Source organism: Bos mutus, chromosome 3, assembly GCF_027580195.1.
Source record: "Bos mutus isolate GX-2022 chromosome 3, NWIPB_WYAK_1.1, whole genome shotgun sequence".
NCBI classification, from domain to species: domain Eukaryota; kingdom Metazoa; phylum Chordata; class Mammalia; order Artiodactyla; family Bovidae; genus Bos; species Bos mutus.
Window position 1 is genome coordinate 4,743,192 of NC_091619.1, and position 69,470 is coordinate 4,812,661.

At 51.6% G+C, this 69,470-nt stretch overlaps 14 non-coding genes across 14 annotated transcripts; 9 read left to right on the top strand and 5 right to left on the bottom strand.

Annotated features, from left to right (window-relative positions):
* Nucleotides 1–15,039: 15,039 nt before the first annotated feature.
* TRNAD-GUC (transfer RNA aspartic acid (anticodon GUC)) lies at nt 15,040–15,111 on the bottom strand. The gene has a single exon. It is a non-coding gene; the product is annotated as a tRNA-Asp (tRNA).
* A 553-nt stretch (nt 15,112–15,664) lies between these two features.
* On the top strand, nt 15,665–15,747 carry TRNAL-CAG (transfer RNA leucine (anticodon CAG)). Its single transcript has one exon. It is a non-coding gene; the product is annotated as a tRNA-Leu (tRNA).
* A 1,418-nt stretch (nt 15,748–17,165) lies between these two features.
* On the top strand, nt 17,166–17,237 carry TRNAD-GUC (transfer RNA aspartic acid (anticodon GUC)). Its single transcript has one exon. It is a non-coding gene; the product is annotated as a tRNA-Asp (tRNA).
* Nucleotides 17,238–18,044: 807 nt separating this feature from the next.
* On the top strand, nt 18,045–18,116 carry TRNAG-UCC (transfer RNA glycine (anticodon UCC)). The gene has a single exon. It is a non-coding gene; the product is annotated as a tRNA-Gly (tRNA).
* A 300-nt stretch (nt 18,117–18,416) lies between these two features.
* TRNAE-CUC (transfer RNA glutamic acid (anticodon CUC)) lies at nt 18,417–18,488 on the top strand. The gene has a single exon. It is a non-coding gene; the product is annotated as a tRNA-Glu (tRNA).
* A 6,190-nt stretch (nt 18,489–24,678) lies between these two features.
* TRNAG-GCC (transfer RNA glycine (anticodon GCC)) lies at nt 24,679–24,749 on the bottom strand. The gene has a single exon. It is a non-coding gene; the product is annotated as a tRNA-Gly (tRNA).
* Nucleotides 24,750–26,033: 1,284 nt separating this feature from the next.
* TRNAL-CAG (transfer RNA leucine (anticodon CAG)) lies at nt 26,034–26,116 on the bottom strand. Its single transcript has one exon. It is a non-coding gene; the product is annotated as a tRNA-Leu (tRNA).
* A 577-nt stretch (nt 26,117–26,693) lies between these two features.
* On the top strand, nt 26,694–26,765 carry TRNAD-GUC (transfer RNA aspartic acid (anticodon GUC)). Its single transcript has one exon. It is a non-coding gene; the product is annotated as a tRNA-Asp (tRNA).
* Nucleotides 26,766–27,511: 746 nt separating this feature from the next.
* TRNAG-UCC (transfer RNA glycine (anticodon UCC)) lies at nt 27,512–27,583 on the top strand. Its single transcript has one exon. It is a non-coding gene; the product is annotated as a tRNA-Gly (tRNA).
* Nucleotides 27,584–27,882: 299 nt separating this feature from the next.
* Nucleotides 27,883–27,954, top strand: TRNAE-CUC (transfer RNA glutamic acid (anticodon CUC)). The gene has a single exon. It is a non-coding gene; the product is annotated as a tRNA-Glu (tRNA).
* A 6,170-nt stretch (nt 27,955–34,124) lies between these two features.
* On the bottom strand, nt 34,125–34,195 carry TRNAG-GCC (transfer RNA glycine (anticodon GCC)). The gene has a single exon. It is a non-coding gene; the product is annotated as a tRNA-Gly (tRNA).
* Nucleotides 34,196–35,470: 1,275 nt separating this feature from the next.
* Nucleotides 35,471–35,553, bottom strand: TRNAL-CAG (transfer RNA leucine (anticodon CAG)). The gene has a single exon. It is a non-coding gene; the product is annotated as a tRNA-Leu (tRNA).
* Nucleotides 35,554–36,110: 557 nt separating this feature from the next.
* Nucleotides 36,111–36,182, top strand: TRNAD-GUC (transfer RNA aspartic acid (anticodon GUC)). Its single transcript has one exon. It is a non-coding gene; the product is annotated as a tRNA-Asp (tRNA).
* A 735-nt stretch (nt 36,183–36,917) lies between these two features.
* Nucleotides 36,918–36,989, top strand: TRNAG-UCC (transfer RNA glycine (anticodon UCC)). Its single transcript has one exon. It is a non-coding gene; the product is annotated as a tRNA-Gly (tRNA).
* The last annotated feature ends 32,481 nt before the right edge of the window (nt 36,990–69,470 follow it).

The window sequence follows — 69,470 nt, forward strand, 5'->3', positions numbered from 1 at the left end:
CTCCTTTCTCAAGTTTGAGAACTTGCTAGAATTACTCACTGAATTCAGGGAAACAGGTTGCTTACTGGATTATGGATTTATTATTAAAGGATGCAACTCAGAAGCAGCCAGGTGGAAGAAGTACATAGGGCAAGATATGCAGGAATGGGCTTGCAGTTTGACACTCTCTCCAGGTATATCACCTTCCTAGCACCCTCCATGTGTTCACTGACTCGAAAGGCTTTCTGAACTTCTCTAGTTAAGCTCATCTAATAAGCTTGACTGTAGCTTGATTTTTTTGATTTAAAGTATAGTTGATTTACAATGTTGAATTGGTTTCTGGTATACAGCAAAGTAATTGAGTTATACATTTATGTATGTACATATTCTTTCTCATACTCTTTTCCATTATGATTTATTACAGGATATTGAGAATAGCTCCCTGTGATATACAATAGGAACTTGTTATTTATTTCATACATTGTAGTTTGTATCTGTTAATCCCAAACTCCTGATTTACCCCTTCTCCACTCCCTTTCCCTGTGGTAGCCATTAAGTTTGTTTTCTGTGTCTGTGAGTCTATTTCTGTTTCATAAATAGGTTCATTTGTGTCCTATTTTAGGTTCCATATATAAAAGATGTGCTGCATGCTAAGTCGCTTCAGCTGTGTCCAACTCTTTGCGACCCTCTGGGCTGTAGCCTGCCAGGGTCCTCTGTGCATGTGGTTCTCCAGGCAAGAACACTGGAGTGGATTGCCATATCTTTCTCCAGGGAATCTCCCTGACCAGGGGATCGACTCCACATCTCTTAAGTCTCCTGCATTGGCAGGCGGGTTCTTTACCACTAGCACCACCCCAAAAGTGTTAGTTGCTCAGTCTGGTAAGATATATCATATGGTATTTATCTTTCTCTTTCTAACTTACTTAACTTAGCGTGATAATCTCTAGGTTCATCCGTGTTGCTCTCAATGGTATTATTTCATTCTTTTTAATGGCTGAGTAGTATTCCATTATGAATATATACCACATCTTCCAAACTCATTCAGCTGTTGATGGAGGTTTAGGTTGCTTCCATGTATTGGCTATTGTAAACAGCTGGGCATGCTTGATTATTTACTCAGTTTCCAATCCTCTCCAAAAGATGGCAGTGGGGAAATGGTAGGGGGCTGAAATGTCCAGGCTTCTAATTACAATATTCTTTCTAATGGCTGGAGAAGGCAATGGCAACCCACTCCAGTACTCTTGCCTGGAAAATCCCATGGATGGAGGAGCCTGGTAGGCTGCAATCCATGGGGTCGCTAAGAGTCGGGCACGACTGAGCAACTTCACTTTCACTTTTCACTTTCATGCATTGGAGAAGGAAATGGCAACCCACTCCAGTGTTCTTGTCTGGAGAATCTCAGGGACAGGGAAGCCTGGTGGGCTGCTGTCTATGGGGTCGCACAGAGTCGGACACGACTGAAGTGACTTAGTAGCAGCAGTAGCAGTTCTAATGACCAGGCCCCACCCTGAAGCTATCCAGGAGCCCACCAAAAGTTGCCTCAACAGAACGTAAGATGCTCCTATTATCCAGGAAATTCCAAGGGATTTAGGAGTTCTGTGACAGGAACCAGGTCTAAGGCCAAATATTAGAATAAAAGATGCTCCCAGGAAATTAGAAAGGTTTTTAGGTGCTTTGGCCAGTAGCCTGGAATGAAGACCAAAATATGTATTTCTTCTTATAATACAATATTTCAGAAACTATATGGAGTCTGTAAGATACTTGGCATAAGGAGACTGCGAATCTTTATTTTACAAGTCTTAGCACTAGCTATTAAGCCAGACAGACACCAGCCCTTTCTCCCACTTTTGGAAAAAGGGAGAAGGGGTCCATGCAGCCACAGTTCTCAAGAGAAACAGAGGGCAAAGTCTAACATCCAGCTGCTAGGTTGATCAGCACCTGAGGGAGGGCTGTGAAGGTTAAAGATGACCTTCAAGTAATTCCAAAATGCCACCCCCATTGAAAATCACTGAGTCGTGCTTTTGCGGGGAGTGGGTCACACCTCACAGCCTGCAGGAGCTTCATTTGCTGAGCAGGGAACAAACCCAGGCCTGGCAGTGAAAGTCCTGAGTACCAGCCCCTGGGCCTCCAGGGAGTTCCTTGATTTATACTTTAAAAAATTAATTTTTGCACTGAAACACACACAATATTTTAGACATCTTCTAAATCTTGAAAGATTATATTAGCACAGGCACAGCATTAATAATTATGAAACTTTCCCCCATTTTGAAATAGTTAAAATTAGAGTTTTAGGAATTCCAGTAATTTTACCATTTTTGGTCTTTCCACTGGTGGCTGTCACCAGCTGCTTCATAGGGAAGTCCAGAAGCACTCAATATTCTTACCCGGCTTGCAAAATCAGGGATGTTATTCATTTGTATTTCTTGTAAAATAAGAATGTATTTCTGTATAATAACTGATTAATTTTACTTGTAAGCCAATAAAATAAAATGAACAAACAAATGTGATGTGGTAACAATTAAATGTTTGGGAAATCAAATCCTAGTCTCTGTGACAGATGATAATAATCTCTACTATGCTAATAAGGAAGGAGACAGAGTATTTCATCAAGGTTGGTTATCTCCTTCAACTGCCTGGTTCTACCCTGTGTACAACTGGCTGAAGACTTTGATGCTCTGGTCTTTCCCTCTATACTCTGGTCCCATTAGTTCCCAGGTACCACCAGCAGCCAGTCCCCTACCTGTGGCAGAGTAAGAGACCAGCATAGGAGGGGGACTTGGTGGAAATGCCAGAAACACTGTTGGTTCTCCACCTCTTCCCCACCCAGACCCATTTGCACGCTGCAGCATTGACACAGATGGCCATAGGCTGAAGAGGTTGCCCTGCAGTAGCCTAAGAGGAGCAGAGATTAGGTTTGGCCAAGTGGCAGGAAAATCCAACAGGATGCTCTGGAGAGATGCATGCCCTGTTCAGCTCCTGCCTGCAAAGAACAGATTGGGAAGAAACAGTCGACTTCTACCCGACTGGCAAAGAAAAAGCAATCAATCGGGCGTAGGGGCTAGCTGGCCACCTGAATGGGAGGTACAGCGTAGGTGTCCAGAGTTCTTAGGCTGCTTGGTCAAGGCCCAGAACACTGGAAATGTTGATGGCACAGTATCAGGAGCTTAGTAATAAAGAAGAAAAATGGGTAACAAAACCAAGACAAACTCTAGCTGGGAAGTTTGAGAAAGAAGTCTTAATAACTAACGCACAAGTACACACCAGGAAACCCAACTTACCTCTTTGTAAGTTTACCCTGGTAATTTTGTACCAGGATCAGGTAAAAAATTATGGGGCTCAGAGCAAAATGAAAATGTGAAAAATGCTGTTAGAGGTAGTGAAACGTAACACTTTTTCCTTTTTCTCTGTGGTCTCTCTCGTGACTTGTTATGGTGTTTTTTACTTGCTATTTAATGTCTATGTAAAGAAAAATTAAGACTTTAAATAGCATGAATTTTATTTATTAACTTTATATCATGCAATGCCAGTTTTATATACTGACCAAGTTCTCACTGTTGTCCATTCCTTATCCTCTGCTTTTTCTTGACCTAACTTTAGTCAGGTTTCTCTAACAGGCCCTTAAACTTTGGACTGCCCCTGATGAGCATACAGAATATGTTCCTTCACCAACTTATCCTGAGAATCAGGGTAGACAGGGAGACACATTTCCTGGGAAACTGCTCTGATCCTGCCATCTATTTATACTCCCTTGATTCCTCAACTTCCCCTTAAAAGTTTCTGCTAAGCTCTACTTACTCCTCCCTCTGAAAGAAACACCCTTTTTTCTATTTAATTTTGAGATGCTTGCAGATTTCTGAGATTGGAACATTCTCCCTTTTCTCTTTGAAAAGTCTTTGCTTATCTAAGTCTGGATTTGTTTTTATTTGACAATACAAATATAAAATTCATATGTATATGAATTCAGCATAATTCATAGGCTGATCACTGAGACCCCCACTCCATATTTGATAGCTTCTATGGGCATATAACTTTTGTCTCTACTGGAATAGTGGAAATGCTGCACAAAACTAACTCAGCTGTATTTGTTTTATTTCTTGATACACACACGTTTGTGTGCTCAGTCACTTCAGTCATGTCTGACTCTTTGCGACCTTATGACTATAGCCCCCCAGGCTCTTCTGTCCATGGGATTCACCAGTCAGGAAGAGTAGAGTGGGTTGCCATTTCCTTTTCCGTAGGATCTTCCTGACCCAGGGATTGAATCCATGTCTCTTAAGTCTACTGTACTGGCAGGTGGGTTCTTTACCACTAGTGCCACCTGAGAAGTCCTGATACACACGTACTACCAACATTTTCTTTGGCTTGCTGATAAGTAAGGACTGAAAGGAAAAGGAACTATGAGTTGTTCTATCTTTTTTTTTTTTCTGTCATTGTCTTCAGCATAGTTCAGTTCAGTTCAGTCTCTCAGTCGTGTCCGATTCTTTGCAACCCTATGGACCGCAGCATGCCAGGCCTCCATGTCCATCACCAACGTCCGGAATAAGTGAAGTGAAGTTGCTCAATCATGTCCGACTCTTTGCAACCCCGTGGACTGTAGCCCACCAGGCTCCTCCATCCATGGGATTCACCAGGCAAGAATACTGGAGTGGGTTGCCATTTCCTTCTCCAGGGGATCTTCCCAACCCAGGGATCGAACCCAGGTCTCCCACATTGCAGGCAGATGCTTTAACCTCTGAGCCACCAACGCCTGGAGTCCATCCAAACCCATGTCCATTGAGTCGGTGATGCCATCCAACCATCTCATCCTCTGTCGTCCCCTTCTCCTCCTGCCCTCAATCTTTCCCAGCATCACGGTCTTTTCCAATGAGCCAGCTCTTCACATCAGGTGGCCAAAGTATTGGAGTTTCAGCTTCAACATCAGTCCTTCCAATGAACACCCAGGACTGATCTCCTTTAGGATGGACTGGTTGGATCTCCTTCCAGTCCAAGGGACTCTCAAGAGTCTTCTCCAACACCACAGTTCAAAAGCATCAATTCTTTGGCGCTCAGATTTCTTTATAGTCCAACTCTCACATCCATACATGACTACCGTCAAATTTGTTGACAAAGTAATGTCTTTGCTTTTTAATATGCTGTCTAGGTTGGTCATAACTTTCCTTCCAAGGAGTAAGCGTCTCTTAATTTCATGGCTGCAATCACCACCTGCAGTGATTTTGGAGCCCCCAAAAATAGTCAGCCACTGTTTCCCCATCTATTTGCCATGAAGTGATGGGACCGGATGCCATGATCTTAGTTTTCTGAATGTTGAGCTTTAAGCGAAGTGATATCAGAAAAGATATGATAGGATTCCCTGGTCACTTGTTTTTTTTTTAGTATGTCACTGCCTTTTTGCATTTAAAGCAAGTTCTGCTTTGAAGGGCAAGTGTGGCCTCTGGGCCAAGCAGGTCAGCTTATTCAGTCATAGAAGCAATGTGCCTACCTTATATTACTCATCTTAGGTCTTCGAACTCCCACTGCATAGTGGGTCCATCCAGAATTCTGTGTTCATCAAGCAAAGTAAATGCTATTAACATATACAGATGGGTGGCAAGGCAGGTGATAAGAATGTTGCTGATATCTGCTCATTGAGCAGGCTCCACTGTTCCATTGGACTCCAGTTATAGAATGCCTATTCAAAGATAGAATTATTTAAAATTTCAGGAACATTTTTCAGGATCCCTAAAAGTTCCTATTATTTGTTCGAGTGATTCCCAAGATTGTTTTCTAGAAGGTGCTGTCTGTCCTGGTACCCTTCACTGGTTGTGTGTGGTTAGGATTCAGCATTTTCACTGACTTGGCCTGTCAGGGAAGTGAGCTTTCTTTCTGACTACCTGCATTCTGCTGTTGCCATGGCTGCTGCAGCTTCTGCAGCTGAGTCTTCATGAGGCTTGCTTGCCCAAACCCCAAGTCATCCTGTCCTGAGGTATATACTTCTGAAGGGAACAAGGCGACAGTGAAGAGTGAAAAAGCCCTCTCTGCAGATACAGACTCCCTTACTTGTGCCTCACCCCACTGGGAATTACTGATTTCTGTGGCTTCTTGTCCCCCACCCTCAATGCACAATATAAGTAATTTCTACATAAAACAAGTGAGTTATTTCAAATGACTTACAACTGTGTTAAGGTTTGATTGACACAAGCACCGTTTTAGTAACAATGTAATTTTCCCTCTAGTTCATTGAAATCGTAAGAGCAGTTCCATTCAGAGATGTAGAGATCCCAGGTCATTTTACCAGATCCACTGTGGTTTCCACTGGTGCAGCAGCTGGGTGTTCCAAACTGCCCCACTAGGAAGTTGAAGCCATCCATTATGCTTCTGTATGTATTTTAGGAATAGAAAACCACACTTCATCCATTGGGTCTTTTGTAAAAAGAACACATTTCTGTATGGTAATTGGCTAGTTAACTTAACCTGTAAGACAGGAATTATAATAAAAAGATCAGAGATGATCTTATTAAAATGGCAACTTACGTGACAGCAGTCCTTAGCTCACAAGAGACGTCGTCCACAATTGTCAAAGTTGACTTCAGAATCTCCTGAAAGAAGTTTGAGAGGCTTGAAGATTTTACATGCCACTTGATAATCTGAAAATCCTGGAGTTCAGCATTGGCAGGCAAAAATCAAGAGCCATCTGGTCCCTTGCAGATCCAAAGATTGTGTGCAAGGCAAGCCTTGGCTATTAAAGAGGTGGTGGAAGCCTCAACAGCAATAAAATATTGGTGACCAGAAAGGAAATCCAGCTTCCACTAAAGGGGAATTGAACCCAGCCTGTGATAGTCAAAGCCCCAGGTCCTAGCCACTAGACTATCAGAGATTTTGGTCAAGGCTGAAGGCAGCACTTTGTGGGAAAAGATCTTACAAATGATTCAGATACATATTAGAAAACTTTCAAGGACATCTGAAGAATGCTTTGAAGTGGTGTGTGTGGTGGTACTGCAGTGACCACCATCTGGGTCAAAGGATGGAAGGGAACTTTAGTGGCAGAAAAGTTGGAAGAAAGATTGTGATCAGTCAAGCCAAGCAAGAAAAGGATAATTTTTCCTACAACACTTTTATCACTGACATTGACCATAGAGGTTTCTCTTTCTCTCTCTTTATTTCTTCTTTCCTCCCCTCCCTTTCTTCCTCCCTTACATTCCTAAAATCTGTATGTCTCTCTTGCTTCTGTAGTTTCCCCATGTTTGACTGAGGAAAACACGTCCTTTTTTCCCTACTCTCCCCCTATAAGGATGATATTTCTGGTCTTCTCCACATTTCAGTCAATTAGGTTCAGTTGCTCAGTCATGTTCAACTCTTTGTGACCCCATGGACTGCAGCATGCCAGACTTCCCTGTCCATCACCAACTCCCAGAGCTTACTCAAATTCATGTCCATCAAGTCTGTGATGCCATCCAACCGTCTCATCCTCTGTCGTCCCCTTCTCCTCCTGCCTTCAATTTTTCCCAGCACCTGGGTTTTTTCCAATGAGTCAGTTCTTCACGTCAGGGGGCCAAAGTACTGGAGTTTCAACTTCAGCATCAGTCCTTCTAATGAATATTCAAGACTGATTTTCTTTAGGATTGACTGGTTGGATCTCTTTGCAGTCCAAGGGACTCTCAAGAGTCTATACCACAGTTCAAAAGCATCAATTCTTTGGCACTCAGCTTTCTTTATAGTCCAACTCTCACATCCATACATGACTACTGGAAAAACCATAGTTTTGACTAGACGGACCTTTGTTAGTAATGTCTCTGCTTTTTAATATGCTGTCTAGATTGGTCACAGCTTTTCTTCCAAGGAGCAAGCGTCTTTTAATTTTATGGCTGCAGTCACCATCTGCAGTGATTTTGGAGCCCCCCCAAAAAGTCTCACTGTTTCCATTGTTTCCCCATTTATTTGCCATGAAGTGATGGGACCAGATGCCATGATCTTAGTTTTCTGAATATTGAGTTTTAAGCCAACTTTTTCACTCACCTCTTTCACTTTCCTAAAGAAGCTCCTTAGTTCCTTTTCACTTTCTGCCATAAGGGTGGTGTCATCTGCATATCTGAGGTTGTTGATATTTCTCCCAGCAATCTTGGTTCCAACTTGTGCTTCATCCAGCCCAGCACTTCACATGGTGTGTTCTGCATATAAGTTAAATAAGCAGGGTGACAATATACAGCCTTGACATACTCCTTTCCCAATTTGGAACCAGTCTGTTGTTCCATGTCCAGTTCTAACTGTTGCTTCCTGACCTGTGTATAGATTTCTCAGGAGGCAGGTCAGGGGGCCTGGTATTCCCATCTCTTGAAAAACTTTCCACAGTTTGTTGTGATCCTCACAGTCAAAAGCTTTGGCATAGTCAATAAAGCAAAAGTAGATGTTTTTCTGGAACTCTCTTGCTTTCTCAATGATGCAGCAGATATTGGCATTTGATCTCTGGTTCCTCTGCCTTTTCTAAATCCAGCTTGAACATGTGGAAGTTCACGGTTCAAGCCTGTTGAAGCCTGGCTTAGAGAATGTTGAGCATTACTTTGGTAGCGTGTGAGATGAGTGTAATTGTGCGGTAGTTTGAACATTCTTTGGCATTGCCTTTCTTGGGGATTGGAATGAAAATTGGCCTTTTCCAGTCCTGTGGTCACTGCTGAGTTTTACAAATTTGCTGGTATATTGAGTGCAGCACTTTCAAAACATCATCCTTTAGGATTTGAAATAGCTCAAGTGGAATTCCATCCCCTCCACTAGTTTTGTTCGTAGTGATGCTTCCTAAGGCCCACTTGACTTTGCACTCCAGGATGTCTGGCTCTAGGTGAGTGATCACACCATTGTGGTTATCTGGGTCCTGAAGATCTTTTTTGTATAGTTCTGTGTATACTTGCCACCTCTTCTTTATATCTTCTGCTTCTGTTAGGTCCATACCATTTCTGTCCTTTACTGTGCTCATCTTTGCATGAAAGATTCCCTTGGTATGTCTAATTTTCTTGAAGAGATCTCTAGTCTTCCCAATTCTATTGTTTTCCTATGTTTTTCTTTGCATTGATCACTGAGGAAGGCTTTCTTATTTCTCCTTGCTCTTCTATGGAACTCTGCATTCAAATGGGTATATCTTTCCTTTTCTTCTTTGCCTTTAGCTTCTCTTCTTTTCTCAGCTATTTGTAAGGCCTCCTCAGGCAACCATTTTGCCTTTTTGCATTTCTTTTTCTTGGGGATGGTCTTGATCACTGCCCTCTGTACCATGTCAGGAACCTCTGTCCATAGTTCTTCAGGCACTCTGTCTATCAGATCTAATCCCTTGAATCCATTTGTCACTTCCACTGTATAAGCGGTCATAACGGATTTGACTTAGGTCATTCATACCTGAATGGTCTAGTGGTTTTTCCTACTTTCTTCAATTTAAGTCTGAGTTTGCCAAATTTACCCTTCCCCAATGCAGAGGGTCAATGGGACATGCCCTCCTCCAGTTGCACCCTCCCCTAGGCCTGGGAACAACCTGCACAAATGCCTGTATTCTGATTAGGCCTCTTCTCCCATCAGGACTGCTGAGGTGGACTGGGCCTCTAGTGTGTGCAGGCAGAGATGCACAGATGGCCAAAGGAAGTCTGTTTGCAGGGGTTTGAGAAGAGCTTGGACATGGAGGTGAGGTTTGCCCTTTCAGTGCAGAAAGGAGCTAGAGTGGATAGAGAGTCCTCCCTGTATCACCATGCTCAGGCACAGAACTATGAGGAGTTCCATAATTCTAAACGCAAAACTGGTCTCATAGATCCTTAGGAGAGTATTTTTGTCAAAGTAGGAAGAAAGATCTTATTTTATTTCACAGTTTACTAGCTTAATTTACAAGTTTAAAACATTTAGGTGTAACTATGTGGGCCTCCATCTGTACTCATTCACATAGCTGCAGATATTAGGGCATGCTGAAGTCTGTGACTTTCCAGGCTCACCCATGTATCAGGTTTTCAGTTCCTTGCCCAAACCCTTGGATCTAAGGTCCTTCTTTCCCAAACTTAGTCACCTTTCTCCACTCTTCCAACCAGGAACATTTTCCCAGGTTCTACTCCAAGCAAATTACAGAACCCTTGGAAATAAGTTCAGAATCTTTCCTACTCACCATATCCATTAGGGATCAAGTCCTTTCTCTTTTATCTCTTTGGCTTTCCCTCCAGTGAGAACACTGCCAAGTTCTTTGGTGAGTATTTTTACCTCAGTCGCTCAAGTAGTTGCCATGTAGTTTGAAGGTACAGGGCTAACAAATATAAATTTTCCTCTTAAAACTGTATTCAGGATCATGTTTCCAATTTTCAGAAAGATCCCTTTAACTTGAGGAACACTCAGTATTTCTACTAGAAGTTAATCAGAGGAGAGAGAAAAGGGGGCCTGTAAAGTTTCTTGGATGTTGGACTGGATGGATGGTGCATTCGTCAGGTTCTCCTAGAAACAGAACCATTAGGAGATCTGTTGTTGTTGTTGTTGAGTCGCTAAAGTTGTATCTGACTCTTTGCAACCCCATGGACTGCAGCATGCCAGGTCTCCCTGTCCCTCATCATCTGCCAGAGTTTGTCCAAGTTCATGTCCATTGAATTGGTGATACCATTCAAACATCTCATCCTCTGCTGCCCTCTTCTCCTTTTGCCTTCAGTCTTTCCCAGCATCAGGATCTTTTCCAGTGAGTCAGTTGTTCACATCAGGTGGCCAAAGTATTGGAGATTTGTACCTATCTATACGTCTGTATTTAGAGAGAGAGAAGGAGATTATAAAGAATTGACTCATATGATTATGGATCCACAGCATGAGTTGGCAAGCAAGACACTGAGAGCTGATGGTTTGGTTCCAGTTGGAGTTTGAAGGCTTGAGAACCAGGAGAGCTAGTTCAAGGCCAATAGGCTCTAGCTGGGGAAAAGCTGATGTTCCATTCCAAATCTGAAGGCAGGAAAATCACAATTCCCAGTCTGACATCAGTTAGGCAGGATGAGTTCTTTCTTACTAGAGGGATGGCGATCTTTTTGTTCTATCTGGTCATCCAACAGATTGGATAAGGCCCATCCACAACAGGGAGAGCAGTCTGCTTTACTCAGTCTTCTGATTTAAATGTTAATCCCATGCAAAAACATTCTCACAGAAAGACTTAAAATAAAGTTTGACCAAATATCTGGGTACCTCATGGCCCAGTCAAATTGACACATAAAATTAACCATCACAGATGGTGACACCATTATACTAAGCACACAGAAGAAAAAGAATTCCCTTGGTTGGGCTATAGTTTAGGATAACTGCTTTTTCAGAGCATTTTTGTTTCTGCCCTATCTGGATGTAGTGCAAAGATGCTTTCATCTGGTTACATAAGAGGAATGAATTAAAAAAGAAGTCCCTTCTGGCAGAGAAACATCAGGGCTGGGTAATATTAATGGTAGGCTAAATACACCAACATACTGATTTACAGTTAAACCTACTGACAATTGGACTTCAGAGACCACACTGAATCTTGTTTGTTTTTAAGTGAAATTCACATAACATAAAATCAACCATTTTTCAGTGAACAATTCATTGGCATTTAATGCATTCTGAAAGTTATGTAACCACCACCTTGATCTAGTCTGAAACATTTTCATCATCCCAAAATAAAACCCCATATCCATATCCATTATTATTCCCCAATACTCTCTCCTTCCAGTCCTTGGAAACCATCGATTTACTTTCTATTCCTTTGCAGTTATCTATTTTAGATATTTCATATAAGTGGAACCACACATTTTGTGACATTTTGTGTCTGGCTTCTTTCACTTCTTTTTGGAGTTCATTCATATTGTAGTATATATCAGCACTTCATTCTATTTTATGACTGAATAAAATCCCATCACGTGTATTTACCACATTTTGTTTATATATTCATCCACTGATGGATATTTGGGTTGTTGCCACCTTTTGGCTGCTGTGAATAGTTCTGCTATGAACATTCCTGTACAAATATTTGAACATCTTTTTTTTACTCAATTAGTTCCGTCCCTTCTTTACCTTCCACGGTCTCCTGTCATGTCATTTCTCTACAAATGTATTTTTCTTTTGTTAAGATGCTATGTTGGCCCAAGTTGTAACCACTCCTTTGAATGACCCATCATGAGGTTTTTTCCTGTGTGATGTGTGCTACATGCATTCACAAACTGTCCTCCTCTTGTCAATCTTCTATTAGTGTAATTTTATAGTGCCCCAGCTGGAAAACCTAAGAGGGTACAGGAGAAAAGAAATCTTTTCCTCCTCTTCCCTGCCTGTCACAAAATATTAGAAAACAGAGGTGAACCAAACAACTAACTGCTCCATTTTCGCCTGGAATTTGGAGGAAATGTAAAAGCTTGAGACAGTTTCCACTCAGCAATATTTTTCAGAGAAAGAAGAGACTCACGCAAAGATCGAACCCAGGCACTGTCAGAAAAACATGGTCCCAAGGGAAAGAGAAAACTAAGGCTGCGCCTACAGGACTCTTTATTAAGACAAAAGGAAAACTGAAACAGGGCCTCATAGACCCTTTCAGACAGAAAGAGGACACTCTGTCCTAAGGGCATGCCTCAAAGACTTTGCCTTAATGAGGCTTTTTAAAGAATATTAAGGGCCTTGGCCTCCACTAGCCTCACCAAGAGCCCAAAGTAAAAAAGGGCTTATCTCAAAGAGATTTGTGAGTGTGGTTTTTGTCCAATAAGTGAAATATATAATGACATATAAAAAACTCTTCAAGTCTTTAAAGGGAGTACATCAGCTTGAACTGAAAGGGATAGAGACAAAATTAAAAGAAGCCTTGGATCTCCAAATTTTGATGGACAGAAAGCAGGCTGGGGGCGGGGGGTGGGGGGGGGGGAGGATCAGCTGCAAATGCTATTCTTATGGAAGAGTAAGGATAACTCAGGGGATGATACTGAGAGGCAGATAATCATTCCCGGTGAGCAGCAGTGGGCCTTACAGAACTGGCAGCGTGTATCAGGCTGGATGTTAAAAGTACCGTGAACCAGTGATTGCTCTTGTGCCTCCAATTTCCCCCTTTTGAATGGCAATGGACACTAACCCAAGACCTTCCCAACACTGCATATGAAGTTACCATGGTGGCAAAAGAAGGGTGTTTTGTGGCTAAATGGTAGTAGAGACCTGTAGCTATTTTGTGTGGTAGCAGCCCCGACTTGTAACAGCCCACTGGCTGTGAGATTCTGTAGGAAAGCCACTCTCAAAGGATTTCCTTCCAGGGAAAAAAGGACAGGAATGTTTGTTTCACTGCAGATAACTCCTGCTGATTAGGATGTGGAAAACTAAGAAATATCTCTTACTAGACAATTGATTCATAGCATTCTGGATTAGAACGATGTCTAAAAGTAAGGTGGAGAAAAAGGAAGACTGGGACATCAGTAGCAGAATCTTTAATGATCCTGACTCAAAATTGTAAAGGCCTTGTGGGGAGGGGAAAATGGATAAACGGATCACTGTTTGGTGAGGAGTAAAAACTAAACTTCCAGTGCGGAGCACCTACTAGTGTATACAGAAGCAGAAATATATTATCCTACAAATGAAGCTTACCGAATGTTAGAAATTGATGTTACCTCAAAATATTTACTTGATAAACATCCATGAGCGGGAGTGAACCAACAACCTCTCACTAAAGAGCCAAACACACCAACGGGTTGCAAAATAGAAACCGAGGAGGCAAGCTCATTACTGCAGATTTTATGCAGAGATATTTCCACAAACACTACATTGCTCCTCTAAGACACCTGTTGCCTAGATTTCAAATTGCAAGTATGTCTCACCCAGGTGATTGTAATAATTTAAGTAAAAACTTAACCCAGAATACACGAGTCGCCCTATTTTCTGATCTCGGAGCAACCCTGGACTACGGGGCGCTAGGGTCCTGCCGGGGAGATGAGTGGGTTAAGGAGAGGAAAAAGAAACCATTCCTGCCTGGGAATCGACCCCAGACAGAGGCGATGATACCATCGAAACCTAACCACTAGAACACCAGGGAGCGTGGGGGTTCGGCCCTCGCCTGCTCCTGCTGAACCCAGCAAATCCATGCCACCCGCCCCGCGCCACCTTGCTGCCCACACCCGGCCCTTGCAAGTCCAGCCGCCCGCCGGCCCTGTCAGTCCGCCTGCCCTGGCGTGCCCTCTTGCATTCAGCCCCCTCAAAACACTGCGCGCGCCGGCAGCTTCTTGTACAAACACCAAAAGCCGCGGGGCCAGGGGGCTGGCTCCCCGCTCCCAGCTGTCTCTCCCGCGAATGCCCATGACGGGAGGGCGGTGGAACTCAGCAAAATTCAGGCCCTTTGCGTTGTCAGGGATCGAACCCGAGTCAACTGCTTAGAAGGGAAATATGTTCACTACTATACCACCATCGCTGCACAGCCAAGGGAGACGCCGGCACCGGGCTCAGCCCAGGCACTCTCGCCGACACTGCGGCATCCCTGCCAGGACGCCCAGTCAGCCGGAGGCTCTGCGAGCCAGCGCTACGCAGCTGCCGGGGTCCACGGGCCCGCCCGCCTCGGGCCGGCGCTCCCACGGCCTTCCGGCCCTCCGGCTCTTCGCTCCCCGCCGCGGCCCGCGACGCTTCCACCCTCATCCCCGGGGGGCAATGCGGGGTACGCAGCTTCCAGCACCCAGCTGGCCTAAGCCCGTCTCCACCCGGCGCTGGGCGAGGCCACTTCCCACGACGACAGGGGGACACGGGACCCACCCGCCTGCACGCGTCCTGGGGCTGTGCCGAGCCGCACGGCGGGAACGTCGCGAGCCTAGGACCCACTGAGGCAGCCACTGTGGGTGGGTGCGTGCGCGGGCGAGCCGCAAGATCCGGCTATGGTCGGGCGAGGGCGTGGGGTCGCCAAGGAGGGCCTCGCTCCACCGTGGCGACCGTGCGCCCGGCGACCACAAAGGGCTCAGGCAGGAGGGCTGCACGGGGAGAGGGGGTCGACGGTGGCTAGGCCGGGCACCACCGTTGGTGGCGCCATGGCGCCTCGCCCAAAGGCAGAGGGAGGAGACGAAGGGACCCTGGGGGCCTGGCGGCAGGACAGAGCGGACACCAAAAACGGTGTGTGGCCTCCCCGTCGGGGAATCGAACCCCGGTCTCCCGCGTGACAGGCGGGGATACTCACCACTATAGTAACGAGGATGCCAGCAACCGTCCTGCCGCCCGGCCGCTCCAGGCTCTCGGGCTGCCTGCCGACGCGTCCCCCTGCCCTGCACGGGCCCCCGGCCACCGCGGGTCCGGACCCAACCGCGCACCCAACCAACCGCCTCGCTCACAGCGGCAGCCCGCCACCCCGACAGGGTCCCGGACCCCCGGGGCACTGGACACTCCCCAGTGCGCGCCGCCTCTTGCCTCCCACGCGGGCATTCCGCCGGGAGAAGGGGGCCCGAGAAGGCAAGCGAGGCTGCGAGGACACGGTGGGCGCGCGCCGGCCGGCGTCGGGCCAGGAGAGGCGTGGCTGGGGAGGGGCCGGCCCGCCCACGGCCCGGCTGGGTCCGGGGAGCGACCGGCGGCCGAGCCAGGCGCCTCGGCCGGCCGCCGCGCGCCGGCTCCGTCGACACCCACCCCGGACGGCCGCCTGCCTGCCTGCCTGCCTGGCTGGCGCGGCGCGGCGCGCGGCCCGCCAAGGGCGCCGGGGCTCGCGCCGCGTCGGGTCCCAGCCAGGCGAGCGGCCACGCGCCCAGCCAGGCCCGCCGTCAGGATGGCCGAGCGGTCTAAGGCGCTGCGTTCAGGTCGCAGTCTCCCCTGGAGGCGTGGGTTCGAATCCCACTCCTGACAAGCCAGTCTTTTGGCCAGCCTGACAAACGCACCCGTCCTCCCGGCGCCACTGCCTTTCTCCACACACGCCCTCCCCCCGCCACCTGCACCCCACCCCAGGAACCTTCAGTCCTCCTCAGCGCATCTTTCCTCCCAAGATGGCTGAGGCTGCAGCTGCTGATTTTCTGACTGCCACTTGCCCACCCCCGCCGAAACACGCCCACCCGCGCTCCCACCCACGCCCACCCACGCCCATCCACGCCCACGGCCGCGCTCCAGCTCGCCCCGGTCCACGCCGACTCAAGCAGCCCCGCGGCGGGTGGCAAGCCTTCTTCGCTTCGCCGGCGCTCCGACCTCTGCCTGGGGAACGGCCAACTCGCTGTCGTAGCCTTGCTTCAACGTCCGCAGCGGCCGCTCTCCCTCTGGACGGCGTCCTGTCCTCCCCGCCCGCCCCGCCGGCCCGCCTGCGCTCTACAGCCACAGGGAGACAGCCGAGCCCCCGCCTTGCCTTGGCCGGGCTACACCTGCCTGGCGCCCGCCCGGCACGCGTGCCACCCAGCCTTCTTGCTGGCCAGCGAACACCGACCTTCCTTGCACGAGTCCGTCCCTGGAAGCGTGCTCCTCTGGGGAGGGAGCGGAAGCCCTGCGTGCCCGTGCAGCCCACCCACAGGCGCCCGGCCGGCGACCCCGACCTCGGCGCCACCGCGCCCGTTACTGGGGGAAGACGCTGCCCGGGCCGGAGCCAAGCCCGACTTGGCGTGGTCCCTGCCTCAGCCGGCAGTCCCCGAGCCGGGAGCCGCTCTGCCAAAGGGCCCCTCCTCACCACCACCACCCTGTCAGAGCCGGACCCCGGGAGCGCTGTCGGCCAGAGCGCAGGAGCCAGGCTCACACGCTTTTGGGTCCCTGGGCATGAGCGCCGCTCGGGGGGAGGGGGGTCGGCAGAGGAGGGGCTCCAGGGCGTCGCGCTCCCGCGCTCGCGGTTCGCGCACAGCCCGAGCCCCGCATCCCGGCCCCCACCCGCTCTCGCACGCCCTACCCCGGCCAGGCCGGAAAGTCAGCACGCCAGAGGCACTTTGGGTCGAGAACCGGCACGTCGCGAGACCGTCTGCGCGCGGCCGCAGCGACCACACAGCGCCTGCACCTGACAGGGATCCCGGCGCGGGGCAGACCGCGTGGACTGCCGGCCCCCTCAGACGACACCGAGAGGCTCGCGGCGGCCGTGGTCGGCGCAGAAGGCGCGGGACGGGCCGAGTGGGCCCGCGTTCCGCCGACCCGGGGTCCCCCCGAGACCGCCGCGCCCTGGGGTCGTGCATGTGCCGGGATCCTGGCTTTCAGGTAGCCCGCCCGTCGTCTCCTGCTACGATGGAGCAGATAGATGCCCATGGGCGAGCAGTAAGCAGTGAGGGGCCGGTGGCGGCCAGGGCCTCTGGTCGCCGCCGTCCTCGTTAGTATAGTGGTGAGTATCCCCGCCTGTCACGCGGGAGACCGGGGTTCGATTCCCCGACGGGGAGGCCACACACCTTTTTTGTGGCCGGCCCGGTCGCTCTCTGTCCTGCCGCCAGGCCCCAGAGGCCCTTCGTCTGGTCCCGCCGCCTTTGGGCGAGGCGCCAGGGCGCGGTGCGCGGCCTAGCCACCGTCGACCGTGGCCGCTCGGCGCCGCCAGGTAGGCGCCTCTTCTGTCCCCCTCTCCCGTGCGGGCCTCCAGCCCGAGCCCTTTGTGGTCGCCGGGCGCACGGTCGCCACGGCGCCGGCGAGCGAGGGCCTCCTGGCCACCCCGACCAGAGCCTTGCCCGACCTCCCCGGCCGCCCACGCACCCCACTGGCTGCCCCAGTGGGCTCCTAGGGCGCGACGCCCCCCGCCCCCGCCGGGCGGCTCGGCACAGCGCCGCGACGCGTGCAGGCAGCTGGGTCCCGTGTCCCCAGGTCGTCTTGGGAAGTGGCCGCGCCCAGCGCCCGGTGGAGAAGGGCTTTGGCCAGCTGGGTGCGGGAAGCTGCGTGCCCCGCGTTGCCCGCCGGAGGTGAGGGCGGAGGCGTTCGCGGGCCGCGGCGGGGAGCGAAGGGCCGCAGGGCCGCAAGGCCGTCGGGCCGGTGGACCACGGCAACGGCGTAGCGCTGACGCGCATGGGGCGCCGCGCGGCTGCTGGTGGCGCCGGCGGCGGCGCAGAGCCTCCGGCTGACGGGGCGTCGGGGCAGGGATGCGGAGGCGGAGGCGGTGGCGGCAGGGGTGGCGGCGGGGGCGGCAGGGGCGGCGGCGGCGACGGCGAGAGTATGCTGGGGCGAGCCCGGGGCCGGCGTCCGGCGGCCGCCCGGGCTGTGTAGCGTTGGTGGTATAGTGGTGAGCATAGCTGCCTTCCAAGCAGTTGACCCGGGTTCGATTCCCGGCCAACGCAGCGGGCCGACCTTTTGCTGAGCTGCACCGCCCTCCCGGCAGGGGCGATGGCGGGGAGAGAGAGCTGGGAGCGGGGAGCCAGCCCGCTGGCCCGCGGCTTTTGGCGTGTGTGCGAGAAGCCGGCGGCGCGCGCAGTGTTTTGAGGGGGCTGAAAGCAAGACGGCACGCCAAGGCAGGAGGACTGACGGGGCCGGCGGGCGGCTGGACTTGCAAAGGCCGGGTGTGGGCGGCAAGGTGGCGCGGGCGGGTGGCACGGAGGCGCTGGGTTCAGCGGGAGCAGGCGAGGGCCTTGCCCCGACGCTCCCTGGTGGTCTAGTGGTTAGGATTCGGCGCTCTCACCGCCGCGGCCCGGGTTCGATTCCCGGTCAGGGAAGCCTTTCTTCTTCCTCTCCGGAGGCCTGCCACCTGCCGGGGTCCTCGCCGGCGACCCTCCCACCTTTACCCTTTTAGCCTACGCAATGGCAACCCACTCCAGTCCTCCTGCCTGGAAAACCCTATGGACCGAGGAGCCTGGGAGGCTGCAGACCATGGGGTCGCTAAACGTCCCATAGGACCGAGCGACTTCACTTTCACTTTTCACTTGCATGCATTGCAGAAGGAAATGGCAAGCCACTCCAGTGTTCTTGCCTGGAGAATCCCGGGGACCGGGGAGCCTGGTGGGCTGCCGTCTATGGGGTCGCACAGAGTCGGACAGGACTGACGCGACTTAGCAGCTCAGCACTGCGCCAGAGGCCCCCGGGACCCTGCACCTCCAGCCCAAGCACGATTCAGGCCACCTCCGCCGTCCCCCGGGGCAAACCTTCGTTGGCCGCAGTGGCAACCTCGCGCCGCTTTCACCACGACCGGCCTGAGGCCTCCCATCCCCCGCCTCCCTCCCTCCTGAGGGGCTGCGGCTGCTGGCCCTGGTGGCGGCCGTGAAGCTCCTGGGCTTGTGCTGGTTCTCCTGGTGTCGGGGGGGGGGGGGGGGCGGGGCCGGTGAGGAGGTGGGGTGGGATAGGGCGGGGTGGGGATAGGGGCGGGGGTAGGGGCGCGAGCTGTGGTGGTCGCCAGCGGGGGCCAGCAGCGGCAGGGGCGGTGGCCGCAGCCGAAGGTGAGCGAGGGGGATGTGCCTCGGAGAGTGGGGGCCAGTGGCCACGGACACGCCTGCCTTCCCATGTCCCTCATGCCAGCCCCGTCTCTGGGCGGCTTGGCGACTGCGTGCCAGGTCCCGGGCTGGCTGTGACTCCCGTATGGTGCTGGTGTCTCCAAGAGGGTTCTGGTCTTGAGTGGGCTCTGGGAGGCGGACCACGGCGCCCGGGAGGCATCGGGATCAGTTCAGTCGCTCAGGGCACTGCAGCAGCCAGGCTTCCCTGTCCATCACCAACTCGCGAGGCTTGCTCAAACTCCTGTCCGTCCAGTCGGGGATGCCATCCAAGCCTCTCGTCTTCTGTCGGGTCGTCCCGGTCTCCTCCTGCCTTCCATCAGGGTCTTTCCCCGTGAGTCAGTTTTGCGGGTCGGGTGGCCAGAGGATTGGCGTTTCGGCTTCAGCCTCAGTCCTTCTAATGAATATTCAGGACTGATTTCCTCTAGGATGGACGGGTTGGGTCTCCTCGCAGTCCAAGGGACTCTCAAGAGTCTTCTCCAACACCGCAGTCCAAAAGCATCAATTCTTCGGCACTCATCCTTCTTTATACTCCACCTCTCACATCTGTACGTGACCGCTGGAGAAACCGTAGCTTTCACGAGACAGCCCCTCGTCACAGACCTCGTCTCTGCTTTGCGACATGCTGTCCAGGTTGGTCGTAGCTTTTCTCCCAAGGAGCGAACGTCTTTTCATTTCGCCGGCGCGGCCGGCGTCTGCAGTGCTTTGGGGCAGCCCCCCCAAATGAAGTCTTTCCCGCTTTCCGTTCTTTCCCCGTCTATTTGCCATGAAGTGATGGGACGGGATGCCATGATCTTAGTTGTCTGAATGTTGAGTTTGAAGCCAACGTTTTCACTCTCCTCTTTCACTTTCCTCAAGGGGCTCTTTAGTTCTTCTTCGCTCTCCCCGAGGCAAAGGGGTGAAGACGGATGTGGACCTGTGCCTCGAATCCCACCACCGCTTAGTGGAAGTGAGAGAGCTCGCAGATCCGGGGGGGCGGGCCGGCCCGGCTGGGCAAAGCTAGCCCACCGGCCTGGAGGCGGCAGATGCGCTCGAGGCAGCGATGCCTGCCAGGGAGGACTACCCAACCATCAGGGTGTTTCCCTTGCCTGACCACAGCTCTCAATCCTACCGGACTGAGGCAAGATTTCCCCAGGCCTCCCTCCCCCACTCGTAACCAAAGGTGGGCACTGGGGCGCCCTCACACCCACACCCACCCCCCCACACACACACCCACCCACCCACCCACACACACACACACACACGCACAGCGCCCTGTTCCCCGCACCCCTCCCCTAGTTATGACATCTACGAGTTTCCCATTCTCATCCAACTGGCTATCCAGGATCCACTCCATCCCTCTCGCCAACCCGTCATTGTCTTCCCCTAGGAACTCTCCCCGAGGGGAATCGCCCAGCACAGTCTCCCCTTGGGCCAATCTCGAGGTCGTCTTTCCCCAAAGGGTTTCATTCCACGTCCGTTCAAGGACTGTGTCCTTCGGAGGGGAAGTGGCCGGCCGACCAAGGGCACCAAAGTGCGGCGAGGGCGGCACACTCGGGTGGGATGGCGCCGAGTCCCCTGTGGGAAAGGAGCCCCCGTGGCCCGATGTGTGCTTGCCGTGGCCAAAGGAGGTTTCCTTGAGGCCCCTGCCGGGGCCGTGGGCATCAGCGTGCGTGGGGGAGAGTATGGGACGAAGGTGCTTGGGGCCATGGCTGGTGGGCGCCCCACGTGGATCAGGGACCTGGGCAGAGCGATCGCAGGGAGAGGGGGCGGCGGCGAGCCGAGAGGCTGGCAGGCAGGCCCAGGGGTGCTTGGGTGGAGTCTTCCTGGAGGGCCAGCAAGAGGGGATGGGTGGGGCTCGAGGGAACCTGGCCGAAAGATCGGCAGGCCGCTCCAGCAGGCGCTCTGCAGGAGCATGGGCGAGGTGGCAAAGCCCTGCCAGGCGCATGTGAGAGGCTGGGATGGATCTGTGGGAGGTAGGGGTGGGCGTAGGGTCGGGGTGGGTCCGCGGAGCCGGAGGGAGGCCCGCACTGGTGAACCTCAGGGCAGGGCAGGCCAGGCCAGGCCAGGGCAGGACGTGGGAGGGGTGGCCCGAGCTCCAGGGCGTTGGTGGCGGGGCCGGGGCGGGGGCGGATGGGTCCGAGCCTGGAGTTGGAGGGAAAGGCAGAGGGCAGGCCGTGACAGTGATGGGGCTGTGGCATGAGGAAGATGGTGGGGGAGCACTCCATTCATTTGGGCGGGGTGGCGGGTGAGCGGGCGAGCCACACTGGTGCGCGGTGCTGCAGGCTGCTCAGGCTCAGCGGTGGGCTGAGGACGCAGGCAAGCCAACGACAGAAACGGGGTCCCAGATGGGGGCCAGACCTGGTCCGAGATGGGTGGGCCCCCCTTACCGCCCCAGAGACCAAAGTCACCACTCATCAGGAGCAAATGTCCAGTCTCGGGTGTGACATGGCTGGGGGCACACGGTGGGATGGGGAGTGGTGGTTGGCCGCTCGGGTGGCTGAGATTTCACGAGGACCAAGGAGAGCTCCCATGTGACCGAGCACAACCGTCCCTCCAGGGTACACACCCGCAGAGGGCAAACCTCGGGGAGGTCTGAGGGTGCCCACACCGCCACGGACACGGCGACACTGTTTGCCATGGCCAAGACACGGAGCAAACCCCAGCGCCCATCCACACGTGGCGGGCCCGAGAAGAGGTGGCACAGATGTAGCATGGAACCATCACTCAGTCATAAAGAAATAAGTCAAGTGTTGCCACTTGTCACAAGCAATGATGGACCTAGAGACTCTTACACTTGGTGAAGCACGTCAGACCGCGTTGGACAAAGGCATGTGGAACGTGTGAAAGAATACAAAACGGAGCTATTTGCCGAGGAGAAACCCACTCACGCAGAAAACCACCTTAGGGGAACGCCAGCGGAAAGGCAGCGCTGGAGGGATGCGTGTGCAGCTGGGACGAACAGATACGCAGGACCCTGGATAAAGGGAGAAGCGCCAAGGTGATCCAGTTCAACACAGGGAATAAGCGTCAGTACCCTGGAATCCCCTCGAGTGGACAAGAATCTGAAAACATACATGAAATCCAAAATCCCGTGTACAACACGGGAAACAGAATCACTTTGCGGTCCATCGGAAACGAGCACAATATTGGAAACCCACTGTGCTTCAGCAACAACCGTGACTCCGACAATGGAATCGGCTTTGCAGAAGAAACGAAATCAACAGGCAAGTAAGTCGGCCGGGAACAGACGAGCTGTCCCAATCCCACCCTGGGTACATACCCGTGAGAGCCGCAACTCTTCATTCGGAAAGACACATGCAAACCCCACGGTCATAGCAGCACTGCTTGCCATAGCCGAGACGTGGAGGAAACCCTAGTGCCCATCCCCAACGGCTCACCCGCGTAGGTGCCATACCAGAGACAGGGAGAGAATGGGATGGCACTGAGCCGTCCACGCGAGTGCATTAGTGTCACTGGCAGCAACAGCGGAAGCTGGAGCTGCGCAATATTACCCTTGGTGAGGGAAGTCAAACAGGCAGGGTCACAGATGGGTGGAATCTTAAGTGTTGTACAAATTCACCCCTGTGGCAACCAGCGACAGACTCTCAGACTCGGGAAAGCAGCCTCGGGCTTCCCAAGGGCAGAGTCACGGACGGAGGGATGGATGAGGAGCCGGGCTCAACGGATGTACCGTACCAGTACTGCGTAGAAAGGAGAGGAGCAACAAGGAGACACGGGATACTACAGGGAATGAGATCCCGTATCCTGTTCACCTGTAACGGAAACCGATCTGAAACCCTCATCCCACCTGCACAGGAGGGAATCACAACGCTGTACAGCGGACACGGGCACCAGGCTGTAGTTGTACACTTCCAGAACAACAACTGCCACTCCGGGGAAGTCAATCAGTCGAGGATCGGTCCACCAGTAGGACAAAGAAGAGCTCACATGATGATCCAGCAGACCCAATCCCGGCTACTCATCGGGAAAAGACAACACGCCCAATGGGAAGAGAGGCGGGCATCCCCCAGGGTCATCGCAGCCCTCGGTGCCGTAGCCGAGACGTGGGAAACCCTCACGTGCCCGTCGGCCCGTGGCCGGCACGAGAAGGTGAGGCAGATACGTACCGTGGAATATGACGCAGCCATCAAGTAGGAGCGGCCATCGCCATGGGCCCCAACGCCGGACGGACCCACAGAAGGGTCCACTGCCTGAAGTGAGTCGGGTGGAGAGGGACAAAGCTCTGTGGACTCGAACAACGAATACCAGTGAATCTGTGTGCAAAGGGGAAACCGACCTTGAGACGGAGAAAACGTGCATAGGGCTAGCCAAGGGGAAAGGCAGGGGAGGGACGAAGTTGGAGTCGGATCAAGAGATAGGAAATACTGTACTTACAGTCGATGAGCAACAGAGCTTTCCTCTGTAGCATGAGAACTGTATTCGTGTCTCGCCTTAACCTACACTGGAAAATCACCTGGAAAAGAACAGGGGACTGAATCACTTTGCCGAGCACCTGAGACTAACCCAGGACTGTAAAGCAGTTCTCCTCGTGTTGGAAGAAGCAGAAAGAGGAGCAGGCCCTGGCCTGGGGTAGGGGGTGGGGGGAGGCAGGCCAGTGCGCCAAATGCAAAGGCAGGTTCCTGGACAGCCTGGGATTTGGAATGGCTCAGGGAGGACCTGGGCGTGGTGGGGGGTGGGGGGGGGTGTGCAAATGGGGGAGGTGGGGAGCCGGGTGGGGGTGGGATGGGGGTTGCGTTTGGGGAAGTAGGGGCACGGTGAGGGTGCAGGCTGAGGTGGTGGTGCTCTTGGGGGCAGGGCTGATGCTGAGGTGAGGCGCGCAACAGGGTTTCAGGGGCATGGGGTGGTGTTTGAGGCGGTGAGGCCGTCCCTGTTGGAGACCCATTTCTGCCGAGGGACGGGAGCTGGTGGACTTCTTTGGAACTCCTCCTGCAAGACGCTGGTCCAGGGACCCTCCAGGCGAAAGGGAGGTATGCTTGCCAGATGTGGCAACTTCCTTGCTCCTGACTGTGCAAACGTAGTGTGATTGATTCTCGGAGTGTGGGGAGAGTGAGGCAGGGAGCTTGGAGACGGACCTTGTGAAAGGTGAAGAGGTGGTGCGGGCGGCTGCCAGGCGGGGGCTATTCCTTCCAAGTGCAATCCCTGAGCCCCCCGGCTGGGTCCGGGTGAGGAAGCCAGCAAACACAAGAAAGGCGCCTGGACGCACCGGCGGCTGAGCCCGCAGGGCTTGGGGCCACGGAGGCTTGGCAGCAGGGCCTCTTCTGGGTGCGGTGGGGCGGGGTGGTGGGCGTCTGCGTGGGAGGGGCAGCGGGCGGAAGGTAGCAGCCAGCGGTTGCAGGAGCGCTGCCTGGAGCGCCTTTCAGCAGGCAGACCTAGCTGGGCTCTGGGGCTGCACTGCGGGACCAAAAGGGGACGCTGTGGCTGCATGGGCCGGGAATCGAACCCGGGCCTCCCGCGTGGCAGGCGAGAATTCTACCACTGAACCACCCATGCACCGATGGCCAACGCCGCCCGACGCTGCCCCAGGGGCGCTGACCGCCATCCGCCCGGCACTGCTCACTGCTCACTGCTCGCCCGTCGCCCGTCGGCATCTATCTGCTCCATCGGAGCAGGAGACGACGGTGGGGATGGAAGTGGGGGGGGGGGTGGCGACCTGAAAGCCAGGATCCGGGCACGTGCAGGACCACAGGGCGCGGCGCTCTCGGAGGGTCCCACTCGGCCCGTCGCGCGCCTTCTGCGCGGACCACGGCCGCCGCGACCCTGTCGGTGTCGCCCGAGGGGGCCGGGAGCCGACGCCGTCTGCCCGGCGCCGAGATCGCTGTCAGGTGCAGGCGCAGGCGCTGCGTGGTCGCTGCTGCCGCGCGCCGACGTTCCTCTCAGCGACCGCCGTTTCCCGACCCAAAGGCGTGTGAGCCCGGCTCGTGCGCTCTGGCGGACCGCGCGCCCGAGGTCCGGCTCTGACGGGGTGGTGGTGCTGGTGAGGAGGGGCCCTTTGGCAGAGCGGCTCCTGGCTCGGGGACTGCCGGCTGAGGCAGGGAGCGCGCTCTGGAAGGGCTTGGCTCCGGCCCGGGCAGCGGCTTCCCCGGGAAGGTCGGGGGCGCCGGCCGGCCGCCGGTGGGCGGGCTGCACGGGCACGTAGGGCTTCTGCTCCCTCCCCAGAGGAGCACCCTTCCCGGGACGGACTGGTGGCAGGAAGACCGGTGTTCGCTGGCCAGCAGGAAGGCTGGGAGGCACGTGTCCCTGGCGGGCGGCAGGCAGGTGTGGCCCGGCCAAGGCCGCAAGGCGCAGAAGCGTCGAGGGCACGCAGCAACCCCCCTGGCGGGCAAGGCTGGGGCTCGGCCGCCTCGGTGTGACTGGGGAGCGCAGGCGGGCCGGCGGGGCGGGTGCGGAGGACAGGGTGCCGGCCGGAGGGAGAGCGGCCGGGGGCGGACGTGGAAGCAAGGCTGCGAGAGCGAGTTGGCCGTTCCCCGGCAGAAGTCGGAGCGCCGGCGACGCGAGGAGGGCTTGCCAGCCGCCGCGGGGCTGCGTGCTTCGGTGCGGCCGGGGGCGGGGCGGGGCCGTGGGAGTGGGAGGGTGGGCGAGGGTGGGCGAGGGGGAGGCGGGGAGGCAGGAAAACCAGCAGCTGCAGCTGCAGCCAGCTGGGGAGGAAAGATGCGCTGAGGAGGACTGAAGGTTCCTGGGGTGGGGGTGCAGGTGGCGGGAGGCGGGGCGTGTGTGGAGCAAGGCAGTGGCGCGGGGAGGACGGGCGCGTTTGTCCGGCGGGCCAAAAGGCTGGCTTGTCAGGAGTGGGATTCGAACCCACGCCTCCAGGGGAGACTGCGACCTGAACGCAGCGCCTTAGACCGCTCGGCCATCCTGACGGCGGGCCTGGCTGGGCGCGTGGCCGCTCGCCTGGCTGGGACCCGACGCGGCGCGAGCCCCGGCGCCCTTGGCGGGCCGCGCGCCGCGCCGCGCCCCGCAGGCAGGCAGGCAGGCAGGCAGGCAGGCAGGCAGGCAGGCAGGCGGCCGTCCGGGGTGGGTGTCGACGGAGCCGGCGCGCGGCGGCCGGCCGAGGCGCCTGGCTCGGCCGCCGGTCGCTCCCCGGACCCAGCCGGGCCGTGGGCGGGCCGGCCCCTCCCCAGCCGCGCCTCTCCTGGCCCGACGCCGGCCGGCGTGCGCCCACCGTGTCCTCGCAGCCTCGCTTGCCTTCTCGGGCCCCCTTCTCCCGGCGGAATGCCCGCGTGGGAGGCAAGAGGCGGCGCGCCCTGGGGAGTGTCCAGTGCCTCGGGGGTCCGGGACCCTGTCGGGGTGGCGGGCTGCCGCTGTGAGCGAGGCGGTTGGTTGGGTGCGCGGTTGGGTCGGGACCCGCGGTGGCCGGGGGCCCGTGCTGGGCAGGGGTCGCGTCGGCAGGCAGCCCGAGAGCCCGTGAGCGGCCGGGCGGGAGGACGGTCGCCGCCGTCCTCGTTAGTATAGTGGTGAGTATCCCCGCCTGTCACGCGGGAGACCGGGGTTCGATTCCCCGACGGGGAGGCCACACACCCTTTTTGGTGGCCCCGGTCGCTCTCTGTCCTGCCGCCAGGCCCCCAGAGGCCCTTCGTCTGGTCCCGCCGCCTTTGGGCGAGGCGCCAGGGCGCGGTGCGCGGCCTAGCCACCGTCGACCCCCTCTCCCCGTGCGGGCCTCCAGCCCGAGCCCTTTGTGGTCGCCGGGCGCACGGTCGCCACGGCCGAGCGAGGGCCTCCTTGGCCACCCCACGGCCTTGCCCGACCAGAGCCGGAGCTTGCGGCCCGCGGGGCCGCCCGGCCGCCCACGCACCCACTCCCACTGGCCGCCTGAGTGGGCTCCTAGGCTCGCGACGCCCCCGCCGTGCGGCTCGGCACAGCGCCGCGACGCGTGCAGGCAGCTGGGTCCCGTGTCCCCAAGTCGTCGTGGGAAGTGGCCGCGCCCAGAGCCCGGTGGAGAAGGGCTTTGGCCAGCTGGGTGCGGGAAGCTGCGTGCCCCGCGTTGCCCGCCGGAGGTGAGGGCGGAGGCGTTCGCGGGCCGCGGCGGGGAGCGAAGGGCCGCAGGGCCGCAAGGCCGTCGGGCCGGTGGACCACGGCAACGGCGTAGCGCTGACGCGCATGGGGCGCCGCGCGGCTGCTGGTGGCGCCGGCGGCGGCGCAGAGCCTCCGGCTGACGGGGCGTCGGGGCAGGGATGCGGCGGCGGCGGCGGCGGCGGCGGCGAGAGTATGCTGGGGCGAGCCCGGGGTCGGCGTCCGGCGACTGCCCGGGCTGTGTAGCGTTGGTGGTATAGTGGTGAGCATAGCTGCCTTCCAAGCAGTTGACCCGGGTTCGATTCCTGGCCAACGCAGCGGGCCGACCTTTTGCTGAGCTGCACCGCCCTCCCGGCAGGGGCGATCGGGGGAGAGAGAGCTGGGAGCGGGGAGCCAGCCCGCTGGCCCGCGGCTTTTGGCGTGTGTGCGAGAAGCCGGCGGCGCGCGCAGTGTTTTGAGGGGGCTGAAAGCAAGACGGCACGCCAAGGCAGGAGGACTGACGGGGCCGGCGGGCGGCTGGACTTGCAAAGGCCGGGTGTGGGCGGCAAGGTGGCGCGGGCGGGTGGCATGGAGGCGCTGGGTTCAGCGGGAGCAGGCGAGGGCCTTGCCCCGACGCTCCCTGGTGGTCTAGTGGTTAGGATTCGGCGCTCTCACCGCCGCGGCCCGGGTTCGATTCCCGGTCAGGGAAGCCTTTCTTCTTCCTCTCCGGAGGCCTGCCACCTGCCGGGGTCCTCGCCGGCGACCCTCCCACCTTTACCCTTTTAGCCTACGCAATGGCAACCCACTCCAGTCCTCCTGCCTGGAAAACCCTATGGACCGAGGAGCCTGGGAGGCTGCAGACCATGGGGTCGCTAAACGTCCCATAGGACCGAGCGACTTCACTTTCACTTTTCACTTGCATGCATTGCAGAAGGAAATGGCAAGCCACTCCAGTGTTCTTGCCTGGAGAATCCCAGGGACGGGGGAGCCTGGTGGGCTGCCGTCTACGGGGTCGCACAGAGTCGGACAGGACTGACGCGACTTAGCAGCTCAGCACTGCGCCAGAGGCCCCCGGGACCCTGCACCTCCAGCCCAAGCACGATTCAGGCCACCTCCGCCGTCCCCCGGGGCAAACCTTTGTTGGCCGCAGTGGCAACCTCGCGCCGCTTTCACCACGACCGGCCTGAGGCCTCCCATCCCCCGCCTCCCTCCCTCCTGAGGGGCTGCGGCTGCTGGCCCTGGTGGCGGCCGTGAAGCTCCAGGGCTTGTGCTGGTTCTCCTGGTGTCGGGGGGGGGGGGGGCGGGGCCGGTGAGGAGGTGGGGTGGGATAGGGCGGGGTGGGGATAGGGGCGGGGGTAGGGGCGCGAGCTGTGGTGGTCGCCAGCGGGGGCCAGCAGCGGCAGGGGCGGTGGCCGCAGCCGAAGGTGAGCGAGGGGGATGTGCCTCGGAGAGTGGGGGCCAGTGGCCACGGACACGCCTGCCTTCCCATGTCCCTCATGCCAGCCCCGTCTCTGGGCGGCTTGGCCACTGCGCGCCAGGTCCCGGGCTGGCTGTGACTCCCGTATGGTGCTGCTGTCTCCGAGAGGGTTCTGGTCTTGAGTGGGCTCTGGGAGGCGGACCACGGCGCCCGGGAGGCATCGGGATCAGTTCAGTCGCTCAGGGCACTGCAGCAGCCAGGCTTCCCTGTCCATCACCAACTCGCGAGGCTTGCTCAAACTCATGTCCGTCCAGTCGGGGATGCCATCCAAGCCTCTCGTCTTCTGTCGGGTCGTCCCGGTCTCCTCCTGCCTTCCATCAGGGTCTTTCCCCGTGAGTCAGTTTTGCGGGTCGGGTGGCCAGAGGATTGGCGTTTCGGCTTCAGCCTCAGTCCTTCTAATGAATATTCAGGACTGATTTCCTCGAGGATGGACGGGTTGGGTCTCCTCGCAGTCCAAGGGACTCTCAAGAGTCTTCTCCAACACCGCAGTCCAAAAGCATCAATTCTTCGGCACTCATCCTTCTTTATACTCCACCTCTCACATCTGTACGTGACCGCTGGAGAAACCGTAGCTTTCACGAGACAGACCCTCGTCACAGACCTCGTCTCTGCTTTTCGACATGCTGTCTAGGTTGGTCATAGCTTTTCTCCCAAGGAGCGAACGTCTTTTCATTTCGCCGGCGCGGCCGGCGTCTGCAGTGCTTTGGGGCAGCCCCCCCAAATGAAGTCTTTCCCGCTTTCCGTTCTTTCCCCGTCTATTTGCCATGAAGTGATGGGACGGGATGCCATGATCTTAGTTGTCTGAATGTTGAGTTTGAAGCCAACGTTTTCACTCTCCTCTTTCACTTTCCTCAAGGGGCTCTTTAGTTCTTCTTCGCTGTCCCCGAGGCAAAGGGGTGAAGACGGATGTGGACCTGTGCCTCGAATCCCACCACCGCTTAGTGGAAGTGAGAGAGCTCGCAGATCCGGGCGGGGCGGGCCGGCCCGGCTGGGCAAAGCTAGCCCACCAGCCTGGAGGCGGCAGATGCGCTCGAGGCAGGGATGCCTGCCAGGGAGGACAACCCGACCATCAGGGTGTTTCCCTTGCCTGACCACAGCTCTCAATCCTACCGGACTGAGGCAAGATTTCCCCAGGCCTCCCTCCCCCACTCGTAACCAAAGGTGGGCACTGGGGCGCGCCCACACCCACACCCACCCACCCCCACACACACACACACCCACACACCCACACACACACACACGCACACGCACAGCGCCCTGTTCCCCGCACCCCTCCCCTAGTTATGACATCTACGAGTTTCCCATTCTCATCCAACTGGCTATCCAGGATCCACTCCATCCCTCTCGCCAACCTGTCATTGTCTTCCCCTAGGAACTCTCCCCGAGGGTAATCGCCCACCACAGTCTCCCCTTGGGCCAATCTCGAGGTCGTCTTTCCCCAAAGGGTTTCATTCCACGTCCGTTCAAGGACTGTGTCCTTCGGAGGGGAAGTGGACGGCCGACCAAGGGCACCAAAGTGCAGCGAGGGCGGCACAATCGGGTGGGATGGCGCCGAGTCCCCTATGGGAAAGGAGCCCCCGTGGCCCGACGTGTGCTTGCCGTGGCCAAAGGAGGTTTCCTTGAGGCCCCTGCCGGGGCCGTGGGCATCAGCGTGCGTGGGGGAGAGTATGGGACGAAGGTGCTTGGGGCCATGGCTGGTGGGCGCCCCACGTGGATCAGGGACCTGGGCAGAGCGATCATCGCAGGGAGAGGGGGCGGCGGCGAGCTGAGGGGCTGGCAGGCAGGCCCAGGGGTGCTTGGGTGGAGTCTTCCTGGAGGGCCAGCATGAGGGGATGGGTGGGGCTCGAGGGAACCTGGCCGAAAGATCGGCAGGCCGCTCGAGCAGGCCCTCTGCAGGAGCATGGGCGAGGTGGCAAAGCCCTGCCAGGCGCATGTGAGAGGCTGGGATGGATCTGCGGGAGGTAGGGGTGGGCGTGGGGTCGGGGTGGGTCCGCGGAGCCGGAGGGAGGCCCGCACTGGTGAGCCTCAGGGCAGGGCAGTCCAGGCCAGGGCAGGACCTGTGAGGGGTGGCCCGAGCTCCCGGGCCATGGTGGGGGGGGGGGGGATGGGTCCGAGCCTGGAGTCTGGAGGGAAAGGCAGAGGGCAGGCCGTGACAGTGATGGGGCTGTGGCATGAGGAAGATGGTGGGGGAGCACTCCATTTGGCCGGGGTGGCGGGTGAGCGGGCGAGCCACACTGGTGCGCGGTGCCGCAGGCTGCTCAGGCTCAGCGGTGGGCTGAGGACGCAGGCAAGCCAACGACAGAAACGGGGTGCCAGACGGGGGCCACACCTGGTCCGAGATGGGTGGGCCCGCCGTACCGCCCCAGAGACCAAAGTCACCACTCATCAGGAGCAAATGTCCAGTCTCGGGTGTGACATGGCTGGGGGCTCAGGGTGGGATGGGGGGGTGGTGGTTGGGAGCTCGGGTGGCTGAGATTTCACGAGGACCAAGGAGAGCTCCCACGTGACCGAGCACAGCCCTCCCTCCAGGGTACACACCCGCAGAGGGCAAACCTCGGGGAGGTCTGAGGGTGCCCACAGCGCCACGGACACGGCGACACTGTTTGCCATGGCCAAGACACGGAGCAAACCCCAGCGCCCATCCACATGTGGCGGGCCCGAGAAGAGGTGGCACAGATGTAGCATGGAACCATCACTCAGTCATAAAGAAAGAAGTCAAGTGTTGCCACTTGTCACAAGCAATGATGGACCTAGAGACTCTTACACTTGGTGAAGCACGTCAGACCACGTTGGACAAAGGCATGTGGAACGTGTGAAAGAATACAAAACGGAGCTATTTGCCGAGGAGAAACCCACTCACGCAGAAAACCACCTTAGGGGAACGCCAGCGGAAAGGCAGCGCTGGAGGGATGCGTGTGCAGCTGGGACGAACAGATTCGCAGGACCCTGGATAAAGGGAGAAGCGCCAAGGTGATCCAGTTCAACACAGGGAATAAGCGTCAGTACCCTGGAATCCCCTCGAGTGGACAAGAATCTGAAAACATACATGAAATCCAAAATCTGTACACGGGAAACAGAAGCACTTTGCGGTCCATCGGAAACGAGCACAATATTGGAAATGCACTGTACTTGAGCAACAACCGTGACTCCGACACTGGAGTCGGCTTTGCAGAAGAAACGAAATCAACAGGCAAGAAAGTCGGCGGGAGACAGGGGCGCTGTCCCAGTCCCACCCTGGGTACATACCCGTGAGAGCCGCAACTCTTCATTCGGAAAGACACATGCAAACCCCACGGTCATAGCAGCACTGTTTGCCATAGCCGAGACGTGGAGGAAACCCTAGTGCCCATCCCCAACGGCTCACCCGCGTAGGTGCCATGCCAGAGACAGGGAGAGAATGGGATGGCACTGAGCCGTCCACGCGAGTGCATTAGTGTCACTGGCAGCAACAGCGGAAGCTGGAGCTGCGCAATATTACCCTTGGTGAGGGAAGTCAAACAGACAGGGTCACAGATGGGTGGAATCTTAAGTGTTGTACAAATTCACCCCTGTGGCAACCAGCGACAGACTCTCAGATTCAGGGAGGCAGCCTCGGGCTTCCCAAGGGCAGAGTCACGGACGGAGGGATGGATGAGGAGCCGGGCTCAACGGATGTACCGTACCAGTACTGCGTAGAAAGGAGAGGAGCAACAAGGAGACACGGGATACTACAGGGAATGAGATCCCGTATCCTGTTCACCTGTAACGGAAACCGATCTGAAACCCTCATCCCACCTGCACAGGAGGGAATCACAACGCTGTACAGCGGACACGGGCACCAGACTGTAGTTGTACACTTCCAGAACAACAACTGCCACTCCGGGGAAGTCAATCAGTCGAGGATCGGTCCAACAGTAGGACAAAGGAGAGCTCACACGATGATCCAGCAGACCCAATCCCGGCTACTCATCGGGAAAAGACAACACGCCCAATGGGAAGAGAGGCGGGCATCCCCCAGGGTCATCCCAGCCCTCGGTGCCCTAGCCGAGACGTGGGAAACGCTCACATGCCCGTCGGCCCGTGGCCGGCACGAGAAGGTGAGGCAAATACGTACCGTGGAATATGACGCAGCCATCAAGTAGCAGCGGCCATCGCCATGGGCCGCAACGCCGGACGGACCCACAGAAGGGTCCACTGCCTGAAGTGAGTCGGGTGGAGAGGGACAAAGCTCTGTGGACTCGAACAACGAATACCAGTGAATCTGTGTGCAAAGGGGAAACCGACCTTGAGACGGAGAAAACGTGCATAGGGCTAGCCAAGGGGAAAGGCAGGGGAGGGACGAAGTTGGAGTCGGATCAAGAGATAGGAAATACTGTACTTACAGTCGATGAGCAACACAGCTTTCCTCTGTAGAATGAGAACTGTATTCGTGTCTCGCCTTAACCTACACTGGAAAATCACCTGGAAAAGAACAGGGGACTGAATCACTTTGCCGAGCACCTGAGACTAACCCAGGACTGTAAAGCAGTTTTCCTCGTGTTGGAAGAAGCAGAAAGAGGAGCAGGCCCTGGCCTGGGGTAGGGGGTGGGGGGAGGCAGGCCAGTGCGCCAAATGCAAAGGCAGGTTCCTGGACAACCTGGGATTTGGAATGGCTCAGGGAGGACCTGGGCGTGAGGGGGTGCAAATGAGGGAGGTGGGGAGCCGGGTGGGGGTGGGATGGGGGTTGCGTTTGGGGAAGTAGGGGCAGGGTGAGGGTGCAGGCTGAGGTGGTGGTGCTCTTGGGGCAGGGCTGATGCTGAGGTGAGGCGCGCAACAGGGTTTCAGGGGCATGGGGTGGTGTTTGGGGTGGTGTTTGAGGCGGTGAGGCCGTCCCTGTTGGAGACCCATTTCTGCCGAGGGACGGGAGCTGGTGGACTTCTTTGGAACTCCTCCTGCAAGACGCTGGTCCAGGGACCCTCCAGGCGAAAGGGAGGTATGCTTGCCAGATGTGGCAACTTCCTTGCTCCTGACTGTGCAAACGTAGTGTGATTGATTCTCGGAGTGTGGGGAGAGTGAGGCAGGGAGCTTGGAGACGGACGTTGTGAAAGGTGAAGAGGTGGTGCGGGCGGCTGCCAGCCGTGGGCTATTCCTTCCAGTGCAATCCCTGAGCCCCTGGCTGGGTCCGGGTGAGGAAGCGGGCAAACACAAGAAAGGCGCCTGGACGCACGGGCGGCTGAGCCCGCAGGGCTTGGGGCCACGGAGGCTTGGCAGCAGGGCCTTTTCTGGGTGGGGTGGGGGTGGGGTGGTGGGCGTCTGCGTGGGAGAGGCAGCGGGCGGCAGGTAGCAGCCAGCGGTTGCAGGAGCGCTGCCTGGAGCGTCTTTCAGCCGGCAGACCTAGCTGGGCTCTGGGGCTGCACTGCGGGACCAAAAGGGGACGCTGCGGCTGCATGGGCCGGGAATCGAACCCGGGCCTCCCGCGTGGCAGGCGAGAATTCTACCACTGAACCACCCATGCACCGATGGCCAACGCCGCCCGACGCTGCCCCAGGGGCGCTGACCGCCACCCGCCCGGCACTGCTCACTGCTCGCCCGTCGCCCGTCGGCATCTATCTGCTCCATCGGAGCAGGAGACGACGGTGGGGAGCGGGGAGAGGGGGCGACCTGAAAGCCAGGATCCGGGCACGTGCAGGACCACAGGGCGCGGCGCTCTCGGAGGGTCCCACTCGGCCCGTCGCGCGCCTTCTGCGCCGACCACGGCCGCCGCGACCCTGTCGGTGTCGCCCGAGGGGGCCGGGAGCCGACGCCTCCTGCCCGGCGCCGAGATCCCTGTCAGGTGCAGGCGCAGGCGCTGCGTGGTCGCTGCGGCCGCGCGCCGACGTTCCTCTCAGCGACCGCCGGGTCCCGACCCAAAGGCGTGTGAGCCCGGCTCGTGCGCTCTGGCGGACCGCGCGCCCGAGGTCCGGCTCTGACGGGGTGGTGGTGCTGGTGAGGAGGGGCCCTTTGGCAGAGCGGCTCCTGGCTCGGGGACTGCCGGCTGAGGCAGGGAGCGCGCTCAGGAAGGGCTTGGCTCCGGCCCGGGCAGCGGCTTCCCCGGGAAGGTCGGGGGCGCCGGCCGGGCGCCGGTGGGCGGGCTGCACGGGCACGCAGGGCTTCTGCTCCCTCCCCAGAGGAGCACCCTTCCCGGGACGGACTGGTGGCAGGAAGACCGGTGTTCGCTGGCCAGCAGGAAGGCTGGGAGGCACGTGTCCCTGGCGGGCGGCAGGCAGGTGTGGCCCGGCCAAGGCCGCAAGGCGCAGAAGCGTCGAGGGCACGCAGCAACCCCCCTGGCGGGCAAGGCGGGGGCTCGGCCGCCTCGGTGTGACTGGGGAGCGCAGGCGGGCCGGCGGGGCGGGTGCGGAGGACAGACAGGGTGCCGGCCGGTGGGAGAGCGGCCGGGGGCGGACGTGGAAGCAAGGCTGCGAGAGCGAGTTGGCCGTTCCCCGGCAGAAGTCGGAGCGCCGGCGACGCGAGGAGGGCTTGCCAGCCGCCGCGGGGCTGCGTGCTTCGGTGCGGCCGGGGGCGGGGCGGGGCCGTGGGAGTGGGAGGGTGGGCGAGGGTGGGCGAGGGGGAAGCGGGGAGGCAGGAAAACCAGCAGCTGCAGCTGCAGCCAGCTGGGGAGGAAAGATGCGCTGAGGAGGACTGAAGGTTCCCTGGGGTGGGGGTGCAGGTGGCGGGAGGCAGGGCGTGTGTGGAGCAAGGCAGTGGCGCGGGGAGGACGGGCGCGTTTGTCCGGCGGGCCAAAAGGCTGGCTTGTCAGGAGTGGGATTCGAACCCACGCCTCCAGGGGAGACTGCGACCTGAACGCAGCGCCTTAGACCGCTCGGCCATCCTGACGGCGGGCCTGGCTGGGCGCGTGGCCGCTCGCCTGGCTGGGACCCGACGCGGCGCGAGCCCCGGCGCCCTTGGCGGGCCGCGCGCCGCGCCGCGCCCGGCAGGCAGGCAGGCAGGCAGGCAGGCAGGCAGGCGGCCGTCCGGGGTGGGTGTCGACGGAGCCGGCGCGCGGCGGCCGGCCGAGGCGCCTGGCTCGGCCGCCGGTCGCTCCCCGGACCCAGCCGGGCCGTGGGCGGGCCGGCCCCTCCCCAGCCGCGCCTTTCCTGGCCCGACGCCGGCCGGCGCGCGCCCACCGTGTCCTCGCAGCCTCGCTTGCCTTCTCGGGCCCCCTTCTCCCGGCGGAATGCCCGCGTGGGAGGCAAGAGGCGGCGCGCCCTGGGGAGTGTCCAGTGCCCCGGGGGTCCGGGGCCCTGTCGGGGTGGCGGGCTGCCGCTGTGAGCGAGGCGGTTGGTTGGGTGCCCGGTTGGGTCGGGACCCGCGGTGGCCGGGGGCCCGTGCTGGGCAGGGGTCGCGTCGGCAGGCAGCCCGAGAGCGGCCGGGCGGTAGGACGGTCGCCGCCGTCCTCGTTAGTATAGTGGTGAGTATCCCCGCCTGTCACGCGGGAGACCGGGGTTCGATTCCCCGACGGGGAGGCCACACACCCTTTTTGGTGGCCGCGGTCGCTCTCTGTCCTGCCGCCAGGCCCCCAGAGGCCCTTCGTCTGGTCCCGCCGCCTTTGGGCGAGGCGCCAGGGCGCGGTGCGCGGCCTAGCCACCGTCGACCCCCTCTCCCCGTGCGGGCCTCCAGCCCGAGCCCTTTGTGGTCGCCGGGCGCACGGTCGCCACGGCCGAGCGAGGGCCTCCTTGGCCACCCCGACCAGAGCCTTGCCCGACCTCCCCGGCCGCCCACGCACCCACTGGCTGCCCCAGTGGGCTCCTAGGCTCGCGACGCCCCCGCCGGGCGGCTCGGCACAGCGCCGCGACGCGTGCAGGCAGCTGGGTCCCGTGTCCCCAGGTCGTCTTGGGAAGTGGCCGCGCCCAGCGCCCGGTGGAGAAGGGCTTTGGCCAGCTGGGTGCGGGAAGCTGCGTGCCCCGCGTTGCCCGCCGGAGGTGAGGGCGGAGGCGTTCGCGGGCCGCGGCGGGGAGCGAAGGGCCGCAGGGCCGCAAGGCCGTCGGGCCGGTGGACCACGGCAACGGCGTAGCGCCGACGCGCATGGGGCGCCGCGCGGCTGCTGGTGGCGCCGGCGGCGGCGCAGAGCCTCCGGCTGACGGGGCGTCCGGGCAGGGATGCGGAGGCGGTGGCGGCAGGGGCGGCAGGGGCGGCGGCGGCGGCGAGATTATGCTGGGGCGAGCCCGGGGCCGGCGTCCGGCGGCCGCCCGGGCTGTGTAGCGTTGGTGGTATAGTGGTGAGCATAGCTGCCTTCCAAGCAGTTGACCCGGGTTCGATTCCCGGCCAACGCAGCGGGCCGACCTTTTGCTGAGCTGCACCGCCCTCCCGGCACGGGCGATGGCGGGGAGAGAGAGCTGGGAGCGGGGAGCCAGCCCGCTGGCCCGCGGCTTTTGGCGTGTGTGCGAGAAGCCGGCGGCGCGCGCAGTGTTTTGAGGGGGCTGAAAGCAAGACGGCACGCCAAGGCAGGAGGACTGACGGGGCCGGCGGGCGGCTGGACTTGCAAAGGCCGGGTGTGGGCGGCAAGGTGGCGCGGGCGGGTGGCATGGAGGCGCTGGGTTCAGCGGGAGCAGGCGAGGGCCTGGTGAGGGTTCAGGCTGATGTGGTGATGGTCTTGGGCAGGGCTGATGCTAAGGTGAATGGGGAAGAGGGTTTCAGGGGAGGATTGATGTTTGATGTGGTTGTGGCGGTGCAGTTAGAAACCTATTTCTGCTGAGGGACAAAAGATGAATAGAGATTACAGTGTGCCAGGAGCTTGTGGACTTCTATTGAACTCTTTTTTTTTTTTTTTAAATTTTATTTTATTTTTAAACTACAATATTGTATTAGTTTTGCCAAATATCGAAATGAATCCGCCACAGGTATACCTGTGTTCCCCATCATATTGAACTCTTAAGTTGATTGCATGGTACCCCCAATGAATTTGAAATTATTGTGCTGGATGTGGCAACTTCTGTAATCCTAGTTATGCGAATTAGTGTGATTTTCAGAGTGTGTATAGTGACTCAGACTCAGACAGTTGGATAGTTGGTGGTAGGTGACGAGATTGCTGATGCTGTTCTCAAATCTGATACAGTTTGCAAAATTCAATTTGTCATGAATGTGTCTGAATTTCCCGCCACTGTGACTACTACCTGCTTTTACTTTGGATGTCTGAACCATAGGTGCTGCCATTTTGACTCTTAAATACACTATACTCATCAATCGTGAACGTAGATATAGAAGGTATGTTTAATAAACCACAACAGCAACTGCTGTGATCAATAAAATTTAAGTTAGATTATGATTTTAAAGTTCCTTAAAACCAGATAGGTGATCTACATGTCAAAGGCATAGGAAGAGAAATACGGATTGGTTTCATTCATGGGAGCATAAACACCCTGCGGGAACTATAAGATAAAAGCGCACCTGTCACCCATACTTAATTACTCATGGCAAAATAGCAAACCAGTGCAATATAGACGAGTCTCTCAGGGTTGCAGTTCCCTAGGCCTCAAAAGTGGAGAAGGCGATGGCACCCCACTCCAGTACTCTTGCCTGGAAAATCCCATGGGCAGAGGAGCCTGGTGGGCTGCAATCCGTGGGGTTGCGAAGAGTCGGACACGACTGAGTGACTTCACTTTCACTTTTCACTTTCATGCACTGGAGAAGGAAATGGCAACCCACTCCAGTGTTCTTGCCTGGAGAATCCCAGGGACAGGGGAGCCTGGTGGGTTGCCGTCTATGGGGTCGCACAGAGTTAGACACGACTGAAGTGACTTAGCAGCAGGCCTCAAAACAGAAATTTCCAAGCAATGTTCCACTATATTCAAAGCCAATGCAATAAAGGAAAACACCCTTGTCAGGGCTCAAAGGCCATGGATGTCTTAACCACCCAATCCTAGTACTGATACACATAGACATACTTAAAAACAACAAATATGTTTCCACCAACAAAAGATCAGACAAGCTGTAGCCCCCAAATTCCACTTCCAGTGCCAGATGGAGACTTCCAGATTGGCCTGGCTCCTGAAAGAGAATGAATCTAGAGTGTCTCATAATCAGTCCTGAATGGTTCAGTCCCTGAAAGGGAAGTGAGCCCAGATGGTGCAGGTAGAATTTTCCCATCCTGCACAAGCCAGAGTGGCTCTTCCCAATTCAATCAACACACACAAAAACACCAACAACTAACACGGTATGGTCACAGAGACAGAAAATCAGAAGAGGTATAGTCCAAAATTTTACTCCCAGTGCCAGATGGAGGTCTCCAAACAGATTGGCCCAGCTCTTGAAAGAAAGATCCAGAGTGGCTTGCAATGAGCCTGCTCTTGGGTGGCCTCAGCCTTCAATGTCTTGGAGCAAGGCTTGGGCTCCCAGCCAGAGACTGAGCTGAGTCATAGCAGTGAAAGCACCAGATCCTAGCCACTAGACCAGTGGTCAGTGACAAGGGCCCTGGCCCTTTGGCTTTGCAGAAAAGAATATGCCTCCTGCCTTAAGCCCAGATTGGCTCACAGTGAGCCCAAAGTGGCTCAGTCCTTGCAAGGCAATGAGCCTGGATAGAATAGAGAGAAAATTTCAGCCTGCACAAACTGGAGCAAATCACCCCCAAGTGATGCAGAATATGGATTGTAGCTCAGGACATTTCTTGGTTCCAAAAAGCCTCATGCTGTGGTGGCTGGGGCCTGTCAGGAAGAGTCCCTTTATCTTCCCCAGAGTAAAATGAGCTCCTGCAGCAGCTGCTGCTGCTAAGTCACTTCAGTTGTGTCCCACTCTGTGCGACCCCATAGACGGCAGCCCACCAGGCTCTGCCGTCCCTGGGATTCTCCAGGTAAGAACACTGGAGTGGGTTGCCATTTCCTTCTCCAATGCATGAAAGTGAAAAGTGAAAGTGAAGTTGCTCAGTCGTGTCTGACTCCTAGCTACCCCATGGACTGCAGCCCACCAGGCTCCTCTATCCATGGTATTTGCCAGGCAAGAGTACTGGAGTGGGTTGCCAAGAGGCTGCTCCTGGCTGGAGTCAGTCTGCCATGGACACAGACTCCTGACTGGGTCACCAAACTCAACTTTGTGTGCCTAACAGTAAGGCCAAACAAACGAAAACATCAGAGTTTGGAGCAGAGAAAATTTTATTGCAGGGCCAAGCAAGGAGATTGAGTGGCTTGTGCTCATAAAAAGAGGAACTCTCATTTAGTTTTGGGGGAGAATTTTTATGGGCAAAATTTAGAGTGAGGGCTGAAGGGTGTATGACTTCTAATTGGGTGATGGTGAGGAAACCAGGTGGTATTCCAGTAATCAAGGGCTCAATCTGAAGTTACCATCCTTTACTTGAGTGAGGACCTTAGTTTCTGCAGAACTGAATGGTATTGTTATGTATAATCCTTCAGGAGGAACCAGGACCTTGCCCAGTAGATGCCTTGACTTGACTGCTTGACTGTTTCTCCTTTGTTTCTGCATTCCCTCACTTCCCTGATTAGGAAGTGTTTCAATTTGCTCTTTGGAATCAGTGTAGAAGGCTGAAGCCTTTTTTTTCTGAAAACAAGAAAGGGAAGCAGAAAATATCTGCACTCCAGAGGGCCCCACATGGTCCTGTTCATTTCAGTTTTCTTTTAGAAACATCTCCTTGTAATTTGTTCTTTCTTTATCTTTTCTCAGCTGTGATGGGAAAGAGAGATATGTTTTTGTTTTATCAGTTCAGTTCAGTTGCTCAGTCATATCCGACTCCTTGCGACCCCATGAATTGCAGCATGCCAGGCCTCCCTGTCCATCACCAACTCCCGGACTTTACTTAAACTCATGTCCATCGAGTCAGTGATGCCATCCAGCCATCTCATCCTCCGTCGTCCCCTTCTGCTCCTGCCCCCTATCCCTCCCAGCATCAGAGTCTTTTTCAATGAGTCAACTCTTCGCATGAGGTGGCCAAAGTACTGGAGTTTCAGCTTTAGCATCAGTCCTTTCAAAGAACACCCAGGACTGATCTCCTTTAGGATGGACTGGTTGGATCTCCTTGCAGTCCAAGGGACTCTCAAGAGTCTTCTCCAACACCACAGTTCAAAAGCATCAATTCTTCAGCGCTCAGCCTTCTTCACAGTCCAACTCTCACATCCATACAGGACCACTGGAAAAACCATAGCCTTGACTAGATGGACCTTTGTTGGCAAAGTAATGTCTCTGCTTCTTAATATGCTGTCTAGGTTGGTCATAACTTTCCTTCAGAAGGAAAAATAGTTTTCCCTCTATTCTTCTAGGGTCTTGGCTGAGATGACCCTCCTCCGTCTGCCTTATAATAAAACATTAATGGAGGACTTCTCTGGTGGTCCGTTTGTTAAGAACATGCCTGCCAATGCAGGCCTGGAGAAGGAAATGGCAACCCACTTCAGTACTCTTGCCTGGAGAATCCCATGGAGGGAGGAGCCTGGTAGGCTGCAGTCCATGGGGTCACAAAGAGTCAGACACGACTGAGCAACTTCACTTTCTTTCACTTTCTTTGCCAATGCAGGGGACATGGGTTCAATCCCTGGTCCAGGAAGATGCCACATGCTTTGGGTCAACTAAGCTTGTATGCCACAGCTACTGAGCCCATGCATTGAAATTACTGAAGGCTGTGCACTCTAGACCTCCTGCTCTGCCACAGGAGAAGCCATGCGAATGAGAAGCAGGCGCCCTGCAACTAGAGCATAGTCCCTGCTAACCACAACTAGAGAAAGCCCACACACAGTGATGAAGACCCAGTGCAGCCAAAGTTAATTTTATATAGGAGGTATACATATTATTAAAGTTGTTTGTTTTCCTCCATCAATTTTTTTTAAAATTTATTTTTGGTTGTACTGGGTCTTCATTGCAGTATGTGGGCTTTCTCTAGTCGTGGTGAGTGGGGGTAACCCTAGTTGCAGTGCATGGGCTGCTCAACTCGGGGAGATGGTGAGGGACAGGAAGGCTCAGCGTGCTGCGGTGCGTGGGGTCTCAAACAGTCAGACTCAACTGGGTGACTGAACAACAACCACACACCTCCTGTATACATAAGAGATACCCAGGAAAGCTGAATGGCTCCCTGAAATGGCTCAAGTCATTACCTTAAATACTGCTGCTGCTGCTGCTGCTGCTAAGTCGCTTCAGTCGTGTCCGACTCTGTGCGACCCCATAGATGGCAGCCCACCAGGCTCCCCCATCCCTGGGATTCTCCAGGCAAGAACACTGGAGTGGGTTGCCATTTCCTTCTCCAGTGCATGAAAGTGAAAAGTGAAAGTGAAGTTGCTCAGTCGTGTCCGACTCTTAGCAACCCCATGGACTGCGGCCCACCAGGCTCCTCTGTCCATGGGATTTTCCAGGCAAGAGTACTGGAGTAGGGTGCCATTGCCTTCTCTGACCTATATTCTGCTAAAAACAGAAGAAAGATTTTGGAAGTGGGGGAGTGAGTTATGGCAAGTTATTAGGAAAAGTGCATTAAAGGGTAAGATTATTATTGCAGGTTTTAGTCTGTGCCTTCTGCAGAGATAATAATTTCTTATGATTTAGGGTGATTCTTCTCTTCCTGGTATGTATAGCGATATATCTGTACAAATGGGGATTTCCTTTCTAAATGTAACTTTCCCTTACACAGAGAAAATTCTGCTTAGTTTTCAGAGCTTTTCTAGTGTCTGCTGTTTCAAGCAGCTCAAGATAATCCTTATGACAGTGAGGCATATTTTGGGGTGGTATATTCTGCTTCCCTTCTCAACCAGTAACAAAGAGACACTTAGGTGAGAGAGCTAATTCTTAGGTAGGTTGATAAGGAAACCAGGGCCCTCAAGGAGGAGGAAGGGATAAACTTTTTCTTCTACATTCCTACATCTTAGTCACATAAGATGTTTTTTCTTAAGCTCTGAGTTGTTATGGCAACAATCTATTTTGCCTTAAACTAACTTTCTTTAAGCTCAGAGCTAATGATTACACAATAAAACAACACATCTTGCTCAAGTTATGTTTTTCCTTAAGCTCTGTACTAATGATTATGTAACAACAATGTATCTTTCTTGAGGACATGTTTCTCCTTCTTCACAGAAGTCTTCTGACTAATCCTATTATCTTAAGATGTATGTTGTGGGAGTGGGTCTGTTAAGACCTTTACAAACTTGAGACATTCTTTTGATCTATTGCTAGTAACCAATTGAAAAAGTATATAGATCCCTTGCTGAGTCTGCCCCCTTCTGATGTCTATGTCAGAAGCTTTCTCTGTCCCCTTTTCACCTTAATAAATCTTTTGCTGCACGAAGCTCTGAGTGAGTGAAGCTGCATCTTTGGTCCTGAAGCTAAATTCTCTCCTTTTGAGATCATAAATCCAACCTTGTTCACCATAAGCTGTCACTAGGCTTTTCTAAAATAATGCAAATACTTAAGCTATAGCCAATCAAATAATTTCCTTGCTTTGCTTCCATCTTTTATCTAAAGCAGTCTTTCTCCCAGTTCCTATTGGTGGACCACTCAATCACTTCTGTGGAGCCCTACACCAAAGTCATAGGTGTGGGGCCCTGAACCAAGGTCACAGGACAAAAATCCCTGGAAGTGACCAAGCCCCATAGGAACTGTTGCCATGAGCCTTCGGGTCTAAACCAGTCAGTTTCCTGACTCCATATTAGGTAAAATACCCACCCTATTACCCATCCTGTAGCATCCTCTGTGCATGCGTGCTCAGTCACTTCAGTTGTGTCTAACTCTTTGCAACCCTATGGACTGTAGCCTGAAAGGCTCCTCTCTTCATAGAATTCTCCAGAATGGAGAATACTGGAGTTGGTTCCTGTTCCCTCCTCCAGGGGCTCTTCCTGACCCAGAGGTCAAACCTAGGTCTGCATTGCAGGCAGATTCTTTTTACTACCGAGCCACCGGGGAAGCCCATAACACCCTAACCAGTTACCTAATGCCACCATTCCAGTAGGAATTTTCTCTGTCTTGAGGCTATAAAAATTGGCTACTAGCCTGCGAAAGGTTCAGATTTCCCTTGCAGCTCTAACAGTGTCTCCTACTGTAATAAATGTTATTCTCCTCTCATTCTGCCTTATGTTTGGAAATTCTTTTCCAACCCATGCACAGACCACACTATTCTGGTGGCCTATACAGGGATTTGGGGTCTCTTCCATCACCTGTTCTTTTTCAGAGGAGCCCTCTGTGAGCAAGCAAGAGCCTGTGGCAGCAATTGAGGACCTCTGGCCAGGGTTACCATCTGGTGTATTCCAAAGGCCCTACAGCCGACTGTGCCCCAGTAGCTACCACCCAAATAGGTGAGGGTCTCACTTTTTGACTTCTTTCCAAATGATGACTAGGCCAATCAATATTGTGCAGGCATGGGTCAGACACTTAAGAGACCTTAGGGTGTCTGCCACTTGAAAGTTCCCTTGAAGGATAAGGGAGTTATGGGATGGACCAGACCACAAGGGCATCCACCCTCAACAAAACAACTTGCGTGCTCCATGTCAGGCACATATTACTTGAGCAAAACAGAGCCCATTGTCCCCTGGCCACTGCCTCCCCAACAGGATTATAAGGTGGAATCCCCAGCCTGTCTTCCCTATCACTTTCACTTCTTTTCCTTTCCATCTGGGTTGATTTAAGGAGCCTAAGGGTTGCCTGTGAGCCATCCCAAGAGTGCCTTCCACATTTCAGGGAAGTGCCAAATGGTGAGTTACCCAGTTGCTCCCAGGAATCTCTGTCTTTCCCTGCCTGGGTCACATGGTTCTTTAGCTTGTAGGTTCTCAAGAAGCAACTCTTAGGATGATTGGCTGTTTTGTGCCATTAGTCACATGGAGAGATCACTGGGACAAAGGTATGCCTTTCTGTAAGCTGGTGACTAAGTACTTGCAGTCTATGGCATGTAGGCTAAGAATGGTATATCCTAGGAGCCTCTCAGACACACCCCTTGGCTACATCCTCAGGAACTGAAAAAATTTGATCTTGAAAATCTCAAAAAGGACTGGCCCCAATATAAATTGGAGGACCAAAAAAAAAAAAAAAAAATGCCCTCCGAATGGCACACCAGATTGTAGCACAATCCTTCAACTTAATCTCTTTTGCCACAAGCAGGAAAGGACTCAGAGGTTCCTGATGTTCAGTCCTTCACAGCCCTTAGTCAGAATTCAGATTTGAGGGACTCATGCCACATGTATCTTTCTGTTGTTGCCTTTTCCCCCATCCCTCTCTGTCTCCTGCTCCATCAGATTGCCTAGATGACCTCTACTTGACCTTTCCTATCCATGTGCACATGTGCTAAGTCACTTTAGTCGTGTCCGACTCTTTGCAACCCTATGGACTGTAGCCTGCCAGGCTTCTCTGTCTGTGGGATTCCCCAGGCAAGAATCCTGGAGTGGGTTGCCGTGCCCTCCTCCATTCGTATCCATATTTGATCTCTGTTGTCAGAGACAAGGAAAGGATTCTGAAGTTCCCTTTGGTCTAGGACTTTCTCCTATGATCAAACGCCTGAGGGATCAAAAAACTCTCCTAACATTCTAAAGAAGCCCCTTCTAACTACTGCTATCTCTCAGGGTGGGAAGGGACCAAACTTCCCCCAACCCCTCCAGATTCTTCTGATTAAATGGAAGACCTCACCTCCCCAGAGGGTCAATCTCTGCTGGGACAACATCTTATCAGTCAGTCTGCCCCTGTTATCAGAGCCGATTTGAGTACTATCTAAATTTTAGCTCTGAGTCCATAACCACAGAAAGAAAAAGACAATATGACCATGATATTAGACCCTGGAGAAAACTGATTAAAATGAAACCTTTCTGAAATTACAAAACTGTTCTTGCATATTCAACTAGAGAAAGTTAGCTTGTTAAGCAAAAATATGCCTAGGAGAAAGCTTGAAGTTAACTTATCATGTCCTTTGCCTGAGACTTCAGCATTGGGCAAATTAGAACCTCAAGCCAAAAAAGTGGGGGAAGGTAAAGAGACAGTACATCTCAAGTGGAAAATTATGAGATCTCTCTGTATTTATTGTATGTCTCTGTGTGTGTCTTTGTCTTTGGGCAATATTGCTGAAGTTAATTTGTAAATGAGCTCTAATTTAACTGGCCTAAATAAAAGTAAGTGCTTACAAATAAAACAATTCTAAATACAAAAGAAATTAAGCTAAATGAATTTCAGGTTTGTGCAAACTGGGAGAAATTCAGTATTAAATTAATATCTGCTATTAATGCTTGTTTGTTAACCTAATCATTCATAATGATCTGGTATGTCCTGGTGAAATATCAGTCCTAATTCTAGTTATTATCTAAGTGTTGCATATCACAGCAGTAACCGAGTTACTTTTTTAAAAACAAATTTTTTTATGGGGACCATTTTAAAGTCTTTATTGAATCTGTTACAATATTTCTTCTGTTTTATATTTCAGTTTTTTGGCCAGGAGGCATGTGGAATCTTAGCTCCCTGAGCAGAGATCAAACCTGCACCCCCTACATTGGAAGGTGAAGTCTTAACCCCTTTACCACCAAGGAAGTTCCCAAGTTACTTTTTTTCAGTTGCATTGTAGTCAGATTTTAAATGTGCCTTCTTGTCATCATAGAAAACTATGGTTTCACTCTGATGCCTTTCAAAAAAAAAAAAATATATATATATATATATATATATATTTATATATTACCTCTTCAAGATTTACAGAAAGGACTTTCTAAGGTTAAATTAATAGTAAGCTGGTTCAGTTCAGTTCAGTTGCTCAGTCGTGTCCGACTCTTTGCGACCCCATGAATCGCAGCACGATAGGCCTCCCTGTCCATCACCAACTCCCGGAGTTCACTCAAACTCATGTCCATTGAGTCGGTGATGCCATCCAGCCATCTCATCCTCTGTTGTCCCCTTCTCCTCCTGCCCCCAATCCCTCCCAGCATCAGAGTCTTTTCCAATGAGTCAACTCTTCACATGAGGTGGCCAAAGTATTGGAGTTTTAGCTTTAGCATCTTTCCTTCCAAAGAACACCCAGGGCTGATCTTCAGAATGGACTGGTTGGATCTCCTTGCAGTCCAAGGGACTCTCAAGAGTCTTCTCCAACACCACAGTTCAAAAGCATCAATTCTTCGGTGCTCAGCCTTCTTCACAGTCCAACTGTCACATCCATACATGACCACTGGAAAAACCATAGCCTTGACTAGACGGACCTTTGTTGGCAAAGTAATGTCTCTGCTTTTTAATATGCTATCGAGGTTGGTCATAACTTTCCTTCCGAGGAGTAAGCATCTTTTAATTTCATCACTGCAATCACCATCTGCAGTGATTTTGGAGCCCCAAAAAATAAAGTCTGACACTGTTTCCACTGCTTCCCCATCTATTTCCCATGAAGTGATGGGACCAGATGCCATGATCTTCGTTTTCTGAATGTTGAGCTTTAAGCCAACTTTTTCACTCTCCTCTTTCACTTTCATCAAGAGGCTTTTTAGTTCCTGTTCACTTTCTGCCATAAGGGTGATGTCATCTGCATATCTGAGGTTATTGATATTTCTCCTGGCAATCTTGATTCCACCTTGTGCTTCTTCCAGCCCAGCGTTTCTTATGATGTACTCTGCATATAAGTTAAATAAGCAGGGTGACAATATACAGCCTTGAATCTGGTATCAGACTGGAATTTGGTTTTCTTTCTCTGTTAAGAGAACAAAGTTTACTTGGAATGTGGCTTTTGATAACAGACTATGTGAATTTTTTTGCCTTTAAATAATTTATATTTGTTTCTAAAACATTTTGTTGCTTTGGTAAAGTAAATAAATATTATTTCACAATTATCTATGAAGATTATGGTACATGTAGATAAAACTCATTCTGATTCTACAAAAAATTAACCCCTCATTGTCAGACTTTTGCTATCCTGATGTCCTTAAAACTTGACAATAGTCTACTCCTAAATCAGGGAATTTAAAATGGGTAAATAATAGCTGTAAATCAAACGATCAGAGCTTTGGAAATCCAACAAGGCCACTTGGCTTTTCCCAGCTCCCTGCAAAACCTCATTTTTATTTGATGGGTTAAACCCTTTTCTGGCTGTGGTGTTAATGCCCTCACAATGAAAAAGAAATTATGTTTCACTGAATATTAAATTCTAGTTTTGTTAACTAAAGTCTGTGTTTACTATGACTCATTTCTGAGATAACTGTTATGTTATATTGCTAAAAGGTTTATTTAAACTATTAAAAGAGACACTCTAAATTTGTTTCTAAAGCATATCTCAATAATCAGTCTTTGGATAAAGACCAGATGCTCCATGATCTACAACCAGGAAATTAACACCAGGCTACAGCCATTTAACAAGCTGTCAGATGGCCTGGGGATGTAATGGACTATGCTTAATGGAAGTTCTTGACTTAAATTCTTACTTTTGACATTACTAATAACAGCTAGCTATATTATTTTCTATGTCACCTGTTTCATAAGATTGTTTTTTACATTACCAAATATGTGACTGAGTGTCTGATAAAATGCTGATATATACTTTTATATGAGATCAGACATGGGAAGAAGCAACAAAGGGAATATTTTCCTGGACCAAGAGGCTAGTAACATAAGTGTGGTCCAGAGACTTTTGCTACTTGCCTGGTAGCCTGGCAAGACCCTGGCCTGGTCCAATAACAGCACACTGAGAGGCCTATCAACAAAAGCTTCAACAGAACTGGGAATGAGCTTTCCTAGCTTTCCTAGCACCATGGGACACAATGGCCATGAAATGCCCCCAAACCAGGGTCAAATTTATGACCCAAAGGGGTTCTGCCAACTGGAAATTGCACTTGCCATTTGCCTCTACAAAGATTAATTCATGACTCCTGCAAGCTGCTGACCTTCAGGGTCAGCTGAAAGGAGTTCAGGGTGGTGATCAGAGGCACGGGGAAAAACCGGAAGAACAGGCCTTCAGACAGTCAGACGTTTTCAGGTAAAGAATTTTATGAACCCAAATTCTTGCATCTTCTCATACCTAGATAGAAACACTAACCTCACAGACTGAGTTCTGGTCCTAGTTCTCCTGGCCAGCCCCTCTTCTATACCCTGGCGGCTTTTCTACTTCTGTTAATCTTTGGCCCATGTATCTTTAACCTTCTTATTAAGTTTCTTTCTTCTAGAATACAACAAATAAATCACCAAGTGGTAGATAAGACAGGAATATCACTCTGCCAACACCCAGACAATGCTGGAACAAGCTGCCTTATCATTTCTTGGACTCTCATCTCCCTCCATAATTGCACCCTGACAGAAAGTGGGCATTGGAACCCAGGACCCTATGACACCACTGCCCAGTTTGAAGAAGTCAGAGAGGTCATCACCTCTCTCCCCAGTAAGTCTGGGTCCCCAGACTGAGTCCCCATGGTCTATCCCATAGGTAGACAGTTACAGTCATGAGCAGGCTGTTAAGGGGCCAAAGATTTGGCCCACAAGTAGAAAGAGGGGGTAATGTGGAACCCTATACCAAAGTTACAGGTGTGGAGCCCTGTACCAAGGTCACAGGATAAAAATCTCTGGGACTGACCAAGCCCCATAGCAACTATTGCCATTAGCCTCCGAATCTAAACCAGCCAGTTCCCTGACCCCACATTAGGTAAAATATCCACTCTATTACCCACCCTACAGCATCCTAACCAATCATCTATGGCCACCATTCCAGTAGGGATTTTCTCTATTTTGAGGCTATAAAAATTGGCGACTAGCCTGTGAAAGGGTTCAGCTCTCCCTTGAGCTGTCCTGCTGTTTTAACAGTGCCTCTCACTCAAGCTTTACTCTCGTCTCATTCTGCCTATGTCTGGAAATTCTTTTCCAACCTGTGTATGGACCATGACCACTTCCAATTTGGTGCTGCCCAGTTGGAACTGATTATTGCTCAAATGAACTCTTAAAATTTTTAAAAATATGCCCCGGTTTATCTTTTAACAGTTTCTTTTTGTGCAAATGAGGGTGTAGGGCTTCAGAAAGAGTCTCCCTCAAAATGCCATTTTTGTGTGAGAATTATTTTAAGCTAAAGGCAATGGAAATCAAGCCGGACTCTGCTGAGCCCTTCCCATGTCTGGTGGCCTGAGCCTGCAGTAGCTTGAAGCAGGATTTCAGTCCCTGGGAGGCTGAAGTCAGGTTGTGGCAGTGAGAGCACTGAGCCCTAGCCACTAGACTGCGAGGGACAGTGACCTGTGACAAAGCCTCTGGCCTGAGGGCTTTGTAGAAATGAATTCCCACAAAGATATGGAAATAGTGTAACAGGTAAAACATTTATTAGGAGGGAAAGTGGCACGTGTGAATGGGCACACAAGGGCAGACTCAGAGAGAGAGAGCATCATGGACCTGTGGTAGTTTGAATCACTTATATTGGGCGAATTTTCTGAGTTTCCTTTGACCAATCATCTTGCTTTGCCTGAGTCCCTATTTGGTTTATCTCAGGGTCCTCCTGTGTGTGTAGACATATCTCTTAGCCAAGATGAATTCTACTGAAGAGACCTATGGGTAGGTTGACATCACCTACTATGGGGTGGTGCCCCCTCCGTTTCTGACCTTCACGAGGCTTTCTGCACGTGTGTAGTCCAGACCATCTCCTTGACTTTGAGAATGAGGAAAATGTGGTCTCTGTCTTTAAATCCGAGCAGGGCTCAGCTTCCATTATAATCCTCCTGCTATTATCTTCATCTAAGAGTATCCATAGGTACTGAGAAGACTCCAGTTTCTCAGCCTGGGGTCCACTATCTCCTGTCTCACTCCTGGGTAAATAAGCTTTTCCATGTTCCTTGTGTTTTATTTTTAGGGAAAAGGCTTCAGCCACCTAGAACTTCTCTTGTTCCAAACGGCAGATGCATGCAGTTTCTAATTAGGGAAGAAGTGAGGGAATGCAGAAGCAAAGGAAACGCTGTCAAGAAACAATAATATAGTGATATAACACAGAGTCTAGTTCCTCCTCAAGGGATATACATAGCAATATGACACATATCTTTAAGTTCTGCAAAAACCAATGCTGAAAAATTGGCCTCTGTGCACCAGTGCTGAATCAAATCTCAAAGAGAATTTGGGGTGAAGTAGGAAAGAATAACTATTGCTTTACTGGGCAAAGGGGAACACAGCAGGCTTGTGCCCTGAAAAACTGTGTTCCAATCCAGGAAGATTTGTTCAGGAGTTTTACAGGAATGGTTCAAAGGCAGGGTTGTTGATAAAATTAGGGTGTGTGCAGGGCCTTCAGTCCTTTAGTCTGGCCTGAAGTAGCTCTGGTTCTCAAGGATATCAAACCCTAACCTCTCTGGAATGAGTTTTGCTTCATTAGGAGTTCATATTCCACATGTTAGAGGTTTTAGTTTTGTAGAAGAGCTTAGAAAGTTATGTATATCCCTGGAAGCAGAACCAGGACCCTGCTCCAAGGCCATACTCTTGTTTCTTGGCTGCTCCTCTCTTGACTTGTCTCTGTATCCCCTCGCTTCCCTGATTAGCAACTGTTTGACTCTGCCTTTTGGGACACAGGGAAGGTGCTGAATGTGGAGTCTACTCCCTGCAACAAGGAGCAGAGGGCCCTGAAAAGCTTCTGTGCCCATGAGCCCCACAGGGTCCTGCTTGGTTTCAAAACTAAGCCCCCCTTCACCCCACGCTCTGCTCTAGGTGGAGGACGGTGACTTCATGCTGAGCACTGGGTTCCTGGAAGACTGTCCTATTACCTCACCATCCACCAATCAGAAGAAAGTCATACACCATGCAGCTCTCACCCCAAATTTTCCTTACAAGAACTTTTTCTCCCAAACTGAAATCAGACGTCCCAGTAGGTCCTATTCTGTGGGTAAGATATGCTAGCTAAAGCTGAGTTGGAGAATTGTGATTGGTGGGTGTTAGGTTGCCTGCACGGGGCTTTCTGTTAGTTCAGGCTGACTTAGATTTACATGTGAAGTGTTGTGGGCTGGGCCTGCAGTACGGAGGGCAGTCTCCTCCTGAAGGATCCTGATATGTAGATTAATTTGACTGATTCCACTCCCCTTTGATCATACTTCCAGTTGTATTGAGTGTATTGATCAAAGTTAAAGTATTGGCACAACTCTGAGCTCCCATAGAATCATATTGGCTCTCTGATTGGAATCTATAGGTTAGAATATTGAGGTCTCAGTCCCATAACTGGCAATTTTCTTCATCCTATCTTTGGCATTCTAAGTGAAGGTAGATCATTTGTCTGGTCTCCTGCAGCTGCGCCCGTGCCTTTAAGAGAAAATGCACGAGCACGAGGGAGACTATCAAAAAGATTATAAGCAGAATAATTCCCAACATTTGCAGAGCGCTCAAACACCACAGTCCCCTGGCCCAAAACAACTTAGATCAAATAGATCAAAGAAAGGCTGAATCAAAGGAGACACTTTACTAAGCAAAGTGACTTTTTCAGTTATCCCAGGTAACTGAGTTTCAACTTCCCCAGAAGTGTTAATCCAAGTACAGCAAGTGGTGTTGGCAATGGCACAGACACTTCTTGCTCCTCTAAAAGATATCAAGGGCTATCCTATTTCAAGAACAACATTGGCCAGAGAATCCAGGGATTTTGGTTGGGCAGCTATTGTTTTAACATTAGATTTCTATGATATCTTCAAGAGTTAAGGGTAGGTTCCTAATCACAGCCTCATTTACACTGACTCCTAGCCTAGGAAATAGGGATCTGCCTAAGGAAGAAAATTTTTTTTAATTAATTAATTTATTTTAATTGGAGGCTAATTACTTTGTAATATTGTAGCGGTTTTTGCCATACATTGACATGAATTAGCCATGGGTGCACATGTGTTCCCCATCCTGAACTGCCCTCCCACCTCCCTCCCCATCCCATCCCTCAGGGTCATCCCAGTGCACCAGCCCCGAGCACCCTGTCTCATGCATCGAACCTGGACTGGTGATCTGTTTCACATATGGTAATACACATGTTTCAATGCTATTCTCTCAAATCATCCCACCCTTGCCTTCTCCCACAGAGTCCAAAAGTCTGTTCTTTACATCTGTGTCTCTTTTGCTATCTCTCATATAGGGTCATCATTACCATCTTTCTAAATTCTATATATATGCGTTAATATACTGTATTGGTGTTTTTCTTTTTGACTTACTTCACTCTGTATAATAGGCTCCAGTTTCATCCACCTCATTAGAACTGATTCAAATGCATTCTTTTTAATAGCTGAGTAATACTCCATTGTGTGTATGTACCACAGCGTTCTTATCCATTCATCTACTGATGGACATCTAGGTTGCTTCCATGTCCTGGCTATTGTAAACAGTGCTTCGATGAACATTGGGGTACACGTGTCTCTTTCAATTCTGGTTTCCTCAGTGTGTATGCCCAGCAGTGGGATTGCTGGGTCATATGGCAGTTCTGTTTCCAGTTTTTTAAGGAATCTAAAGGAAGAAAAATTTGAATTGTGGATGCCTCCTGGTAATTCCCATTTGATCTGTAATGTAAATAGATAGGTGCAACCCAGTGTGATGCCTTGGTTTGATTGTGGACCATCAGAGACATGGTTAGCTCAGACCACAGCTTCCCACCATTTCCCAATTATTTAAACATTGAGTTTCCCATGTGTGAAGGGCACTATCATCCATGCTGCTGCTACTGCTGCTAAGTCACTTCAGTCGTGTCCGACTCTGTGCGACCCCATAGACGGCAGCCCACCTGGCTTCCCCGTCCCTGGGATTCTCCAGGCAAGAACACTGGAGTGGGTTGCCATTTCCTTCTCCAATGCACAAAAGTGAAAAGTGAAAAGTGAAAGTGAAGTTGCTCAGTTGTGTCCGACTCTTAGCGACCCCATGGACTGCAGCCTATCAGGCTCCTCCATCCATGGGATTCTCCAGGCAAGAGTACTGGAGTGGGGTGCCATTGCCTTCTCCGACTATCATCCATAGACAAAGATAAACCTGGGAACAGTACAGGTGTCCTACCAAAGGAAATATTCCCATGGTGGAGAATGCTGGAATAGAAGTGCAGAGAGGTCAGATAATTTATGACTAAAGAGTTAAGGGTCTGTACATTGCACAGAGTATTCTGATTTCTCTTTGTAGAGTTGTCAACTGGAAGCAGAGAAATTGACTTGCAGAGTCAGGGTTAAGAGTCGGGGCTTCATTTGGTCCAGAGAAACTGAGGCATTGGAAATCAGGGAGAAGTTTGTAACAGGCAGAACTACAGGATTACCAGTATCATAGTAATTGTTGCTTTGGTGGCAAATTTAATTGTGGGGAGCGAGCTCCACCCCTGGCAAAGGTCTTGAGAAAGGAGGCTTGGCATACACAAAGGCGGGATCAAGCCTCAGGAGTCTCCCTGGAAATTCTCGAGCATTTACACCCCAAACCAGAGTCTGCCTACTTTCTGCTTTGTGCCTTCACCTATACCTCTGACTTTACGGGGGGGGGGGGGGCTGTCCCCACTACCTCTCTCTGAAAAAAAGAGTTAGCTTACAGCTCCAGTTAATAATTCCTGGTTGTGACAGTGTTTAACCTACAAACTCCTTTGGAAATCCTCTAGCCTGCCTGAATAGGTTTTTCCGGTCACACGTGATTGTTCAGAGCCTCCCAACTGTGAGAGGCATGAGATGTTCTAAACTGTCTAAATACAGATTCCTTTGAGCAGTTAAAAGATTGATTAGAAATTGTATTGGTGAAGGGTTTTTCACTTGTTGGGCCAATGTTTGCTGCTAAGTCTCCATATCCCTTACCTGCTGTGTCCCTGGCAGTGTATTGATTAATATAATTGGTGTAAGTAGTAGCTTTAATGTTTGTAACCTGGGACCCTTGAGTTAATTCTTTTTCTCGTTATAGCCCACCACACCTTTGCTCTGTAGGAAAGCAACCTTATCTAATGCTTTTGGAGGGTGGCGCTTGACTTATCACCTTTAGAGAAAAATAAGTTTTCTGAAGAAAGGGTCTTAAAATGTTAACAGGCCTCCGGGCCAGAAGATGATGCAAATCACCTAAGCTTTTGCATATGATAAGTTTGCAGGAAGAAAGCCTGGCTTGCTGCATGACTCTACCCCTTCCCCCATTATCCTCTATGCATAACTTAAGGTATAAAAACTACTTTGGAAAATAAAGTGCGGGCCTTGTTCACCGAAACTTGGTCTCACCATGTCGTTCTTTCTCTTACCTTCTGGCTGAATTATTCAGCCTCTTTTCTCCACTGAATTTCCTCACTGAGCTATCCTTATTCCATTACTCTTTATATCTTTAATTAAAGTTTAATTAAGCAGTTGTTTCCTGATCCTCGCCGACGCCGTCCCCGCTTCGAATTCCCTGGATCCACCGGGGCTGGACCCCGGCATTTAATAATCAGGTAAGTCTCCTCTTTTGCAAGAGCCCCAGAAATACAGATGATAGCTTTATCTTTACAAGTGACAAGAAGGAAAGAAGAATGGTGAAGCAGGTACAAAGAGGAGAGGGTGTTTCATGATGAGAGTCAAAGGGACTAGGATTCTTGCCTGTTAGTGTCTTGGGTGCAAGCAGTCTACCTAATGATGTCAATAGCTTCTCATTCTAGTAAGCTTGATTGTGAGTTCTCCACCATTTGTACAGAACCAGATGCCAGGTGGACCCTTCTTCAGTTGTGAAATGTATATGCAAGGTTTTGATGTCAAAAGCTCAGCTTCTCTGTACACCTGTGCTGAATCAAATCTTGGAGACAGAGTTTTGGATGAAGCAGAAAAGACTAGCTTTTTTGCTTTGCCAGGTGAAGGGGGCCACAGCAGGCTAATGCCTTCAAAACCATGTGTCTCAACCTGGGGAAGATAGTGAGAAGTTTTATAGTAATTGTTCAAAGAGAGTGTGATTAGCTCGTGCACATTCTTCTGATGGGTTGGTGGTGATGTAAGTAGGAGTTAATATCAACCTTCATGGTCTGGGGTCTACATGCTTGTGGGCAGCATGCCATCTTTAATCACTAACTTCTCCCACCGGGAGGGGGTTTCAGTATCTGCAAAATAGTTCAAAGATATTGTTGTGTGTATCCATTGATGGGAAATAGGACCTTGCCCCAAGGCCACTCTGGACTGGTTTTTCCCTGGTTTTGCATCCCCTCCTTTCCCTAATTAACAATGGCTTGTATATGCCCACTGGAACTCGGGGAAGGTCCTGGAGTCTGAATGAAGGCTGTTTACTGTAAGCAAAGAAATGGGGCCACAAAGGCCTTGTGCCCAGGAGCCCCAAAGGGCCCTGCACAGTATCAGTTTGCCGCCGGTGATTTGGCAGCAGTGTGCTGCTGCTGCTAAGTTACTTCAGTCTTGTCTGACTCTGTGCAACCCCATAGATGGCAGCCCACTAGGCTCCTCCATCCCTGCGATTCTCCAGGCAAGAACACTGGAGTGGGTTGCCATTGCCGTCTCCAATGCATGCATGCATGCTAAGTCGCTTCAGTAGTGTCTGACTCTATGTGACCCTATGGACAGCAGCCCACCAGGCTCCTCTGTCCACAAGATTCTCCAGGCAAGAATACTGGAGTGGGTTACCATTTCCTTCTCCAGGCAGCAGTGTGAGTGGTCAACAATTTTTCACAGGGCCTTTCCATGAATCTCATTTTGCAAAAGCATCAAAGTAAAATAATAACTGTCTGTCAATGACAGAAGACTTTAATGCCCATGGATACAAATCTGATGAGAGTTCATCTCATAAGGAAATATAGTTAATTCTATGCTGCGGCTGCTAAGTCACGTCAGTTGTGTCCGACTCTGTGCGACCCCATAGACGGCAGCCCACCAGGTTCCTGTCCCTGGGGTTCTCCAGGCAAGAATACTGGAGTGGGTTGCCATTGCCTTCTCCAGTTAATTCTATGACATAAAGTAATTTAGGATGATTGGACAATAAAAGTATTGAAAAATTTCTAGCACCATAAAACAATTTCTGGAACACCTATATTAGTAACATATACTCATACCCATTTACCTTAAAAAGGTTTACCAACACTTTTTGACAGTGTTTTGCATATCATTTAATGTAACAAATAAACATAGTTTAACATCTCTCCTTTATAAGCTGAGAGACAAATCGCTTGAGCATTCCAAGGGATTTTTGGATTTGTTACTTTGAGGTTAATAAGAATCTATTTAGAACTTGGGAACTTGAAGATGCCAAAAAGGCTCGAACATTTGACTACATAGGGTCACAGATCATTATGAAATAATACTTATCTGTTTAAGTAGAGTGACCCTAAAAGATTTTAAAGGCCAATGAGGAAGGTTATAGTTGTGAACAAATCTTTGCTTTTTAATATTGAGAAGACCGAGTTTTCTTAAGTAAGTAAAGATCTGATAAAGACAATATGAAACCCAGGAAATTGTTTTGGTAAGACTCAAAAGCTTTGCTTTCCAAGTAGATTACCCAAAGGGCTAAAAAAAAGACTTTCCCAATTTCTTATCAATAGTGCAATAAAAGTTTGTTTTTGTAACAGAAAACCAAATTCTAATTTTGTACCAGTTTACTTGTGATATTAACATTAAAAAAAACCTTAAGTAAATCCATCCCAATCTTAGCCACATTTTCCAGCTTGACCACACTTAAAACTGCTTTCCCACAAGAATCCTTTCCCACAAACATTCTACAACGTTTTTTACATCCATTCAAGTTTTTTCCTATGTTTTTTTTTTTTTTTTTGTCATTTTAGATTAAGACAAAATCATTTTAGATTAGGAAAAAATTACTCTCTTTTTCCCTTAAGAAAAACACATCTCCACATCTTGCATAGAGATATTTCCTGTATTATTTCTGTTAGTTTTAATTTCATGTATTAATTATAATTCTTAGCCTTAGAATCCCTTATTTCCTAGTGAAACCTGAAAAGTAAGTAATTGTGGACTGTCTGTTGTACTAGCATTTTGTGAATTGGCAAATATACAAAAAACATCTCATAATTTTTAGAAGTATATTCTTCCTCATAGTAAAAGTTTTTAATGTGCCAAAAACCATGTTTACTAAAGGAAGCCAAAAGCAGATAAGCCTATGTTCAGTAATTAATGTTTCAGAATTTTATCTTATTTGGAATGATCTAGGTATTCAGTGAATATCCATTATATAAGATAGTTTAGTATAACATTAAGATTTTAAGTTACCAGAAATATTTTAGAAACTATTTTTAAGTAGATGTATCATGAAGTATAATTACTGTTGAAAACTTCATTTATAATCTTGTATCTTAGTTACATCTATTTATTTGCTCTTAACCATTTTGTTTAAATTGCTAACCATCATCTTAATTTATCTTTCTTGCTGACAAATTCTGTAACAGATATAACACGAGCTAATTTGACTTTTAGTAAGCCTAGGTAGAATAAAAGTATTACTGAACCAAATGTGGGTCTGCTGGCTCAGGCATAGTAATGCCAACCTACTGACCCAGGTTGTGGTAAAGTGCAGTGTTTATTGCAGGGTGGCAGGTGAGCTCAGGACAGCTAGTGAACTTGCTAGTGAACAGAAAGCCCACACTTCTCAGTGGGTTTCTGCAAAACATTTTTAAAGGCAAGATGAGGGAGTAGAGTCCCAGGGTATGTAATCAGCTTGTGCATAATTTTCTGATTGGCGATGGTGAGGTAACAGGGCAGTGCGGTAGGAGTTAACATCGACATTAGTCAGATACCAACTGGTCTGGAAGCTACTACTCATGATCAAGTAGTTAATTTCTTCCATTTGGTGGTGGCTTTAGCATCTATAAAACAATTCAGGAAATGTGCATCAGATAATAGTATCTAGGTACTTCAGGAAGAAGATAAAAGCAGAGGATATGGGGGAGGGATCTGCACCAAGGCCCCATAGCATCTTTCTCAGTTACAAAAGTATTATATTTAATGCTGCTATTTCTAAAAGCATGCCTGTTTTAATCAAACTGTTTCAGGAAGGGGCTTCCCACATAGCTCAGTCCGTAAAGAATCTGCCTGCAATGCAGGCCACCCTGGTTCAATTTCCAGGTCAGGAAAATCCCCTGGAGAAGGAAATGGCAACTCACTCCAGTTTTCTTGCCTAGAGAATCCCATGGCCAGGGGAGCCTGGCAGGCTACAGTCCATGGGGTCTCAAGAGTTGGACACATGACTCTTAGTTTCAGGAAGGGGGACCCCTTCAAGGACAGAGTGGGCTCTTATCTAACACTCAGAAATGAGTTGTCTGAGGAGACACATGTGCTGACAAAGCAAGAGACTTTATTAGAAAGGGATGCCTGGGCAGAGAGCAGCAGCGTAAAGGAATCCAGGAGAACTGCTCTGCCCTGTGGCTCATAGACTTGGGTTTTATGGTGATGCCATTAGTTTCCAGGTTGTCTCTGGCCAATCTTTCTGACTGAGGGTCCTTCCTGGTGGTGCGTGCATTACTCAGCCAAGATGAATTCAGTAAGGGGATTCTGGGAGGTTGGTAGTGAGGCAGGAGATTGATGAGCTCCAGGCTGAACAGCTGGAGTTTGTCCCCTGTAGACAGGTACTCCAAGATGAAGATAATATTAATAGCAGAAAGGGAGAGGGGAGCTGAGTCCTGTCTAAATAAGAGACCCCATATTTCTTTCTTTTTAAAAACTATATTTATTTTGGCTGTGCCAGGCCTTAGTTGCAGCACGTGGGATCTTTAGTTGTGGAATAAGAATCTTACTTGCAGCAGGTAGGATCTAGTTCCCTGACCAGAGATCGAACCCAGGCCTCTGGTGTTCACTGGGAGTGAAAGAGTTTTAGCCACTGGATCACCAGGGAAGCCCCAAGCCCACATATTTCTCATACTTGAGGTCAAGAGATCTTCCTGACGACATGTATGCAGAAAGGTTCCTCTGGCCAAAAGAAGGGGAAGTCACACACGGGGGAGGACCCTGAGATAAACCAAGTACACACTCAGAACTAGGCTAAGCAAGATGATTAACCAGAGGCAATACAGAAGAAATGCCTCGTAGAAGTAATTCAACTACCATGAGGGTGCTTGCCTGTGTGAGTCAATTCACATGTACCCTTTTCCCTCCTAATAAACACTTCACTTGTTTCATTACTTTCTCTTTGTGGGAATTCATTTCTACAAAGCCAATGGGCCAGAGCCTTGTCACAGTTGACATTGGCTACTGGCCCTCGTGGTCTAATGGCTAGGATCCAGCACTCTCACTGCCAGTCCTGACTTCAATCTCTGGCCAGGGAACCAAAATCCTGCTTCAAGCCACTGCAGGTCGAGATCACCTGAGATCAGTAGGGCATATGGACTGGAGTCTCCTCTCTCTTTTTGACCTTTCCTGAATTCTTCTGGCTGTTGGTAGCTTGTTAGTTCTGTATTCCTTACCAGGACCTCCGGTTGTAAGGTAACTCATTCAAGTGGTTACTCTCGTGCCTGGTCAGGGTAGGCAGTTTCAATCAATGGTTCCCCTAACAACACTGACAAGCTTAAAGTAGCTTTTATTCAGCAAACTTTATCATCCTAGATTATGTGAAATTGAAAAACATATTACATATTTCTGAGAGTACACTTGATTTATATAAATGCTTAATTTTCTTTAAGCCAATTAGAGCTCCTCACCAATTAATTTTGGCAATATCATCCAACAGTGTTAAAAAATTACACATTTATAAAACATACTCATAGACATACACAGACATATGTAGAGACCCAGAGATCTTATGCTGCTGTTTAAAGATTTTAGTCACAAGACTATTATGATAATGATAGCCCAAGTCTGTGAGTCTGACGCAGTGAGGCCAAACTGAGATGTCAGAGTTTGGAGCCAAGAAAGGTTTACTGCAGGGCCAGGCAAGGAGGTGGGTGGTATGAGCTCTAAAACACCCCCTGCCCTCTGAAGTGTTTCAGCCAAGCATTTTTAAAAGTCAGGTGAAGGAGGAGGGTTCCAAGCACCTGTGATCATCTTAGGCACAGTTCTCTGACTGGCTGATGGGTAACAGGGCAGGGTCATAGAAGTTATTAATAACATCGTATTGGGGGAGTGTGTAACTTCCCTCGTTCCATCTCGCCACAGCAAAAATTTGCAGTGAAGGACCGACCAGTGTTATAGCTCCATGTTACAGCTCAGTTTTATTTGGCAAGCAAAGGAAAATACGTCCTTGAGGTGTGAGGGTGGGCCGACCCAAAAGATGCGAAGAGAAGAGAAACCCCCCGCTGAAATTTGGCTCCTCTTTTTGTAAGATTTTTCTCCTCCCCCTGAGCCTGCCCTATGTAAACTGGGCTAGCAAGGAGGGCTGTTTGTTTCACCTGAGGTTCTCACTCTGGTCCTCGGACCTTCCTTTGTTCTATTTTTATGGGTTTTTCTCTTTGTCTTTTAGCCACCACCATTTTGGACCCCTTTTTCCTATTCTAACTACCTAACATTCCCCCCTCAAGAGGTGGGTGGCCCAATTCTTTGGGAATAGGGCGTCGAGGTCTCTCTGGCTACTTCCTGCTGAGCTGGGACAGCAAGGGGCATTGGGCCTCCCCCTCTTGCTTATCGCAATCCTCAGAGTCTGTATAGCGGTGTCCATCTAAGGGTGAGTGATATTTCCCATGGTCAGGTGTAGTTTTATACATCCTTGTTGAACGGGCACCCCATGTTGTAGCTTGTTGACCTGGGCAGAGATAAAATGGGTTAGACAATTGTTAATACATGGAGCAATCATAAGCAGCATCAAATGGTGATAACAGGGATTAGTAGGGATATTAGCCAACTCCAAATCCTCCCTCACCAGGAGAAGGATCCCCAAGGAGAGATTGTAGCCACCCCGAGAACTCTCCATTTCGTTCTTTGAGGTCCTGTAGGATCTGGAATGTTTTTCTCGAAGACTGTTAAACTTTCTTTAATTTAGCTGGAGGTATTTACTAAAAAGCCTCTTGGTGAAAGTGAAAGTGGAGAGTGAAAAAGTTGGCTTAAAGCTCAACATTCAGAAAATGAAGATCATGGCATCCGGTCCCATCACTTCATGGGAAATAGATGGGGAAACAGTGTCAGACTTTATTTTTCTGGGCTCCAAAGTCACTGCAGATGGTGACTGCAGCCGTGAAATTAAAAGACGCTTACTCCTTGGAAGGAAAATTATGACCAACCTAGATAGCATATTCAAAAGCAGAGACATTACTTTGCCAACAAAGGTTCGTCTAGTCAAGGCTATGGTTTTTCCTGTGGTCATGTATGGATGTGAGAGTTGGACTGTGAAGAAGGCTGAGTGCCAAAGAATTGATGCTTTTGAAGTGTGGTGTTGGAGAAGACTCTTGAGAGTCCCTTGGACTGCAAGGAGATCCAACCAGTCCATTCTGAAGGAGATCAGCCCTGGGATTTCTTTGGAAGGAATGATGCTAAAGCTGAAACTCCAGTACTTTGGTTACCTCGTGCGAAGAGTTGACTCATTGGAAAAGACTCTGATGCTGGGAGGGATTGGGGGCAGGAGGAAAAGGGGACGACAGAGGATGAGATGGCTGGATGGCATCACCGACTCGATGGACGTGAGTTTGAGTGAACTCTGGGAGTTGGTGATGGACAGGGAGGACTGGCATGCTGCAATTCATGGGGTCGCAAAGAGTCGGATATGACTGAGCAACTGATCTGATCTGATTTACCCAGAAACAACATGTCTCATTCAAGATGGCTCAAGTCCCTCCTTGTTCAGGGGTCAAGAGATCTATCTCCTGTCTGTTTTGGAGTACAACCCCTGCCAAGCTTTGTTGGCTCTTTAGAGTGTCCTGAGAAATCTTATCCCCAGAAACTTAATTTTGGGGGTGTTCATTAGAACGGCACTCATTTGTGGTTCTGAACAATTTTCTGAGATCTCCCAGGGGCTCACAGGGGTATTGAGTGTTCTCTTCTGTTTTCTTCCACGGGCTTGACTCGTGAGTAGTGAATCCAGGAGTCATGTCCTGGTACCTTGACTGCTGTGGGGGTAGAAAGTATTACAGGGTAGGGGCCCTTCCATGTGGGCTGGAGTTGAGCCTTTGGGGACCCATCTTTCCAGACTTTAATTAGGACTTGACTCCTTGGAGCATATAGTGGTGGCTCTTTAGAATCTTTTGGATCCTGGTTGGCACCCCACAAGCATATGTCTTGTTGGAATTGCCTAATGGCCATGGTATAAGACTGGAGGGTCTGAGCCTCTGGATCTAGGAAGAGGTCATTGACATAAACAAAAGTTCTCCCACATAGCATCTCTTAAGGACTAAGACCAAGCTGTTCCTTAGGGCCAATATGGGTGGAGAGCTATTGGTAAAGCCTCCTTCCATCCCAGAGAGGTCTCCCGGGTTATCTTTTTTATCACTGATTTTGAGAACTGGTTGGCTTTTTCTACTTTTATTGAAGACTGAGGCCTCCAGGCACAATGGAGATAATAAGTAATGCCCAATGCTCTTGAGACCCCTTGGGTGACCTTAGAAGTAAATGATGTCCCATTGTCACTTTGTAATGATCTGGGCAGACCAAATCTCGGAATGATTGCATGGAGTTTTTTTTTTTTTTTACCACCTCCTCAGTCTTCTCAGTTCAGGTGGGAAAGCCTTCAATCCATCCTGTGAAGCTATCTATCATGACTAATAGGTATTTATACCCTTGAGAAGCTGGCATCTGGGTGAAGTCCATCTGCCAGTCCTCTCCTGGGTAGGCTCCACATCATTGGATAGGCTGGGCCAGCTGGGACATTCAAGCTCCTGGGGGGATGTTTAATTGGCAAGTTGGACAAGAGGAGACCACTTGCCTTATAGTCATTTGGAGACCTGTTCCTCTGAAGGAACTTTCTAGTCATCTTTGGAGGGCCTTCTCCCCTAAATGAGTGGTGGCATGTAAGGAGTTAACCAACTTCCATTGGAGGTTCCCAGGCAGAAAAAGGAGTCCCTCCTTTTGGAACCACTCCATATGATCTTCCTGAAATGCCTCACTTTTAGTTTAAGAGTCTCACCTTCAGTATATGAAGGAGTTTCTGGCAAATTAGTCTGTGGAACTAAGGTGGCAATCCCTATTAGGTCATGGTTCTGTAATGCTGCTCTCCTAGCTGCCTGATCAGCTGCTTGGTTCCCTCGTGCCACTTCTGTGCTCCCTTTTTGGTGTCCTTTACAGTGGGAGACTGAAACCTCATCTGGCAGACGGACTGCCTCCAAGAGCCTAAGGATTTGATCACCATATTTGATTGGGGACCCTCGGGTGGTCAAGTGGCCTCTTTTCTTTCCAAACAGCAGCAGGTGTATGTAGCACCAGAAAGGCATATTTGGAGTCAGTGTAAACGGCTACTCTCTTCTTTTTCCAGCTCAAACGCTCGAGTCAGGGCCATGAGCTCAGCTAACTGAGCTGAAGTACCTAGTAGCAAAGGTTTAGTCTTTATGGTCTCAAAATTGGAGACTACTGAATATCTGGCTCTTTTTCCATTCAAGACAAAGCTGCTTCCATCAGTGTATGAGATTCCCTCAGGATTAGTCAGAGGATCTTCTGACAATCCCTCTCAGGGTTTTGTCCAGTGGTCCAAGGTTTCTAGACAGAGTGAAAGGGGAGAGAGCCCTCAGGTGTAGGCAGGAGGGTGGCTGGGTTAAGAACCTCACAAGGTGATATAGTCAGGCCTGGATTTTCCATCAGCACAACTTGATATCTGAGGATTTTTTGATCAGACATCCCTAAATGTCCTCTCCCATTTAGGAGTTTTTTTACTTGGCAGCTGGTAAAAATAGTTAGTTTGCCCCCAAAAGAGAGTTTTAAAGAATCTCCTATCAGGACTGCAATAGCAGCAAGATTTCGAAGGCAGGGAGGCCAGCCTGGGGCAGTTGGGTTGAGCCTCTTGGATAAGTAAGCTACAGGCTGGGGCTCAGATCCCAACCTTTAAGTTAACACTCCCAAGGCTATTGCCTTTCTTTCATGGACATAAAGTTGGAATTCTTTTTCTGAGTCTGGCAACCTCAAAGCAGGTGCTTGAGTTAAGGCTTGTTTTAGTGTAGGTTCTGCCTTCTTTTGAGGCATCCCACATCATCCCATCCCTTCAAGCTTTCATATAAGGGCTGGGCAATTAGACCATAGTGGGGTATAGATTCTACAATACCCAGTTAGCCCCAAGAAAGCTTGCAATTGTTTTTGAGTCATGGGGGAGGGCAACTGGAGAATTCCTTGTACCGGATCAGAGGACAGCCTCCTAGACCCATGTGTAATCTGGACTCCCAGGTAAGTGACCTTTGTCTCAACCATCTAGGCTTTAGCACAGGACACTTTATATCCCTTCTCTGCCAAAAAGTTTAGAACTTGAATTGCATGTTTTTGGGCATTTTTCTCATCTGGAGAGCAGATTAGTAGGTCATCTATGTATTGTAATATTTTCCTATTAGGTCCCAGGTCCAGATCTAGGAGATCCCGGCTAAGAGCCTGCCCCAAAATGTGGGGGCTATCTCTGAACCCCTGAGGTAATACTGTACAAGTTATCTGTTGGTATTTTTCTCCTGGAGCCTCCCACTTGAAGGCAAAAAGATATTGGGGTTCTTTAGCCAATGGTATGCAAAAGAATGCATCTTTGAGATCCAGGACTGTAAACCACTTGGCACTGGGTGGGATTTCTCCCAAGATTGCATAGGGATTGGGTACTGTGGGATGGAGGGGGACTACAGCTTCATTTATGATCCAGAGATCTTGAACCATTTGCCAGGTCCCATCCTTTTTCTTTACAAGGAGGATTGGAGTGTTACACGATGAATTGGTGGGGACCAACAGCCCACGGGCAAGGGATTTATTTATTAGAGGCTGTAGTCCTTTCTGAGCTTCTCTTCTGGAAGAGAAGCTTCGATTTGGAAACCGAGTAGGATCTCAGAGGACAATGACAACTGGTGCAGCTTGGTGGGGTCGTCCTGGAGTTTTCTGGTCCCACACCTGGGGGTTAATTTTGTCCTCCCATAGTTTTGGCCCTTCCCTATTGGACAGGGTATAATGGGATCCTCAGTAGTAACCAGAAGCAGTAGGGCTCTAGGGACTGAAAAGCTTCCCATCACAAGGGTGGTCCCCACTTTACTGAGTATATCTCTTTTACTCAGGGACCACCAGAAACTGGTGGAAAAATATTTGTCCATCCCAGCAACAAAGAGGTGCTCAGGTGGGTATTTTTGTAATTTTTTTTCCTGTAGCACCTAAAAGTAAAATTTTTTCCTGTAGCACCTCCCAGGTTTGGGAGGAGAAGGCTCTGGAGTAGGAGGTCAGGACAGAGTAGGTAGCCCCTGTGTCAACCAAGAAATCCTTGGACCTACCTGCCACATCCGGTTGCACCCTTGGCTCCAGCAACAGGTGGGCTGTCTGGAGCGGGCCACTTCAGTCCTGTTGAGCCATGGTGAGGGAAGGCTTGGTGCTTGACCTTGAGGCTCTTGGGTCCCCAGGGCAGAGTGCTGCCCAATGTCCCAATTGATGGCATTTGTAGCCAGCTGTTTTAGGAGACTTGTCATGGTTTTGATGCTCTTTGGCCCAATGTCCCGCTTGTCTACAGATTAGGCATTTGCTTCGTGCCTTGTCCTTCAAGGACTTGGGGTTTGCCATAGGGCTTCCCTGGAGGGTGGCCAGCGTTTGGGCATGGAGTGTCTCTTTCCTTTTATCCCTTTCATGGGCCTTGGCCTCCCTCTCCTGTTCTCTGTTATAAAAGGTATTGGTGGCTGTCTGGACCATCTCATCTAAATATGCAGCAGGGTCCTGCTGCTGTAGCTGTTGTAACTTTATCCTGATGTCTGATGCACATTGGGACAGGAATTTGTCCTTTAAAATCACCTGTCCCTTGTAAGAGTCTAAGTCCAGATTGGTAAACTTTTGGAGGGCCTCTTTTAGCCTTTCGAGAAAGGCAGTGGGGTTCTTGTTGGACTGCTGACTTATTGCTGAGACCAAGGCATAGTTGATTACTTTTTGCTGGGCTGCTCTTAGTCCTGCCTTTACACAGATCAGAAAATGATCTCTTTCCCAGATGTGTTCAGGGTCATTATAATTCCAATTAGGATCTAAGGAGGGGACCGCTGTTTCCCCTATGGGGTATTTATCGCTTGACATGTGAAGCCCTATAGCATACCTTCAGGCTTCCTTTAAGACCCTAGCATGCTCAGGTCCAGATAAAGTTTGACTAAATATGACCATGATATCTTTCCATGTCAAGTCAAAGGCCAAGGTAATGTGTTGGAATGTATCTATATATTTGCCTGGGTCATCTGGATAGCTTCCCAGGTCTTGTTTGATCTGTCTTGGAGAACGGCTTATGGATCTGGGTTGGTCCAAATTCTCCAGTTTCAACTAGGGGACATACTCGAATTGGCTTCTGTGGAGGGGGTGCTCCCAGATATGGGGGCATGTTTGGATACAAGGAAGGAACATCAGGCAACTTGGGAGCCATGGGAGGTGAGCCTTCATGGGAGGCTTCCTTCTCTTGGTTGTCTGTACCTAACACCATTTGCCTAGTAGGCTCACTTTTAGGGCGTACAACAATCCCATACTTAAGACAGAGTTCTTTCATATCTCTTAGGTGGAAGAAAATTTGGACATAGGGGATCTCTGTCCATTTCCCTTGTCTTTTGCAGAGTAAGTCTAGCTGCAGGATGGTATCGTAACTTAAACTCCCATCCTCGGGCCAGTGTTCCTTGTCCCCCAGAGGATAATGTGCCATGCAGTGGCACAAAAGAATTTTAAGTGACTTCTTAGGGTTTGAGGATTGAACAGCTTCCAGCTATCAAGGATGCATCTCAAGGGCATCTGTCAGGAAGTGGATTGGTTATTTCCCCTCTGAAAGACAGTGATGACAGGGAGGAAAAGAAAAAACAAAAATAAAACAAACAAACAAAAATAGGCCTCCTTCTATTTCCATGGGTGGACTTTCTTAGGGATGAGTCTTTTTGAAGCTTATCCTACCCAGTACTGTTGTAACCTGAGAGTCAGGCATCCCCGGGTCAGAGTGCAGATCCCCAGGCAGGCTGAGGCGTGACAGCCTCTTGGAGATCAAATGCCCAGGCAGGTTGAGGCAGGTCAGCCACCCGAGAATTGGGTCCCTGGGCAGGTCTAGGCAACCCCAGTTGTCACACTGGAGACCTTGAGGGTGCCCAACTCCAGTCCGGGGGTCCCAGGAGGTCAACCTGCCTCAACCTGCCTAGGAATCTGGTCCTTGAAAGGTTGTCACACCTCAGCCTGCTCGGGGGTCCACCTGTCCAGGGGTCCCAGGAGGTCAGCATGCCTAGACCTGCCCCGGGACCCAATTCTCGGGAGGCTGACCTGCCTTGACCTGCCTGGCGATTTGATCTCCAGGAGGCTGTCACGCCTCAGCCTGCCTGGGGATCTGCACTCTGACCCGGGGATGCCTGACTCTCAGGTTGCAACAGTGCTGGGTAGGATAAGCTTCAAAAAGCCTCATCCTTAAGAAAGTCCACCCATGGAAATAGGAGGCCTATTAGTTTTTCATTTTGTTTTGTTTTTTTCTTTTTTTCTAAGGGGTTGTAATCTTAACTCATTGCTGGTTTGTCCATCACAGATGGGAATAGATATTATGATGTAAAGCAATCCAATTCTGTGCCCTGAGACTGGGAACCTGGAGAAATAGTCATAAGCCTTATCCTCTTATTACTCTGAGGGAATGTAAGTCACTGATTTCTCCCCTTAGTCCTCCACAAGAGCAGTTTAGGGTGTTTCCAATGGTAAGCATCTCATAGACTCACTTTAGGTAATAACAGAAGTAATGACAAAGGAACAGGTTATCTGGTCCTGTTAGGGGTGTTAGGAGTATTTTAATAATAATAAATGGGGTAGAGTAATGTTGCCTACAAAGAGGCAGGGTCCTGGTTGTAGGAGTTAGTAAGTGGCTTAAGAACAAATTGATGAAAGTGAAAGAGGAGAGTGAAAAAGTTGGCTTAAAGCTCAACATTCAGAAAACGAAGATCATGGCATCTGGTCCCATCACTTCATGGCAAATAGATGGAGAAACAGTGGAAACAGTGGCAGACTTTATTTTTGGAGGGCTCCAAAATCACTGCAGATGGTGATTGCAGCCATGAAATTAAAAGACACTTACTCCTTGGAAGAAAAGTTATGACCAACCTAGACAGCACCAACAAAGGTCCATCTTGTCAAGGCTATGATTTTTCCAGTAGTCATGGATGCATGTGAGAGTTGGACTATAAAGAAAGCTGAGCACCAAAGAATTTTATGCTTTTGAAATGTGTTGGAGAAGACTCTTGAGAGTCCCTTGGACTGCAAGGAGATCCAACCAGTCCATCCTAAAGGAAATCAGTCCTGGGTGTTCATTGGAAGGACTGATGCTGAAGCTGAAACTCAGTACTTTGGCCACCTGATGAGAAGAGCTGACTCATTGGAAAAGACCCTGATGCTGGGAAAGATTGAAGGCAGGAGGAGAAGGGGACGACAGAGGATGAGATGGTTGGATGACATCACCGACTCAATGGGCATGAGTTTGAGTAAATTCTGGGAGTTGGTGATGGTCAGGGAGGCCTGGCATGTTGCAGTCCATGGGATTGCAAAGAGTTGGACACGACTGAATGACTGAACTGAACTGAACTAAGAGCAAATTGATAAGAGGCAACAGACTGGATGTTCCATAAAAGTGGAATGGAGATTTGATCCAGGGGTATGTTTGTAACTTTAGGAGAAGGGTGGTAAGGGTTTGGGCCCAAATATTATCCCTGGATGCCCAATTGCCCTTGAAGGGATGCCACAAACAGATAAACCTCTAGTAGGCATTGAGTGCCTGTCACCCACTCAGTGGGTTCACTGAGAGATGCTGTTGTTGCACATGTTGCAGGAAACATGGAAGATGAAGGCTGAATATCTAGAGAGATTGGATATTATACAGCATTTCTCTCTCAAAGGCCAGCTATTTTCTGGTTGTCCCACCAGAAGATTATAGAGGCAACATTGTGGGCCCGGACAGGGCTCAAGAAAAGAGCCTGAAACAGGAGGGAAGGGGGCAGGGCACAACTTTTGAAAAAA